Below are 72,089 nucleotides of genomic sequence, written 5' to 3' on the forward strand. Positions count from 1 at the left end.
TATATTTGTAAAAAGGTTTGAGAAGTTATTATAAACAGGATAATTTTTCATATAGGTGAAAGAAGAAATTTTTAAAAATCTATCTAGATGACTGTCTGGGAAAGAAGAGCTATTACAAGTTTATTCTGGAATGATGCCACTTATGCTTTACTATTATAAAGCCACAATTATATTTTTAATTATTAAAAGTCTTTTAAAAATTGATTTTAGTCAATGATATCTATCATAGATAATTCACTGAATTTCTACTGCTTTTTAAAAAGTTCTCTATCAACTTTTTAAATATTATTTATTTATTTATTTATTTTTGAGAAAGATTGGCCTTGTGCTAACATCCGTGGCCATCTTCCTCTACTTTATCTGTGGAACACCTGCCACAGCATTGCTTAATAAGCAGTGCACAGGTCCTTGCCTGAGATCTGACCTAGGAAACTCCGAGCCGGTGAAGTGGAGAGTGAAAGCTTAACCACTATGCCACCAGGCCAGCCCCAGATCTCTTGTAATTTTCTTGAGACCTCATGAAGTAATTGAGAACCTGAAACACTGAGAAGGTATTTCTTGACAATTGGAGAAGAAAACTGGGGTCTTTCCACCAGGACAATAAAGTGTTTTCCCTTTTTCAGTGCTCAATGAACGAAAAGAAATGGCATCTATGAGCATTGTAATGCTATTGTTTCGCCTGCGTCTGCAATCCATTCTTTTGTCTCTTTTCTGATTTTAGGAGCACGAAGCCAATGGTTTGGGGAGGAAATATTACAGATATCACCCATTTCATCCTCTTGAGATTCTCGTATTTCTCCAGAATCATAGGAGTGCTCTTTGCTGTATTCCTGTTGATCTACATTATGACTCTGACTTGGAACCCGTGCCTCCTCATCTTAATAAGGATAGATTACCCACATCCACACATCCATGAACTTCTTCCTCAGTTATCTTTCTCTCATTGATATCTGCTATGTGACCTCCACAGTCCCCAAGATGCTCTCCAATTTCTTCCAGGAACAGAAAGGTATCACCTTTGTGGGTTGTATCATTTAGGACTTTGTCTCAACCATGGGACTGAGTGAGTCTTGTCTCATGACAGCCATGTTTTATGACTGATATGTTGCCATTTGTAACCTACTTCTCTAGTCATCCATCATATCACCAACCCTCTGTGTTCAGATAGTGCTTGTGTCCTATATGGTTGGACTCTCTGGTTCTATATCCAAATTATGTGTCATGCTTCAATCCTACTTCTGTGGGCCTGACGTCATCAACCACTTCTCCTGTGACATGCCCCAACTGTTAGTCCTGTTCTGCTCTGACACTTTCTCTGTAGAACTCATGATTGCTATATTTACAATGATCTTTGGGATAATGTCTTAGTTATTATGATATCCTATGGCTATATTATCACTTTAGCTAAAGGCAAGTTCAAAGGTTTCAACCCCTGTGCTTCTCACTTGACAGCAGTGACCCTCTTGTGTACCTCAGGTAGATTTGTCTACTTGAGTTCCAGTTGTGGCGGTTCCTCCAGCTTTGACAGTTTCACATCAGTCTTCTACACTGTGGTGATTCCCATGTTGAATCCCTTGATTTACAGTCTGAGGAACAAGGAAATCAAAGGTGCCTTGAAGATGTTGCAAAATAAGTTAGAGTATTGCTGAGGTCACAGATTATGAGATTTCTGACCAATTTGTCTTGTCAGAATCACTTTCACCCACAGCAATATGCACACTAATACACTATAACAAAATTCATACTATCTTTGGACAAAGAAGGCTTGTTTGACCCAGATAATATGCCAAAATGAGCCAATAGCTTACTCAATGCCACACAGACACAATATCTTTAAGTCCTGGAGGTTCATTACTTTCACTCTACATGAGGAGTGGCCTTATCATTTATTAATCTATCTGCAAGTATTTGTGAAACATCAGGGTTTAGAAACGTTTTGCTTCTTCTTGCTTCTGAGATTAAGCTCTGTCCAATTGCAAGCTTCTGACCTTAAAGGAGAGATAATTGACAGAGGTCCCCAGGAGTGTACAAACCTTGTCTGCCAAATATTTTGATGTAGCATTATCCAGACATCATGGTGACAAATGCTTGTTCTGTGTTTCTGACCAGAGTGGGAATGAACACAGAGTGGTAATGTGCCTTTGGACAGAAACAAAGCTATGCTATTGGCCTGATTGTGTCTCCTGGGGAGACCAGTCTGAGACAGCTAATGTCTAATGTCTATCTAAGGTCTCTTCAATGCTAATCATCTAATAAATTTTTAGTCACATCCTAGTCTCCATAGTTGTAGCCTAAGGAGGGAAGAGGTGATTTGAATCATATAAAGAATGGAATGAAGTATTGGCTCCCTTCACTGCCATTTATTTATGAGTCTGATGAGTTAATTTCCTGCATCTATTGTCCAGTGGGGATTTCTGATTGGAGATGATATTCAAAATCCATGTCACAGCCAATAGCAGCTTCTGATATTGTGGGACTCAAACATCTCTTTCTCTCCCCCATCAAATCTGGAAAACTTTACCCTTGGTTCACATAGCCAATGGGATGGCACTGCCCAATCATTTCTGGTATTTCAAGCATCTGAACATCTTTTCTGTGAGAAGTCTTCTGTGAGAGTTCATTGTAATAATAGAGTTATTGAATATTCAATACTGCAGGAACAAAGAACAAATATGAAAAGCTGGTATACATTATTTCTTATTGTTCATGTTGAACACATTTTATGTCTTAGAGATTTATGGTTGTTTGGGGTGATATAATAGATGGAATAGAATGGTTTAAATTACTTTAATGCTCATATTTTCCAGGAAACCTCAAGGGCCAGGAAAGGAAATAGATAGTGGAAGAGGCAGGGTTCTCAAGTCTGGCCAGTTTCTCCTGTCTGAAGTAGGACATAAAGTGCAGTCCTTGTGTGCTGGTTAAAAAAAAGAACAAAATGTATAGCAACACTGACTATTGATTTGTGAGATTACTCAGACCAAACTAACTAGTATCAAACAGATGTCTTTACATTTACATATTACCCTTGGAGATTCCATTGGATCCCTTTTTTCTTTTTGCTTCTTTATTTTTTATTGAGGTAACATTGATTAATAACATTATAACAGTTTCAGAGGTACATGACTATATTTCGGTTTCTGTGTAAATTACATAATGTTCACCACCCAAAGATTAATTACAGTCTGTCCCCATATACACACCCTTTTACTCTTTTCACTATTTCCCTCCATCATATCCCCTCTGATACCCACAAATCTAATCTCTATCTCTCTGTATTTTTTGTTGCTGTTATTGTTTTTATCTTCTACCTATGAATGAAATCATATGATATTTGGCTTTCTCTTTTGGACATACTTAACTTACGTTATACCCTTAACGTCCACCCATGTTGTCACAAATAACAGGATTTCATTTTTTTTTATGAGTGAGTAGGATTCCATTGTGTGTATATACCACATCTTTTTTATCCATTCATCCATTGATGGGCAGTTGGGTTCTTCTACGTCTTGGCTACTGTGAATAATGCTGTGGTGCACAAAGGGATGCATAAATCTCTTTGAATTGCTGATTTCGAATTCTCTGGATAAATACCCAGTAGTGGAATAGCTGGATCATATGGTATTTCTATTTTTAATTTTTTGAGAAATCTCAATACTGTTTTCCATAGTTGCTGTAGCAGTTTGCATTCCCATTGACAGTGTATGAGGGTTCCCTTTTCTCCACATCCTCTCCAACACTTGTTATTTATTATCCTGTTAATTGTGGCCATTGTGACAGGTGTGAGGTGATATCTCAGTGAAGTTTTGACTTGCATTTCTCTAAAAATTATTGATGTTGAATATCTTTTCAAGTGCCTGTTGGCCGTATGTATATCTTCTTTGGAAAATTTTTTCCTATCTTCTGCCTATTATTTGATTGGGTTGTTCATTTTTTGTTGTTGAATTGTATGAGTTCTTTTTATATTTTGGAAATTAACCTCTTGGTGGATATATGATCTATAAATCTTTTCGCCAGCTGGTAGGTGGATTTTTTTCCTTTTGTTGGTGGTTTCCTTGGCTTTGCATGAGTTTTTTGGTTTGAAGTAGTCCCATTTGTTTATGTTTTCTTTTGTTTCCCTTGACTGAGAAGACATGATATTCAAGAAGATACTGCTAAGACCAGTGTCAAAAGGTGTACTGCCTATGTTTTAGCCAAAGAGCTTTATGGTTTCAGGTCTTATATTCAAGGCTTTAACCCATTTTGTGTTAATTTTTCTGTAGGGTGTAAGAAGATCTACTTTCATTCTTTTGCACATGGCTATCCAGTTTTCTCTACAGTATTTATTGAAGAGACTTTCTTTTCTCCATTGTATGTTCTTGGCTCCATTTTCAAAGATTAGCTATACATAGATATGTGGTTTAATTTCTAGGCTCTCAATTCAGTTTCATTGATCTGAGTGTCTATTTTTGTGCCATAACCATGCTGTTTTGATTACTATAGCTTTACAGTATATTTTGAATTCAGGGGGTGTGATTTTTCAGCTTTTTTCATTTTTCTCAGGATTGCTTTAGTTATTCAGGGTCTTTTGTTGTTTCATATAAATGTTAAGATTCTTTCTTCTGTTTTTGTGAATAATGTCATTGGGTTCAGATTGAGATTCCATTGAATCTGTAGGTTGGTTTAGGTAATATGGACACTTTAACTACGTCTATTCTTCCACTCCAAGAGCATGGAATATCTTTCCATTCTTTTATATTTTCTTTGATTTCTTTTAATAATGTCTTAGAATGTTTGGTGTATAGCTCTTTCACCTCCTTGGTTAAATTTATTCCAAGATATTTTATTCTTTTTGTTGTGGTCGTAAAAGGTATTGTATTTTTGAGTTCTTATTCTGCTAGTTCATTAATGTAGATAAATGAAACTGATTTTTATAAGTTGATTTTGTACCCTGCAGCTGTGCTGTAGTTGTTCCTTATTTCTAATAGTTTTCAGGTGGATTCGTTAGGTTTTCTATAATGGGATCATGCCATCTGCAAACAGAGAGAGTTTCTCTTCTTCTTTTCCTATTTGGATACCTTTTATTTCTTTTTCTTGCCTAATTGCTCTGGCCCAAACCTCCAGTTCTATGTTGAAAAGGAGTGGTGAGAGTGGGCACCCTTGTCTTGTTCCTCTTCTCAAGGGATGGCTTTCAGTTTTTAACCATTAAGTTTGATGTTGGCTGTGGGTTTGTCACATAAGACCTTTATTGTGTTGAGGTACTTTCCTTCTATACCCATTTTATTGAGAATTTGTATTGTAAATGGATGTTGGATTTTGTCAAACGCTTTCTCTGCATTTATTGAGATTATCATGTGACTTTTATTCCTCTTTTTGTTAATATGGTGTGATTGATTTGCAGATGTTGAATCATCCCTGCGTCCCTGGTATAAATCCCACTTGATCCTGGTGTATGACTCTTTTCACGTATTGCTGTATTTGGTCTGGCAATATTTTGTGGAGGATTTTAGAATCTACGTTCATCAGTGATATTGGCCCGTAATTTTCCTTCTTTGTGTTGTCCTTGTCTGATTTTGGTATCAGGGTAATGTTGGCCTCATAGAATGAGTTGGGAAGTGCTCCATCTTCTTCAAATATTTGGAATTGTTTGAGAATGGTAGGTATTAAATCTTTGAATATTTGGTAGAATTCTCCAGAGAAGCCATCTGATCCTGGACTTTTGTTTTTTGAGAGGTTTTTGATTACTGTTTCAATCTCTTTACTTGTGATTACTCTATTCAGATTCTCTATTTCTTATTGATCCAGTTTTGGGAGGTTGTATGAGTCTAAGAATTTATTCATTTCTTCTAGATTATCCAATTTGTTGACATATAGTTTTTCATAGTATTCTCCTATAATCCTTTCCATTTCTGTAATATCCATTGTAATTTCTTCTCTTTCATTTCTAATTTTATTTATTTGAGACTTCTCTCTTTTCCTTAATGAGTCTGGCTGAGGGCTTGTCAATTTTGTTTATCTTCTCAAAGAACCAGTTCTTAGTTTTATTGATTCTTTCTACGTTTTTTTTTTTTTGGTCTCTATTTCATCTATTTCTGCTGTAATTTTTGTTTCTTCCCTCCTTCTGTTGACTTTGTACTTTGTTACTGGGATTGTAATCTCCTGTAACTTCAAGTTTGATTTCTAGAGGGTTGTTATTCTCTTTCTCTTCTTCCGTGTTACTTAGTTCTTCATGGTGACTGATTCTTTGCTGGCACATTTGTGGTAGTAACCACATTTCCTATTGGGTATGGGTTTGGTTACTTTGGTTCTGAGTTGCTTTTGTTTGTATTTGATACCCTGCACTTTCCACCCTCTACTACCTCTGCTGGTGGTGTAGTCAGTGCGCTCCTTGTGCTACTTTAGCCTCTGAGGTTGCTAGTGACTTGCTGCTTATGATGTCAGTGCAGTCTCAGGTGTCACCAGTGGGGTCACCAGGCTTCATACACTTCTGCTGCTTCTGGGGTCTCCTGGGTGTCATGCTTCTCCACTGCTTCTCCTTGGGCTCTCCATGGGAGAGGATACTGCTGCATTATATACCATCTACACTGCTGCTCCAAGGTTGTCTAGGGTTACTGTTTGCACCAATGCCTGGGTGCTGGGTTCATGAGTGTCACTGTCACTTCTGGGGCCTCTGGTACTTGAAGATTGTATGCAGCCCCTGCTGCTGGTGGACCTGATATTGGGGGTTCTGCCACTGGGGGCTGGGTAACTAGTTCCATTGTATTTCCTGAAGCCTCTGGTTACAGGTTCCACCTGCCACCACTGGGGGTTTGGAGGGGCTAAGCAGAGAGAGGTTGTTGCTTGTGCAGCCTCTGGTTTCTAGAGCTAGTTGGTTTGTTTTGCAAACTGAGGTTAGGGTCCCCTGCCCTACCTGGGAAAATATGAGTTTTGTATACTGCTCCCAATGTTGGAAAGACCTGTCCAATGCAGGTAGAGGGGGAGGGATCTGCTGAGAGACAGGCAGGGAGCAAGCTGCCCCTGTTTTCTCTGTCCCCCAGTGACCACTTACAGACACGTGGGGCAGATCCACTTGGGGACAGGCGGGGACACCTATTGGTTTTGCTCCTGCCATGACCATTCACAGTTACATGAGCTCCAGTGCCTGCTGTTTCTGTTTCCGTTGTGTCTGCCCAGAGTTATGTAAGTCATGGCACCTACTGTTTCCACTCACATGACAGTAGTGATCTATGGCACCTGCTTTTCTGCTCTTGAAGCAACTGCTTGCAGGCACATACACTGGTGTGAGGATCTACACCCTGGATAACTGCTGTTGGAGGAGGTGGAGGGGGCTGCTCCCCTAGTTCCACTGCACCCTGGGGGTCCATTCCACCCACCTTCAGATATATATGCGTGGATCTCTTATGTGTCTTGTTGTGCACTTTGGCATAAAATGGGGAACTGGAAAACCTTTGAGAACTTTTTTAGTGTTTAAAAGGAGAAAACACAGGCCCAGAGGAAAAGTTGTGGATCATTTTTGAGGGGCCTATACTATCTTATTTGATCCATTCAGAAAGTCATATATGAGCAGTCTACAGAAGGCTCCTGAGTTGAGTGGTTCCCATGTAACTTTGTTGAACATGCCAGGTCTTGAGGAAGTGAGGGGCCACCAGTCAAGAATAATTGTAATACTTGGTCTTCTGAGAGTGATCCTGTCCATATTCTTCCTAATAAACATATCTCTTCAGATTTCGTTCCTTGCCCTATAATTACACTGAACTTTTCCAAAGTCATCTAAGAAAATATAAGGAAGGCTTATACATAAATATCATAAAGAAGAGGGGCATGCCAAAAGGGTTACTTTTTCATTTACTTTTTCCATTTCTTTCTCTTTTTTTCACTTTCTAAGCAGGATCAAATGGAGATAAGTATGGGGAGGGAGAGTATCTGATGCCAAGAACGACATCTGAAAAAACCAAAGGAAGGGAGCCCAGATAAACTTTATCCAAAACAAAAGAAGAAAGCTTAGGAGTCCTTGATAAATAAGAAGCAGCTAAAAACAAGGTTGAATTAGAAATGATAGACTCTAGGGTGATTGAGTAAAACCATGTGACAATTAAAGGTGCTCGGGGATTAGAGACAGTATCACTGGTTTAGCATCTTTCTCTGTGTACAGTAGGATCTTCTGGGGTAATTTTGTCTCTTAGGCATCAGCGGGCAAAAGCTTTGCAGTGGTCACCATCCAAACACTGAGATTTCCCTTCCCTCACTTACAACAGCATATATTGCAAAACACTTTAATATCTCCTTATTTCTTCCTCCTAAAAGACGAATTCTCTTCATTTTGTCTCACTTATTTGTCAAGCAATCAGCATTACCTCCTTTCTGTTCAATTCCTGAAAGAGTATGTGAAAAGATGTGGTGATCATGTTATTGACAGCATGTTCAATTACACTGTCATTGCCCTGTCCATTTGTACAATAATGTGTCTGACATGGTCTCTGCCAGTTTAGAGATCTTTTGTGATCTGTTATTGCAAAAAATATGAAGAGGTCTTCCCTAATCTCTAACTTCCTGCCTACATCCAGCTGGTGATCACCCATAAGAATTTATCTCTGCCTTTCTCATACCACATATCATCTCTCGTTTTGTATTATATTTCTATGGGCTCATTTCTCTCTCTTCCAGGCCTATAGGCTCGTTATTGGATAATTTACATCATCCAAAATACCAAGTATAGTACTCTTCACTCTATAGTTTTTTAGAAATAAGATTAATGTAGCAGTGAACACGTTTTAGTGAGCGGTTCAGTGGAGATACTTAAGATACGGCTCTGGAGCTAGACTGCCTGGATTTGAATCTCAGTTCTTCCCTTCATGGTTTGTGTGACCTTATTTCCTCCTCTGATCCAAGTCTCCTTATCTGAAAAATGGGAATGATAAGAGTACATATCTCATGAAGTTGTTAAAAGTTAAAATAAGATGAAACATAAAAGCATGCAGAATAACACCTGGAACATAGTACACACTGAATAAATCTTAGCTACCTAATAAGATGCCTTGATTTTCAGGAAAATTCAATCATATTAGAAGCAAAGACAATTAAGTAAATCAAGTAGCTTGGGGTTTTGGAAAAAATGGCCAGTGAGAAGCCAGAATACCCAATAATGTCTTAGAAATATTGTTTGTAAAGGTGTTTCTAGTAATATCTTGGGCTATATGGTCAAAGAAACCAATAATACTAGATAAAAACTAAAACACTTTTTTCATTGCTGAGCCAGTGAGAAAAGTACAGAAATGACATGAAAAGCACAAACCAAAGAGGGTATTGGGCTGGATCCATCATTTTGCCAGGATGGACCTACAAATCTCTGGTAGGCTCAGTCCTGGGTTTTAATGAGCAAATCTATGTGGGGTAGGAGAAAAAGACAATGTGTGAGATTGTCTTAGAGACAGTACCCCTTCTCTCTAAGGCCACTGAAAACAGGGACTCTCAATGGGTGACATTCTCAGAGGGCACACCAGAAAAAAAAACTACTTCACAAAATGAGACAATTATCCACACACCTTTCTCAGCTTTAGTTTGAGAGAAAGACAAGCAGTAAAAAAAAAGTCTTTCCTGATAATTTTTTTTTTCCTAAGGAAGATTTGCCCTGAACTAAAATCCATTGCCAGTATTCCTCTTTTTGCTTGGGGAAGATTCACCCTGAGCTAACATCTGCACCAGTTTTCCTCTATTTTGTATGTGGGTGGCTGCCAAGTATGGTAGCCAATGAGAGGTATAGATCCATGCCCAGGAACTGAACCCCGGCCGCCAAAGCAGAGTGCGCCAAACTTAACAACTAGGCCATGGGGCCGGCCCCTTAAATTTATTTTTATTGGTGTAAATTGACCTTATATTGTGTAAGTTTCAGGTGTTCATTGTATTGATTTGATACATTTACATTTTGCAGTATGCTTGCTACCCTAGCATTAGCTAACACCTCTATCATGTCACATAAGTAGATTTCTTTTTTTGTGGTGAGAACAATTAAGTTCTGGCTTATTCAGATTTTGAAATATAATGCTGTATAACTGAAATTGATATACTATTATAAACCAATATTGCTTCAATAAATAAAAGATATCTAGTCTCTTAGGAACTTTGAAGTTTATAATAGAACATTGTTGTCTATAATCACAATGCTGTGCATTAGATCTCTAGGATTTATCTAGTAGTTACAAGTTTGTACCCTTAAATAACATATCTCCAATTCCACCACCCGCCAGTCTCTGGTAACCACCATTCTGTTTGCTGTTTTTATGAGTTTGGCTTTTTTAGAACCCACATATAAGTGATATCATCCAGTTTTCTCATACTGTATCTGACTTATCTCACTTAGTGTAACACCCTCAGGTCTGTCCATGTTGCGGCAAATGGCAGGATTTCATTCTTTCTCATGACTCAGTGATATGCCAGTGTGTGTGTGTGTGTGTGTGTGTGTGTGTGTGTGTGTGTGTATAATGTCTACTTTATCCATTCAAGTATTGACAGACTCTTAGGTTGTTTCCATATCTTTGCTATTGTGAATAATGCTGCAATAAGCATGGGCATGAGGATATCTTTTTGATATATATTTTTTCATTTTCTTTGGATATATATCCAGAGGAGGAATTGCTGGATAAAACGGTAGTTCTATTTTTAATTTTTTTAGGAAATTTAATACTTTTTTCCATAGTGGCTGAACCTTTTACATTCCCATGACAGCGTATGAGGGTTCCCATATCTCCACATCCTTGCCAACAGTTTCTCTCTTCTCTTCTTGATAATAAACATTCTGAGAGGTGTGAGATGATATCTCATTGTGGTTTTGATTTGCATTTCCTTGATGATTAACTACATTGAGCATCTTTTTATGTTCCTTTTGGCCATTGAATGTCTTCTTTAGAAAAAATGTCCATTTCGTTCCACTGCCCATTTTTAAATCAGGTTCCTTGATATTTGTTATGAAGTTGCAAGCGTTCATTAAATACATTAGATCATAACTTCTTATCTGATGAATGGATTGGAACTATTTTCTCCCATTCTGCAGGCTTCTTTTCATTTTTTTTAATTGTTTTTTGCTGTATAGAAGCTTTTTACTTTAATGTATTCCCGCTTGTTGATTTTTGTTTCTGTTGCTTGTGCTTGTGGTGTCATATCAAAAAAATCATTGCCAAGATCAGTGTCAAGGAGCTTTGCCTCTATTTTTTCTTCTAAGAGTTTTATGAGTTTAGTTCTTATGTTTAAATCTTTAACTCATTTCGGGTTAAGTTTTGTGAGCAGTGTAAGTAACGGGTCTGGAGTTTTCTCTGCTTTTGTGGCTAGATCTGCTGCACTCTTCTTGCTCCCTCTTGTGGCTGAAATCCTAAACTATTCTGTGTTCTCTGGTTTTTGTCGCTCACCAGGCTGGCTACTGGAAATCTCTTTTTTGTTTTCCAGAAGGTGGCACTACTGCTCACGTTTGTGGTTTCTCCCTTTTCCATAGGCTGTTTCCTTTTTTTCTGAGAGCACTCAGTTTACCAGATTTTCTCTCACTGCTACATTCAGGAATGTACACAAGGAGCCAGCTGCAGATGAGGAGGAGGTGTGGATTTAACAATGGGAGCTTGTTGGTTCGCATGGATCTGGAGGGGAGATGCTCTGGTGAGATACTCCTAGAGGCTCATGAGTGGGCTTCCTACTGAAATCCTGAGCCCCTGTGCCCCTTTAACTCCCTTTGGTATTTCTCTCTATCTCTTACCTGATTTCCCTTCTCCCTACACTCATGGTCTACCTGGTCAGTAGTCTACATAACCCTAGAGAGAAAGGATTTCCTCATCTGTGTCTTGCACTGCCAGGGTAGCTGGGTGCTCATTCACGGCTCTTTCCCTGTGCAGGAGTGTTTGCCACTGCTGAGTAGTTCAGCCCATGCAGTGTTATCTTGAAGAGGGTGGTGCTGGGGAAGCTCCTTTTAGTGTCTCCACTGTGACCAGCTCACACTTTTTTTCTGCTCCAGTTGTGAACTGGCTTTCCATTTCAGGAAGACTGGGCTTCAACAAAGTCTCTCTCATTCATGGTTGTCATCACACTCTCCAGGCGTTATGTGGCCATAATCAAGATGGTTTTAGGAAGGTTCATTGGCTCCTTCTGGTTCTGCATCCCATACAAAGATCTGTCTGCCTATTACTGGATGCACAGGTGGGTGAGATTCCTCCTGGACCCGTGGCATTTAGTGCTAGATATTACAACTTCCACAAAGGCATTTGTTGGTGGATGGATGTCAAATTCATTGTTACAAAAATGGAACAAAAAGAAGGACAATAACAGGACAATAAATAACAAGTGTTGGATTACTATTGCCACTCCTTCCCCTCATAAATTTTAATCTCATCCATCTACTTATGTGGATTTGCAGCCTACATATTGTCATTATTGTGACTTCAAAAAACACCAAGTCAACATTTTTATCAAAGGAGATTCTGGGTTGGTGTCACCCCCAAAGTGTTTGACAGATGTCATATGAATCATTTCTGAAGCAATACATTTTAAACATAAGAATCATAGATTCCTAGAGATAACTTTTAAAGAAACACGAACTTAAGATGAAAAATATCACTGGGCACACAAATAAACAGGGCGCTTGAATAAGAGGCAGCGATATCATTAAACTATGGAATCAGACTTGCAAAACTATGTATTTGAATTATAGATAATAATAATTTAAATAAGTATGCTGAATATGTTTAAATAAAGGATGCTATGGAAAGTATGATGAAACAATAAAGGCCTAACCAAACTGACTCTTTGGGAAAGGAACAAAATGGAAACTCTTGAGAGAAAATCAAATATTATAATTGAAATTTGAAATTAATGGATGAATTAAACAGCCAATTAGCACAACTTATGATAGAATGAATTTACTAGAAGAGACATCTATTAAAAATTAAACTGAATGCAGTAGAGAAACAAAAATAATGAATGTTTCACTGATGTGGAGAGCAGAGCAAGAATACATCTAATTGGTATTCCAGAGACATAGAACAGAAATATAGAGGCAATTTTCAGAATGCTATCGTTGTTTAGTACATAACACACAAGGCTTATGGTTACCATATTGAATGAATGGACCTTAGAGGAAGCGGTGAATATGTCCACAAGTAGAGGGAGAATAACAGTATACACTGAAGCTGCTCAATAAATCTTTTCGTTGTCTTGATTTTTGGTTATGATGAGGAAGAATGCAATTTTCTTCACTGTTCTCACAAGATTATGCCTCCACTCAGTCTCATTGCGGAGAGCCACACCTAGGTCTGAGATGGTGAATGCATAGTCTGTCTGCTACCAGCTCTCCTTCTGTACTGATGGCAGACATCTTGAATTTATTTTCTAATGAATCTCTTCCTTACTTCAGAATTCTTCTCAAAACAGTGCACCATGAAGCAATGAGTGATCAGATTTTGGGAAATGATCCCTTTTAACTTATTTCTCAGACTTACCTTATGCTTCTATGGGAATTTTCTCTTTGCACTCATTTTTGGAACTAGGAGACTGGGAAATGGTTAGAAATAAGGAAAATATTCTTGTCGGCTAATGCTGACAAATATTTATAGTGCATAGACATAGACATAAGTTACTTCATTAATTCCACAGCCCGTTTTAAGGGAAATCTCCAAGACTTCTACATTTACCTGTATACACAACTCTCACACTACATTTGACATCTATTTTCTAGCTTTCACAGCTTCCCATGATTTTCTTTGTAGTTTGAGTTCATCTGAACAAAAATGTGTTTGTGGTGGGAGGTGTTCTAATGACCATCTGGAGAGATGCCAGCTATAGCATCTCGAAGGGGGCAAACAGTGCCCAATGAAAAATATTGGTTTTGTTATTTACCATTTGGCCTGAACACTTAGTGTTTACCTTCCCTAGACTGGCTTCAATGAGAAAACAGAAAGAACTTCCAGAAATCCCGCCTGAGTCTCTTAATCCCCATGTCCATTGCCTAAACATCCAAACTCCTACTTGAGTTCGTCATTTTACTATGTAGGAGAAGCCATGAACCTAGGAACTGTGAATAGAATCAAGGGTGATTGAGAATCTAATAAAACCACACGCGACAGTGGAAGTGGTGGCTGTTTGCAGGGTAGAGGGTCAAGAGTTTCCAATAGATTTTCAAAAGTATCCATGACCCAAAGAATATCAAGAATCATTGTCCTAGACAGTTTGACTCATGAATATCTCTGATTCACAGAAACAAAAATTGGCACTTGCAAGAAAGGGAGCATAATGGCTCTTACAGCGTTGTCGTGTCTAACTTCTCAGAAGCCTTCCTAGAGTCAAAAGTTGGTTAAGTCACATCCATTTCCAACGTGCTTCTTGGTTTGTGTCTATACCCACCAACCCATTGCACTATTCTTATATCTCTCCAAGAGTTATGAAAGCAGAAAGACAGTTATGGAATTGTCCACCTTCCCTAATTATAGATTATTTGAATATTAATTCCCAAGGAAATTTTAAAGAGCATCTACTCCATCATCCTCCTTTGACATATGAGGCCCAGGATGATTCAGGGGCTTCTTGAGGCATTGAGTTAATATTAGAGTGATTCCTGAGCAGAATCATTCTGTTTCACCATATAGAGTGATGACAGTATTTTCTTAATTTAGGCTATTTCCAATTTTCATATACTACTTAAATATGAAATGGAAAAACATGAAATTCAGACATTTTAGGAGACAATGTACAAATGATGTCCATTACTCTCCTTTGAGCCCAAAGAGAGAATGATAGTATTTATCCAAAAGAAGTTTTCTATTAAGGTTGGTGATTATACATGGACATATGCAGAGATTACACAAGGTTAGCTCAACTTTATGATTCAAGGTTGTATATCTAGTCACCTGCTTTCCTGGAAAAATGAAGAGTATTTCTTTGTGTTTTTTGAGGATGAAAACATTTCCTTATCTCATCTTTTTCTCAGCAGATGATATCAAGCAAGTCCATGTAAGCAGATAGAAATCACTCATCTGTGGTCATGTTTGTTCTTCTGGGACTCTAAGATGAAAAAGAGGTGCAGCTTGTCCTCTTCCCAATCTTTCTAGGTATCTATCTTGTGACCCTAATCTGGAATCTGGGTGTCATCATCCTAATCAAGATGGACTCACACCTGCACGCACCTATGTACATTTTCTCAGTTTCCTGTCATTTATAGACATTTGCTATTCTTCCACCTACCCAAGGATGTTTTCAGACTTCTTTTTTTTTAATTGCAGTAACATTGGATTATAACATTATATAGCTTTCGGATGTACATAGTAATATATTTTGAATTCTGTGTAGATTACATCATGTTCACCACCCAGAAATTAATTATAGTCCATCCCCTCACATCTGAGCCTAGTCACCCCTTTTGCCCTCCCCCCCTTCCCCATGGTAACTACCAATCTAATCTCCATTGCTATGTGTTTGTCATTGTTTTTATCTTCTACTTATGAGTGAGATCATACGGTATTTGACTTTCTCCCTCTGACTAATTTCACTCAGCATAGTACCCTCAAGGACCATCCATGTTATCACAAATGGCCAGATTTCATCATTTCTTATGGCTGAGTAGTACTCCATTGTGTATAAATACCACATATTCTTTATCCTTTTGCCCCTTGATGGGCACCTAGGTCACTTCCAAGTCTTGGCTATTGTGTATAATGCTGCAATGAACATAGGGGTTCATGTCTCTTCATGCCTTTGTGTTTTCAAGTTCTTTTAAATGTCCAAAATTAAAGATAAAGAGAGAATCCTAAAAGCAGCAAGAGAAAGGCCACAAGTGACATACAAAGGAAAGCCCATAAGGCTGTCTGCAGACTTCTCAGCCGAGACCCTACAGGCGAGAAGAGAAGGGCACGATGTATTTAAATTGCTAAAAGGAAAAAATCTACAGCCAAAAATACTCTATCCATCAAGGTTGTCATTCAGAATGGAAGGAGAGATAAAGAGCTTCCCAGACGAGCATAAATTAAAGGAGTTTATCACCAAGAAACCAGTTCTACAAGAAATGCTAAAGGGACTTATTTAAGTGGGAAAGCGATGACCACAAATAGAGATAAACAAATTATCAAAAAAAAACAACAAAAAAAAACAAACTTCTTAAAGGTTGGAAAAACAATTTCATTCATTGGCTGTACCACCCAGTATTTTGCTGGGTCCTGGGTGGAAAAGACTGAGTACTGCCTCTTGGCTGCTGTGGCCTATAACATATGTTGCTATTGGTAGGCCTCTGCAGTACCCAGCCATCATGGCTCCTGGTGTCTGTGGGAAGATAGCTGCTGGGGTCTATGGGAGTCATGTCCTTGGTAGCTATTTCAAACAATTACTTGAATTCTTCTCTACTACTGTGGGCCCAATATTATTCCAAATTTCTTCTGTGACACACTCCAGATTATTAACTTGTCTTGCTCCAAACCCTTCATAAGCTAAATGATTCTATTTCTGGTATGTATTTTCATTGAGTTCAATTCTCTCCTACTTATCATCTTATCGTATGGATTCATCGCAGCTTTCATCCTGAAAATATCTTCTATCAGAGGCAGAGCCAGGGCCTTCAAAGCCTGTGCCTCCCACCTGGCAGCTGTGACAATCTATTATGGCACAAGCCTCTCCAAGCTCTAGCCACTTCTAGAAGCTGGACAAGGTGCTGTCAGTGTTCTATGTTACCTTTATCCTCATGTTAAACCCTCTTATTTATAGTATGAGGAACAAGGAAATCAAACAGGTGCTTAAGAGGGTGGTAAAAAGGCTAACACTTTTACCTCAGTATGAACAATATTTGTGCAGGAGTTCTTTTCCCTGTAGGGTGACAAGGAACAGAATATGTATGTGACTTTTTGTAGGTCACAAGATCACTAGGTAGAGAGAAGTGAAAACCTGGCTCCTTGATTCCTGGTGCCATTATGTTTAGCTGTCACCACCAAGTGATCTTTTGGGGCAGTGTCACCAACACTGAATTCACTTTAAATGGCCTTTGTCCTTGATGAGACCAAGATATCTAAAACCCTATGTTTTGAGAATTTAGGTTCTGAAAAATACTATATGTAGAGAAATGACAAGAACCTAGGAAGCCTCACAGATAGTTTTTTCCTCATTGATTTTCTTTATTTCTTTTATTTACTTTTAATTGTGAAGCATTTATTTGTATTTCAGTAAAATAAAATAATCTGTAAAATTTGGTATGTAAAAATTAAAGACAAATTTTTTTGGAAATTATTATATTGCCGGTCATTCTTGCACTGGGGCAACATCCAGGTGTGAATTTTCCTGGCAGGGACAGGTTACCCTCATCCAAGGTTTCAGAGCAGATCACTGGCACACATGCCAGTGCCAGAACCCAGAGGCTGTGGCCCTGCCCCGTAGGAAATCATGCCATGTGTGCCTCACAGGGCTGCTGTGATTATTGATTCTGATCAGGCAGTTGAGAAAATGCGTGTATGCATATATCTAAAATGAAAGTGCTTTGTAAACATTGAAGTGTCCACAAGTCTAATTTATTGTTATCAAGCTATACTACCAGCAAGCTGTGTCATCTTTGGCACATCTCTTAGCTCCTCTGGCTTCAAGTTCCTCACTTGAAAACGATGGCATTGAACTAGAAGATCTCTAGGTCTTTTCCAACTCAAATGACTCTAAGTTTGTTATAAGAAAAGCTATAATTATGCGGTAGTAATAGGATCATAGGGAAGTGGGGAATTGAATCAGAAGGGACATGGTAAATTGAGGCATGAAATTATCAGGGAAAAAACTCCACGACAACCGTGACACCAGAGAACAAGTATCTGGAGAATTTTCTCCCTCTAATTGTTCTTTCTCCTTTCAGCTCTGCCCGAGTAACACATTTAAGAGGATCCCTAGTTGTGGCCATCTGTCTGGCTGTGAGCAGACAGCCAATTTCATGGCCAAAAGCATCCATCTTGGAGTGCAATAAGAACACTCGGAAAATTCCTTTGAAAAAGAGCTAAGCAATTTCAACCTTTGGCAAGAACTGTTTCTTCCTGGAGGGTCTGGAGGAAGGTGAGAGGGTTTGCTTTATAGAAAACAGTGGTCTGTGCTTTCTCAATATCCATGTAATTCTTCCAATAAGATCTAAGTGGAACAAGGTTTGTGGTCCTCAGTCGCTCTCATTTTTAGCTCCTCCCTCTCTTACTTCTACACCCTTCCTCAGATCCTTTCTCTTTACTCAAATTCTCTAAACTTCAGTGGAAATAATCATCTCTAATCTAAAATGTCAGCATTACTCTGGGGTGAGGGGTGGATCTTGAGTTCTAGCTCTGCAATTTCTTAATGATGTTATCCCCCTGTTAAATTCTGTTTTCACCTGCAAAATTTGGATAATAGGATTATCTAGCATCTAATGCGACAATGTCTATAAAGCCAAACACACTGTAGAAGTTAATAATTGAGCACTGAATAAAAAATAATAATTTGCTCAATTTCGGGGGATTTAACTAAGATCAAAACATGCTTTTCTAAGGATGCTCACTCTAGGCACTTTTATCCAATATAATGTTGGAAGTTTTAACCAGAGCAATTAAGGAAGAAAGGGAAATAAAAGGTATCCAAATTGGAAAGGAAAGAGTAAAACTGTCACCGTTTGCAGTGACATGATTGTACAACAGAAGACCCTAAAGAATCCATCAAAAAAGTATTAGAAATGAAAAACGAGTACAGCGAAGTTGAAGAGTACAAAAGCAACATAAAAATTCAGTTGCATTTCTATACACTAACAATAAACTTGCAGAGAGAAAAATCAAAAATAAAATCTCATTTACAATTGCAACAAAACAAAAACATACCTAGAAATAAATTTAACTGAGGAAGTGGAAGACCTGCACAGTGAAAACTATAAGATATTTTTGAAAGAAATTGATGAAGCCACAAAGAAATGGAAAGCTATTACATGCTCATGGATAACAACTGATTTCTGAATGCTGATTTTATATCCTACAACTTTATTGAATTCATTGATTACTTCCAACAGTGTTTCGGTTGAGTCTTTAGGATTTTTCTATATATAAGTTCGCGCACTCTGCAAATAATGACAATTTTACTTCTTCCTTCCCAATTTGGATGTCTACTATTTCCTTATATTGCTTCATAGTGTTAGTTAAGACTATCAGTTCTACGTTGAATGAGGGTGGTGAGAGTGAGTATCCTTGTCTTGTTCCTGATGTTAGAGGAAAGCTTTCAGTTATTCACCATTGAATATAATGTTAGCCATGGATTTGTTTATGTGGCCTTTATTATGTTGAGGTATGTTCCTTCCACATCCTATTTTTTGGGGTTTCAATCATGAAAGGAACGTTCTATTTTGTCCTATACTTTCTTTTCATCTATTGAAATGATAATATGAATTTAATCTTTCATTCTATTAATATGGTGTATCACATTTACTAATTTGTGCATGTTGAAGCATCCTTCCATCCCAGGGATAAATCCCAGTTGGTCAAGTGGTGTAATCCTTTTACTATGTTGTTGAATTCAGTTTACTAATATTTCATTGGGAATTTTTGCATCTATATTCATGATGGATATTGGTCCATAGTTTTCTTTTCTTGCGGTGTCCTTATCTGGCTTTGGTATCAGAGTTATGCTGGCCTCATAAAATATGATTGGAAGCTTTTCTTCTGGTTCAACTTTTTGGAAGAGTTTGAGAAGGATTGGAACTAATTCTACTTTAAATATTTGGTAGAATTTGCCAGAGAAGTCATCTGGTTCTGGGGTTGTCAGTATTAGGTTTTTCATTACTGATTCAATTTTCTTAATCACTATTGTTGTATTCAGATTTTCTACTTTTTCCTGATTCAGTCTTAGTAGGATGTATCTTTCTAGGAAATTACTTATTTTTTCTAGGCTATTCAATTAGTTGGCATATAATTGTTCATGGTAGTCTCATGATCTTATATATTTCTGTAATATCACATGCAATGTCACTTCTTTCATTTCTGATTGTACATATTTGAGTATTCTGTCTTTTTTTCTTAGTCTCACTAAGGGTTTGTCAACTTTGTTCATCTTTTTGAAAGCCAGCTCTTAACTTTGCTGATTTTTTTCTATTGTTTTTATAGTCTCTTTTTCATATTTCCACTCTAATTTTTGTAATTTATTTTCTTATACTTACTTTAGGCTTATTTTTTTCTTATTTTCTATTTCCTTGAGGTGTAAATTTGGGTTGTTATTGAGAGTCTTCTATTTTCTTAACCCATGCATTTATTGCTATAAACTTCGCTGTCAGAACTGCTTTTGTAGCATCCCACTGATTTTGGTGGGTTATGTTTCCATTTTCATTTATTTCAAGATATTTTTGATTTCTCTTTTGATTTCTCTGTTGATTTCTCATTTGACCCATTTGTTGGTCAGAAGCGTGTTTAGTTTTCACATATTTGTAGATTTTCCAGCTTTCTTCTTGTGAATTTCTAGTTTCACACCAATCTTTTCAGAAAAGATACGTGGTATGATTTCAATCTTAAATTTGCCACCACGTGTTTTGTGTCCTGTCATATGATCTACCCTAGAGATATTCTGTGTGCACTTCAGGAGAATGTGTATTCTGCTGCTATTGAATAATGTGTTCCATAAATGTCTAAGTCCATTTGTTCTAATGTGATTCAAGTCCACTGTTTCCCGGTTTTTGCTGAGGAAGAATCGCCCTGAGCTAAATCTGTTGCCAATCATCCTCTTTTTTTGTATATGGGCTGTCACAACAGATGGCCACTGACAGATGGAGTGGTGTGTAGATCTGTCCATGCCTGGGAACCATAGCCAGGCCACCAAAGCAGAGCACACCAAACAACCACCAGGGCTCACCTCAAACATTTCTTTTTTGATTTTCTGTCTGGATGATCTATTCTTGAAAGTGGAGTACTAAAGCCCTCTACTATTATTGTGTTGTTGTCTATTTCTCCCTTTAGATTTGTATTTGCTTAATATATTTATGTGCTCTCTTTTGGGTGAATATAGGTTTATGTTTATTATGTATTCTTGATGAATTGACCCCTTTATCATTATATAATGACCTTCTTTGTCTCTTGTTTCTATATTTGGCTTTAAGTCTATTTTGTCTGATATAAATATAGCTATTTCTGCTTTCTTTTGGTTTCCCCTTGTGTGGAATATCTTTTTACATCCCTTCACTTTGAGCCTATGTGTGTCTTAAAGCTGTAGTGTTTCTCTTGTTGGCAGCATATAGTTGAATCTTATTCTTTGTTGTTGTTGTTGTTGTTGTTGTTTTCTGCTTTATCTCCCAAAATCCCCCCGGTACATAGTTGTATATCTTAGTTACAGGTCCTTCTAGTTGCGGCATGTGGGACACCACCTCAACGTGGCCTGATGAGCGGTCCCATGTCCACACCCAGGATCCGAACCAGTGAAACCCTGGGCCGCCATAGCAGGGTGCGCAAATTTGACCACTCGGCCACAGGGCTGACCCTGAGTCTTATTCTTTTATCTATCCAGTAGTCTGCCTTTTGATTGGTGAATTCAATCCATTTACATTTAGATAGACTATTGATATGTAAGGACTTACTAATGTCCTATTATTAATTGCTTTCTGGATGTTTTATATTTCCACTGTTTATTTTTCCCCTGTTTCTGCCTACGTTTGTACATTAGTGATTTTTCGTGGTTGTATGCTGTTACTTCTTTCTTTGTCTTTTGTGAATGTACTCTAGGTTTTTGCTTTGTGGTTACCATGAGGCTTATATAAAAATCTCATAGAGAAAGCAGTCCATTTTAAGTTGATGGCAACTTAACTTCGATTGTCTACAAAAGCTGTACCATTTTAATCCCCCCCCCTTTTTTTCTCTCTTTTTTTTGAGGAAGATTAGCCCTAAGCTAACTACTGCCAGTCCTCCTCTTTTTGCTGAGGACACCTGGCCCTGAGCTAACATCCGTGCCCATCTTCCTCTACTTTATATGTGGGACGTCTACCACAGCATGGCTTGACAAGCAGTGCCATGTCCACACCTGGGATCCGAACTGGCGAACCCCGGGCCGCCAAGAAGCAGAACGTGCGAACTTAACTGCTGTGCCACCAGGGAGCCCCTTTTATATTATTTAATACCATTGTTTACCTCCTTTTATATTGAGTATTCTTTAAAAATTATAGTAGTTATAATTATTTTTAATACACTTTTAAGCTTTATACTATAGTGAAGTGGTCAACATACCATCCTTTTACAGAATTAGAGTTTTATAATCTGGCTATATATTTATATTATCATTGTTTTGTATACTTTCATATGTTTTTGTGACACTGATTAATGTCTTTTTTATTTCACCTTGAAAAAATCCTTTCAGCGTTTTTTTGCAAGACAGGTGCAATAGTGATGAACAATCTCAGCTTTTTTGTTTCTGGGGAAGTCTTTTTTTCTCTTTCATATCTTAAGTATAACTTTGCTGGATAGAGTATTTTTGGCTGGCAATTTTTTCTTTCAGCTCTGAATATGTCATTCCACTCTCTCCTGGCCAATAGGGTGTCTGCTGAGTAAACTACTGATAGCTTAATGGGGGTTCCTTTGTAGGTTACAATGTTTTTCTCTTATTGTTTTTAGGATTCTCTATGTTTGATTTTTCACAGTTTTATTACAAAGTGTCTTGATGAAGGTCTTTTGACGTGAGATAATAGGTTAACCTGTTAGCTTCATGAACTGGATATCCAGTGTCTCCCCATGTTTTAGAGGTTTTTGGAATTATTTAATTAATTTTCTACCCCCTTCTGTTTCTTTTCTCTTTCTCAACCCCAATTATCCTAATTTTGTTTTGATGGAATCTCATAGATCATGTAGGCTTTCTTTGCACTTTTTCATTCTTTTTTTTTCCTCTGCCCTGACTGGGTTATTTCAAATTTTTGGTCCTCTAGCATAACTTATCTGTCTTCCATTTGCTCCACTCTACCACAAATGCTCACTATTGCAGTTTTCATTTTATTCACTGAATTCTTCAGCTGCAGAATTACTGTTGTGTTCCTTTTTATAATTGCTAACCCTTTGGTAAGTATCTCCTTTTGTTCATTTTTTTCTGATCTCAATAAATTGGTTTTCTGAGTTTTCTTACAGTTCATTGAATTTTTTCAAAAGAGCTATTTAAAATCTTTATCAAATAGGTCTCAAAATTCTGTGCCTTGGAGCTTGATTCTTGGAGAATCATTGTTAACTTTAGTGATGGCATGTTTTCTTTATATTTCATGTTTTTTGTAAGTTTGCACTGCTGCTTAAGCATTTGAGGCAGCAGACATCTCCTTAAAGCTTGCTAGTTAACTTCAGATAGGGTATACTGTCATTGGTAGTGTTATATATGAGGTTTTCTCTCCTTTGTATGGGTAAATCTGCCCCACCCTTCTTCCTCTCTCTCGTAACAAAATTCTTAAGCTAACGTGTCTTTTCTGTTCTTATTACTCACCAGGCTGGCTATCTGAAGTCTCTTTTTTGTTTTCCAGAATGTGACGCTACAGCTGATGTTTTTGGTTTCTCTCTTACGCACAGACTCAAGTCTATTTTTCTGAGAGCAATCAGTTTACCAGATTTACTCTCACTGCTACCCATGGAAATGTGCACAAAAGCCAGTTGTAGAGTAGGGAGAAGTGTGGGTTTAGCACTGGGAGGTTGGGATTTGTGATGGATCCAGTCAGGAGATCCTGCATAAGGTACTCCTGGAGGCTCATATTTAAACTTTCTGCTGAAATCCTGAATGCAATCAGCACAAACTGTGTAACATTATTGCCCTTTAATATTCTTACCTGCTTCTTTCCTGATCTTCCTTCTCCCTCCTGTCATGTACTACCATTCCCAGTAGTCTAGGTGCTTCTGGAGAGAAATGGGTTTCTCCAGCTGCGACTAGCACTACTGGGGTAGCTGGGTACTCCCTCACTGCTATTTTTCACTGTGGAAGTGTTCACCACTGCTAAAGTTTATCTTGCACAGTGTGCCTTGAGAGGGGTGGTGCTGGCACAGCTCCTTTCATTGTCTTCACTGTGACCAAACTCACGTGTTTTTTCTGCTCCATTATGGTGCTGGAATCCCTTCTTCGCAGGGCTGGGCTTCGTTGCTGAGAGACAAAGTCTGTCTCATTCACGGTTGTCTGCCCAAGTCTTCAGCACTCTCCAGGCTTTACCTGACTGTGGCCAAGATAGGTTGGGGCAATTTTGCTGAGTCCTGCTGATTCTGAGGTCTGTCTGCTTAGTATTGGATTTTCAGGTGGGTGAGAGTCCTCCTGTGCCTCTTGGTGCATGGTGCTGGATACTCCAACTCACAAAGGTGCTTTTGTTTGTGGATGGATATCCAATTCATTGTTACAAAAGCAAAACAAAATCAGAGAATGTCTTTCTCTGCTAAAATGCTGATGTCACTCCGTTCTTGGATCATTTTACTCTCATCCATCTACTTATAGAAATACGCCATGTAAATATCATCATGATTATGACCTCAAAAACACCAAGTCAAAATTTTTTGTTTAAAGGGATTCTGGGTTGGTGTTGCCTTCAAAGCATCTGGCAAGTGACATAAATCATTTTTGGAACAACAGACTTTAAACTCAAGCATTATGAATTCCCACAGATAAATTTTAAAGAAACATGTACTTAAGATGCCAGGGGCCGGCCCCATGGCCAAGTGGTTAAGTTCATGCTCTCCACTTCAGCTGCCCAGGGTTTCACTGGTTCTGATCCTGGGCACAGTCATGGCACTACTCATCAAGCAATGCTAAGGCAGTGTCCCACATAGCACAACCAGAGGTGCTCAAAACTAGAATATACAGCTGTGTACTGGGGGTGCTGTGGGGAGAAGAAGAAGACAAAGAAAAAAAGGAAGCTTGGCAACAGATGTTAGCTCAGGTGCCAATCCATAGGGAAAAAAAAGATATAAAAATTACTAAAGATACAAATAAACAGGTCACCTTAACTAAAGTCAGCAATAACATCCAACTATAGAATGATGCATGCAAAACCATGTATTTCTATTATTAGAAAATAATAATTTTAATAAGTAAATTAAAAATGTTTAAATAAAGGATGCTATGGAAAATGTGATGAAAGAGTGAGACTATCAAAGCTGACCATTTGAGTAATGAAGAAAATAGATCCGTTAGAGAGAAAATAAAATATTATGATTGAAATTTGAAGTTCAATGGATGACTTAGGCAATTCGCACAACTTACAATAGAATGAACTTACTGGAAGATAGATCTGTAAAAATTAAACAGAACACAGTAGAGACATACAAATAATGAATGTTTCAGTGATGTGGGAGGTAGAGGAAGAAGTTTCAACACACCTCTAATTGGGGTTCCAGAGGAATATAATACAAATATGGAGGTAATTTTCATTGTACTATCTGCGTTTAGTAGACAGCACGTGAGGCTTAAGATTACCATATTGAATGAGTAGACATTACAGGAAGCTATGAATTTATCCATGAGTAGAAGGAGAAGAACAGCACATATTGTAACTGCTCAATAAATCTTTTTGTCGTCATGACTGTTGGCTAAGATGGTGATGGTGATGATGATGAAGAATACAATTTTTTGCTCTGTCCTCACAAAACTCTCCCTCCATTCAGTCTCTCTGTGGACAGAACCACATCTACGTCTAGGTTGGTAAATACATAGTCTATCTGCTCCCATTTCTTCTTCTATGTTGATGGAAAATATCTTGATTTTCTTTTCTAATTAATCTCTTCATTCCTTCAGAATTTTTCTCAAAACAGTGCACCATGAAACAATGACTGATTTGATCTTAGGAAATTCATACTTCTACATTACTTCTCAGTCTACAGCCTTATGCTTCTATGGGGATTTTTTTTTTCTTTTCAATAATTTTTGGAACTAGGAGGTTAGGAAATGTTTTTGGAGAAGGAAGACATTACGGATGGCTAATGTTGACACATGTTTATAGTTCACAGACATAGCTTATTCCATTAATGTCACAGCCTTTCTCCAGTGAAATCTCCAAGACTTCTAATTTTATCCATGTACACAACTCCCAGGCAATATTTGATATCTATTTTCTACCTTTCACAGCTTCCCATTATTTTCCTTCTAGTTAGAGTTCATCTGAATAAAAATGTGTATGTGTTGGGAGATGTTCTAATAATTATCTGAAGAGATGACTGCTATTGCATCTTGAAGAGGGTATACAGTGCCTGAGGCAAAAATATTTTTTTGGCTGTTTATCATTTGGCCTGAAGACTTAGTGCTTGCCTTCCCTGGACTGGCTCCAATAAGAAAAAGAGAAAGAACTTCCAGAAATCCTGCGTCTGCTTCCTAATCTCCATATCCATTCCTAAACATCTCAACTCTTACATGAGATCAAGTCACTTTTATTTGCAGAAGTCTTTTACCTGGGAATCATGAATAGACTGGAGTGTGATTGAGAATCCAATAAAACCACATGTAAAGGTGGTAAGTAGTTGCAGTGTCCTGGATACTGTGCCTAAAGTTTCCAACATTTTCATAAGTATCACTGACCCGAAGAAGATCAAGAATCACTATCCTACACAGTTTAACTTATAAGTATCTCTGATTTGAGGAAATAAAAATCTTCATCTGCAATGATGGGTGCATAATGACCCTTACAACCTTGTCTTATCTAACTTCTCTGAGCCTTCTTAGCGTCATTAAGAAGTGTAAGTCACATCTATTTCCAAACTGCCTCTTGGTATGTGACTCTTCCCACCATATCATTGCATTATTCTTATGTCTCTTGAGGCATTATGAGAGCAGAAAGGCAGTTACAGAATTGTCCACCTTCCTGATTACATTAATTGAATATTAGTTCCCAAGGAGATTTTAAAGAGCCCCTACTTTGTCATCACTTAACTATAAGGTCCAGCATGATTCAGGGACTTTTTCAAGCACTGAATTAAATTCAGAGCCAGGACTTATCATACTCCTTCTGTTTCACAATATAGAGATCTGGCAGCATTTTCCTACCTTACTCTATTTCTAATTCTCATATATTTGTAAAATTGTAAGGGAAAAACATGAAATTAAGACATTTTAGGAGATAATGTACTAATCATGTTCATTTACTGTGTTTTGCCCCCAAAGAAAATGACTATTTATGCAAGAAAACTTTTAGTTAAGTTTGGTGAATATACATAAAAGACACAGATTAATTCAACACTGATGATTTAAGATGTATATTTAGTGAGCTGTGTGACTGGGAAGAAATGAAAACACTTTTTTTGAGTTTTTTGAAAATGAATCCATTTCCTTCTTTCAACTTTTTCTCAGCAGATCTCAACAAGCAGGACCATGGAAGAAAATAGAAATCACACTTCCGTGGCCGTGTTTGTTCTCCTGGGACTCTCAGATGAAAAAGAGCTGCAACTTATCTTCTTCCCAGTCTTCCTAGGGATCTACCTTGTGACCCTCCTCTGGAACCTGGGTCTCATCATCCTAATCAGGATGGACTCCCACCTGCACACACCTATGTACTTCTTTCTCAGTTTCCTGTCATTTATAGACATCTGCTATTCTTCTTCCACCAGCCCAAGGATGCTTTCAGACTTCCTAAAAGAGGAAAAAATGATTTCATTCATTGCCTGTGCCACCCAGTATTTTGTTGCATCCTGGATGTGTCTGACGGAGTGCTGTCTCTTGGCTGCCATGGCCTATGACAGATATGTTGCTATTCGTAGGCCTCTGCAGTACTCAGCGGTCATGGCTCCTGGCCTCTGTCAGAAGATGGTTGCTGGGGCCTGTGGGAGTGGTTTCCTTAGTAGCTTAGCGGAAACAATCCCTTGCTTTCATCTCTACTACTGTGGGCCCAATATCATTCCAAATTTCTTCTGTGACATAACCCACATCATATCCTTGTCTTGTTCCAATCCCTTCATCAGCCAAATGATTCTTTTTCTGGTAGCTTTTTTTATTGGGTTCGGTTCTTTTCTTGTTATTCTCTTGTCCTATAGTTTCATTGCAGCTTCCATCCTGAAAATATCCTCCGTAAAAGGTAGTGCCAAGGCCTTCAATACCTGTGCCTCCCACTTGGTAGTTGTGACAATCTTCTACGGAACAGGCCTCTCAGTGTACATGCATCCTAACTCTGGTCACTCTGAGAAACAAGACAAGGTTCTGTCAGTGTTCTATGTTATCCTTATCCCCATGTTAAACCCTCTTATCTATAGTCTGAGGAACAAGGAGATCAAAGAGGCCCTCAAGAGAGTGATAAAGAGGGCAAAACATTTACTTCAGTAAGAACATATTTGAGCAGGTGTTACCCTAAGAAGGAAAACAGTGGTAAGAACATTCAAGTAAACTTTTGTAGGTCACAAGACTAAGTATAGAGAAGTGAAAACCTGACTCCTTGATTTCTGTTGCCATTATATTTAGCTTCCACCAGCAAGTGATCTGTCTGAGGCAATGTCATCAACATGGAAATCAGTTTGCTAGACCCAAGTAGATGAAAAGCTTCCTTTTGAGAACACAGCTTCCAATAGCTGTTATCACTATTGCAGACAAATGACAAGACCCTAGGAAGTCATGCACATGATTCTTTCCTCTACAGTTTTTATGATTGCTTTTATTTATTTTCAATTTTTCAGCATTATTTATATTTCTATAAAAAGAAAATAAAATAATGTATAAATTTTTATGTGTGAAAGTTAAAAATAATTTAAAGTGAATACTTTATCATCTTAATTCTAAACAGAGAGAGAGAAAGTCAGCATTAGAGAGAGGGATACAGAAAGAGAAAGCTGGAAAGAGAGAAAGAAACAGAGAGGGACACATACACAGAGAGAAAGAGAGGAGAGAGAAAGGGAAGAGAGGGAAAGAGAGAGGCTGGAAGGTTAAGGCAGGAGAGTAGACAAAAGGAGAGGAGAGGGAGAAGGATTGGTCTGGCTTTATTTCCAAATAATCTTGTTCCATTTATATTACTCTTCGAAATTTCTTGTGAAGTAAATTGTGAAAAACAGTTGGGAGAAAGGAATGGTAGAAAGAAGGGGCTTTTTTTTTTTTTCCTGAAGAAGATTCACCCTGATCTAACATTCATTACCAGCCTTCTTCATTTTTTGCTTGAGGAAGATTAGTCCTGAGCTAACATCTGTGCCAGTCTTTCTCTATTTTGTGTGTGGGCTGCCGCCTCAGAACAGCTGATGAGCGGTATGCCCATGCCCAGGATCCAAACACGTGAACCTGGGCTGCAATGTAGAATGCACAGAACTTAAGCATTATGCCACTGGGCTGGCTCCCAGAAGGGGCAATTTTAAGGTCAAGAGTTGGGGAGAGTCTCAGAGGCTAGAAAGAAGTCAAAGGCATCAATTTCTGGTCATAGGTAGCCTAGAGCAAGCTTCATGGTAGCTTCCAAAGATCATGCAAGACTAAGAAACGAAGGCTGTTATGGTATGTCTAGGGAGGCAGAGCCTGAGTCCCAGAGATGGGAGCTTCACAGGAACTCCAGGGCCTTCAGTATGACCAGGGAGAAGCAGAGCCACCAGCCTTGGAGAGTCCAACTAAGAGAATTTAAAGAAAATTTTAAAGAGAGATTTTTCTTCAGACAAGAGGTTGTAGGCTAAACTTCGTACATGTTACATTATTATTTACACAACTCTTTACACTTAATTAGTTACATTGTATAGATGTGATTTTTTTCTACTACCATGTGCGGTTTGCAGGTGAGAAATTATCTCCATGTCACAGATAGAACCTTTGGGCATATTTTGTTCTGCCACGTTCCTTCCAGGGTAGCAACAATCCATCTTTGAGTTCACAAAGTGTCATGTGTGGAACATAAATGGTTCTTACTGACAGGAAACATGTCCTTCATTGCTTGTCCCTGCGCCCAACTTCTACACTTTTGGTGTTACATATTTAAATCTATCTTAAGAATCTATTCAGGTTAAAACATTAAATTTTTAAAGTTCTTATGAGAGTGAATAAATAACTACTAACCAATTATCGAGTTTTAAATCAAATAATTAAGTCATTAACCCATCAATACCTTTCTCCCTAAAAGTAAGGTTACCTGAAGGACATCAAACCATGAGTGGGAACTTCCTAAAACATCTATGTATCCCTAATAATGGCAGGGTAGATGAGTTCCATTTAAAAAAAAAAACACAAAAAAACAAAAAGCAAAAGTTTGTGAGAATGATCGAAGTGGATATTTTTAATGAAGGATTAGTAATACAGCATAATATGTCAGAAAGAACTCCAATTCAGTGTAAATATATTATACCTATTTTAATAGAAGGCATGCTGTGTGCTTCACTCTCTGATAACTGCCTTATAAGCATTATCTAATTTGATTCTATGAAGAGCTACTCTATGAATAGCTGATACTATGAGCCCATTTTACAGGTGACAATAGTGAGGCTTGAAGAGGTTAATTTGCTCAAGGTCACATAACCAAGAAATAGAAAGGTGGAATTCAACCCAGATTAGCTAATACCAATGCCCATGGTATTAACCATGATAATCTGTGACTCTGTCTTGAGTTACTTTTATCGTATTCCTTATTGCTTCAATTTCCTCACTTACGTGTAGCAAATCATGCCATGTCTGCCTCACATGGCTGCTGTTATTGATTCAAGTCAGGGAGTTGAGAAAATATATGTATCTAAAATGAAAGCGGTTTGTAAACAGGGAAGTGTCCAAACATCTAATTTTTGTTATCAAGTTGTATTGTCAGTCACCTGTGTCATCTTTGGCAAATCTATTAACTGCACTGGCCTCAGGTAGTCACCTTGAAAATGATGGTATTCCACTGGATGATCTCTAGGTCCTTTCCAGCTCAAATGTCTCCATGTTCATTAAAAGGAAAGCTATAATCATGAGCTAATAATAGGACCATGGGGAAGTGTGGAATTGAATCATAAGGGACATGGCAAATTGGGGCATGAAACTAGCATGGAAAAAACTCCATGACATTCATGAGTCCGGAGAGCAAGTATCTGGAGAGTTTTCTCCCTGTAACTGTCTTTTTTCCTTTCACCTCTGCCCTAAGAACACATATGAGAGGATCCCCAGTGGTGGGCATTTCTTTGGCTGTAAGTAGACAGCCAATTTCATGGCCAAAAGTCCCCATCTCGGAGTGCAGTGTGGCCTACCTAAATAATTCTTTTGAAAAGAAATAAGAAATTTCAACTTTGGCAAGAACTCTTTATCCAGGGGGATGTAGGTCAAAGTGAGAGGGCAAGACTTATAGAAAACAGTGGATTCTGTCCTATCTCAACATCCATGTGATTCTTCCAGTAAGACCTAGGTAGAGTAAGATTTATGGTTCTCATAAGTTTCATGAGATTTATGTTATCTGCCATTCTTTAACTCTTCCCTCTCCCTCACTTCCACACCCTCCACTTAGGGTTCTTCTTTGTGTTCTCTTTCTCCTCACCCAAATTCTCTGACCTTCAGTGAAAAGAGGAATCTCTAAACTGAAATATCAGGTATTACTCTGGAGTGAGAGGCGGATGTTGAGTTCTACTTCTGCAATTTCTTAATTATGTGGTCTTGAACTCTGTTGACTTCTGTTTTTCACTTGTAAAATGGGGATAATAGGATTATCTTTAATGTAGTGAGACCATATCTATAAAGCCTAAGACGCTGTAGAAGATAATAGTACAGCACTGAATCAAAAATGACAATTTTCTCAATTTCAGAGAAATTAGCTAATATCAAAACGTTTGTCAAGTATGCTGCTCTCACCACTCTTATTCAAAATAGTATTAGAAGTTCTAACCAGAGCAGTTAAGAAAATGAAACAAAATGTATCCAAATCGTAAAGAAAGCAGTTAACACATCACTATTTGCAGTTGACACAATTATATGTATAAGAAAACCTAAAATTCATGAAAAGACAATTAGAAATAATCAATGAGTAGAGTAAAATTTAGTGAACAAAATCAATGTACAAAAATCAGTTGCTTTTTTATACACTAACAATGAACTAGCAGAAAGAGAAATAAAAAATATAATTTCATTTAAAATAGTAACAATAACAATAAAATACGTAGAAATAAATTTAACCAAGGAAGTGAAAGACTTGTACACAGAAAACTATAACACAGTGTTGAAATAATTCAAGGAAGATAGAAACAAATGGAATGATATTTCGTGCTCGTGGAGCACAACTGAGTTCTGAACAGTGATTTTATATCCCGCAAATTTACTGCATTGGTTGATTACTTCCAACCCTTTTTTGGTTGAGTCTTTAGGATTTTCTACATCCAAGTTTATATCCTCTGAAGATAACGACAATTTTAATTCTTCCTTCTCAATTTGGATGTCTTATATTTCTTTATCTAGCCTGTTTACTCTATTTAAGACTTTTAGTACTAAATTGAATAAGAGTAGTGGGAGCGAGCACCATTGTCTTGTTCCTAACAGAGGAAAAACTTTGTTGTTCACCATTGAGCATAGTGTTAGATGTGTGTTTGTTTTATACGGCCTTCATTATGTTGAGGTATGTTCCTTGTATATCTAATTTTTGAGGGTTTTAATCATGAAAGGATGTGATATTTTGTTCAATGCTTTTTCTGCATCTATTGAGATGATCATATGATTTTTATCTTTCATTCTCTAAATGTGGTGTATCACATTTATTAAATTGGACATCTTGAACCTTCTTCCTCTCCAAGGATAAATCCCACTTGGTCATAGCTTTGGTGTGAGTGTAATAGTGGCCTCCTAAAATGTGATGGGAACTATTCCTTCCTGTTCAATTTTTTGAAAGTGTTCAAGAAGGATTGGCATTAATTTGGCAGAATTTGCCAGAGAAGCCATCTTGTTCTGAGGGTTTCTGTATCAAGAGGTTTTTGATTGCTGATTTCATCTCCTTACTCATCTTTTTTCTGTTCAGATTTTCTATTTCTTCTTGATTCAATCTTGATAACTTGCATATTTCTAGGAAGTTATCCATTTCTTATAGATTATCCAATTTATTGGCATATAGTTGTTCATAGTAGTCTCTTATGATCTTATGTAGTTTTGTAATATCACTTGTAATGTCTCCCCTTTCATTTCTGATTTTATTTCAGTATACTTTTTTCTTAGCCTATCTAAAGATTTGTCAGAATAGTTTATTTTTTGAAAACTACCTCTTAACTTCATTGATTATTCTTATTGTTTTTTGGTCTCTAATTCATTTATTTTCATTCTGATCATTCTTGTTTCCTTCCTTCTACTCACTTTGGTCTTAATTTGTTCTTTTTTTCTCATTCCTTGAGGTGTAATGTTAGGTTTTTATTGAGATTCTTCTATAGTCTTAATATATGAATTTATTGCTATAAACTTCCTTCTCAGAACTGATTTTTTTTATGATGGTATTGGTTTTGGTGTGTTATATTTCTATTTTTATTTGTTTTAAGATAGTTGTTGATTTCTCTTTTGATTTCTTATTTGACTTATTGGTTGTTCAGGGGGTTTTTTTGGTATATTTTCTGTACACGAAAATATTTGTAAAATTTCCAGCTTTCCCTAAGTTGATTTCTAGTTTCATACCAATGTGGTCAGAAAAGATACTTGGTATGATTTCAGGCTTAAGAATTTTAAAATATGTTTGTATCCTGTCATATGATCTATCCTGGAAATGTTCCATGTGCACTTAAGGAGAATATATATTCTGCTGCTATTAGATGAAATGTTGTATAAATGTCTGTTAAGTGCATTTGGTCTAATACGATGCAAGTCGAACATTTCTGTGTTGATTTTTTGCCTGGATGATCTATCCACTGCTGAAAGTGGAATACTAAGTTCTCCCACTATTATTGTGTTGCTCTCTATTTCCTTCTTCAGATCTGTTAGTATTTGCTTAATATACTTAGGTGCTCTGATTTGGGATGCATGTATATTTACATTTATTATGTTTTCTTGATGAATTGGCCCCTTTACTGTTATATAGTTACCTTCTTTGTTTCCATATTTGGCTTAAAATTTATTTTGTCTGATATAGATAGCTGTTCCTGCTTTCTTTTGGTTTCCACTTGCATGAAATATCTTTTTCCATTCCTTCACTTTGAGCCTGTGGCTGTCCTTAAAGCTGTAGTGAATCTCTTGTAGGCAGCATATAGTTGGGTCTTGTTTTTATCTATCCAGGACTCTGCCTTTTGATTGGTGAATTCAATCCATTTACATGTAGAGTTACTTTTGATATATAAGCACTTACTAATGCCATCTTATTCATTGTTTTCTGATTGTTTTGTATTTCCATTGTCTCTTTTTTCCTTGTGTGTGCCTGACTTTGTATCTTTGGTGGTATGCTGTGTTTCCTCTTGTCTTTTTGTGAATCTACTCTAGGCCTTTTCTTTGTGATTACCATGTGCGTTACATAAACATCTTATAAAGAAAACACTGCATTTTAAACTGATAGCAACTTAAATTTTCTACAAAAGCTGTACCCCTTTACTCCTCTCTTTTATATTTTTATGTCGTTATTTACCTTTTTTTACATCAAGTATTCTTTAACAAATTATTCTAGCTATAAACATTTTAATACTCATCATTTTTAAACTTTATACTAGAATTAAGTGGTTAACACACCATCCTATTACAGAATCAGAGTTTTTTGTGCCTGCCTATATACCTACCTTTATGCTATGCTACTTGCTTTTGTATGTTTTCATGTTGCTGGTTGGTGTCTTTTTATTTCAACGTGAAAAACTTTTTTAAGGCAGGATTAGTGGTGATGAATAATCTCAGCTTTTGTTTCATGGGAAAGTCTTTATTTCTCCATCGTATCTGAAGTATAACTTTGTGGGATAGAGTATTCTTGGCTGGCAGTTTTTCTTTCAACACTGAATATACCGTTCCCCTCTGTCCTGGCCTATAGGATGTCTGTTGAGAAAACTGCTGATAGCTAATGAGATTCCCTTGAAGGTACAATCTTTTCTTCCCTTGTTGCTTTTAGGATTCTCTCTTTGTCTTTGATCTTTAACAGTTTTATTTTGATTTGTCTTGGAGAACGTCTTTTGAAATGAGAACATAGGGTGATCTGTGATTGTGAGCTTACCTGTCTAAGTCTCTCCAGGTTTTGGAAGTCTGTAGTATTATTCCCTAAATTAATTTTCTGCCCCCTTCTCCCTCTTTGTTCCTTTTGAACCTCAATTCTTCTAATTTTGTTTTGATGAAATCCCATAGATCACGTAGGCTTTCTTTGCTCTTTTTCCTTCTGTTTTGTTTCCTTGGCTTTGACTGCGTTAATTCAAATGTCTTGCCCTCTAGCTCACTTTCCTGTCTTCCGTGTTCTCTACTCTACTGAAGATGCTCTCTATTGTATTTTTCGTTTCATTCATTGAATTATTCATCTCCAGAATTTGTTTGTTCTTTTTTATAATTTTTATTTCCTTGTTATATATCTCATTTTGTGTCTTTATTTCCTTATCTTATTATCTTCTTTTGCCTTTTATTTTCTTTCATTGAGATTCTTCGAAAAGCTATTTTGAATTCTTTATTCGCTTAGTCACAAAATTCTGTGCTTCTAAAATTCTGTTGTTGGCGATTTTTGTGAACTTTACATGATGACATGTTCCCTTGATATTTCATGTTTCTTATAGCTTCTGGTTGCTGCTTTTGCACTTGAAATAGAAAACACCTCTTCAAATCTTTGCTAGTTGCCTTCAGATGGGGTATCCTGTTATTGGTGGTGTTATATCTGAGGTTTTCTCTGCCTTTATATGGGTAAATGTGCTCCACTCTTATTGCTCTCACTTGTGGCAGAATTCTTAAGCTATTGTGTCTTCCCTGGTTGTTGCCAATCGCCAATTTGGCTACTGGAAGACTCTTTTTTTGTTTTCTAGAAGCTGGCACTACCGTTCATGTATGTCTTTTTTCCCTTGCCCACATACTCAAGTTTATTTTTCCTAGATCACTCAGTTTACCAGATTTGTTGTTGCTGCTGCCCTTGGAAATATACAAAAGAAGTCAGTTGCAGAGTGGGGAGAAGTGTGGGTTTAGCACTGGCAACTTAGGGGTTCCCACCGACCTGGTGGGGAGATTCTTGAGTGAGGTACTCCTGGAGCCTCATGGGTGGACTTTCTGTTGAAATCCTGAGTCAGGAGGAAGAAACTATGCCACTTTAAAGCTCTTTAATATTCTCAACTGTTTCTTTCCTGCTCTTCCCTCTTCCTCCAATCACTGACTACCTGTCTCAGTACACTAGGTACTTCTGGGAAGACTTAGGTTTCTCCAGATGCTTCCAGCACTACAATGGTAGCTGGGCACTCACTTGTGGCTCTTTTTCCCTGTGGGATAGTTCACCACTGCTGAAATCTTCAGTCTGTACGTTGTTGCCTTGAGCAGGTGGTGCTGGGAATGCTCCTCTCACCTTCTCCGCTGTGACCAACTCATATTTTTTTTCTCCTCCAATAATGTGCTATAGTCCCCTCTCAGGAAGGCTAGGCTTCCATAAAGTCTCTCTCTTTCATGGGTGTCAGCCAAAGTCAGCACTTTCCAGGCTTAACCAATCATAACCCAGGTGGCTTGGGTTAAGTTCACTGTCTCCTGCTGGCCCTGTAGCCCATTCTGATGTCTGTCTGCCTGTTACCAGATACACAGGTGGGCAAGATTCCTCCTGGCTCCCTTGGTTTTTGGTCCTGGATGCCACAACTCCCACAAGGTGTTTTTGTTCATGGATGAACGTCCAATTCACTGTTACAAAAGTGGGACATAAAGGAAGACTGTCTTTTACAGCTAAGATGCTAACGTTCCTCCTTCCCCTGATAATTTTTAGTCTCATACTTTGACTTACATAGATATGCAGCCTGAATCTTTCACTGTTCTGACACCAAAAGACACAAAGTCAAAATTCTTGTTTAAAGGGAGTCTGTGTTGGTGTTGCCCTCAAGGTATCTTCCAGAAATAATATAAATCATTTCTGAAAGAACATATTTTAAACACAAGCATCAAAGATTCCCACAGACAAATTTTTAAAAAACATGAACTTAAAAAAAATTCACTAAGCACAGAAATATACAAGGCATCTTGACTAAGAGTCAGCTATGACATCTAACTATAGAATCAGATTTGCAAAACTATATATTTAAATCATTAGTTATTAATGAGAAGTAAATATGTTTAATATGTTTAAATACCAGATGCTTGGAGAGTATGATGAAAGAATAAGAGGCTGTCAAAGGTGACCATTTGGGAAAAGAACTAAATGGGAACTCCAGAGAGAAAATAAAATATTATGATGGAAATTCGAAATTAAGTGGATAAGTTAAACAGCCAGTTAGCACAATTCATGTTAGAATAAATTTGTTGGAAAAGAGGTCTGTAAAAATTATACGGAAGACAATAGAGAAATACAAATAACGGATGTTTTAGTGATGTGGATGATAGAGCAAGGAGATTCAGTGACATACATTTAATTGGGGTTCCAGAGGCATATAATAAAAATATGTGGGCAATTTTCAGAGTATTATTTGTGTTTGGTAGACAGCACATGAGGCTTAAGGTTACCATATTGAACAACTAGGCATTACAGGAAGCTGTGAATATGTCCATGAGTAGAGGAAGAACAGTATAAGTTGTAGCTCCACAATAAATCTTTTTGCTGTCCTGATTGTTAGTTATGATGATGATGGTAACAGTGATGAAGAATGTAATTTTCTGCTCTGTTGTCACAAAATTCTCCCTCCATTCAGTTTCACTATGGACAGAACCACATTCAAGTCTGGGAATGTTAATACATTCATGCATCACTTAATTACAAGGATACATTTATACATGCCTTGTTAGGCTATTTTGTCTTTGTCTAAACATCATAGAGTGTACCTAGACAAACATACATGTTATGCCTACAGCACACCTATGTTATATGGCACTAATATTATGGGATCAATGTTGTATCTGTGATCTTTCATTGACCAAAATGTTGTTACATGGTGCATGACTGTGCAGCATGTCTGCTACCATTTCTCCTTCCATATTGATGGCAAGTCTTGTATTTCTTTTCTAATTAATAACTTCATTTCTTCAGAATACTCTTCAAAGCAGTGCAACACGGAGCAATGACTGATCTGATTTTGAGAAATGAATGCTTCTACTTTACTTCTCAGGCTGTAGCCTTATGCGTCTATGGGGATTTTCTATTTGCATTCATTTTTGGAACTAGAAGGCTTGGAAATGATTGTAGAAAAGGAAGACATTCAGGAAGTCTAATGCTGACAAATATTTGTAGTTGATAGACATAGGTTATTCCATTAAGGTCACAGCCTTTCTCCAGGGAAATTTCCAAGACATCTACTTTTACCCATATACAACTCCCAGGCCATCTCTGACATACATTTTCTACCTTTCATACCTTCCCATGATTTTCTTTCTAGTTTGAGTCATATTAATTTAAATAGCTTTGTTGGGAGATGTTCTAATGACCATCTGGAGAGATAACAGCTATTTCATCTTGATGAGGGCATATAGTATCTGATGCAGAAATAATCTTTGGCTTATTTACTGTTTGGACTGAAGACTTAGTGCTTCTTTCTCTGGACTAGCTCCAAAGAGGAAAACAGAAAGAATCTCCAGAAATTCTGCCTTAGTTTGATAATAAGAATGTCCATTAACTAAACATCTTAACCTTTACTTGAGTTCAAGTCACTCTACTTTGTAGGAGAAGTCTTGAAGCTAGGAACCATGAATAAACTCCAGGATGATTTAAGAATCTAATAGAACCATATGCAAAGGTGACAAGTGGTTGCAGTTTGCTGGGTAGAGGTTCTAGAGTTTCCAACAGATTTTCAAAAGTATCATTGATGGAAAGAACATCAAGAATCACTGTCTTAGATAACTTAACTTATAATACCCCTGATTTGAGGAAAGGAAAATGCTGCAACTGTAAGGAAAGGAACATAATGGCTCTTTCAACCTTGTCTTATCTAACTTCTCAGGAGCCTTCCTAGAGTCATGAGGTTGGTTAAGTCACACCCATTTCCAATCTATATCTTGGTGTGTGACTCTTTCCATCATTTAATTACGTTACTTTTATATCTCTGAAGGCTGTATAAAAGTAGAAAGGCAGTTACGAAATCGTCCACCCTCCCTGATGGCAGATTAATTGAACGTTGGTTCCAAAGGAGATTTTACAGAGCACCTACTCCAGCATCCTTATTTGACAGATGACACCCAGCATGGTTCAGGGTCTTCTGAAAGGACTGATTAATAGTGGATCCAACCGAGCAGAATCTTTGTTTCCCCATATTGAGAGACGACAGTTTTTATAATTTGGTCTAGTTCCAATTCTCATATATTTGTAAACTCTGGAATGTTAAGACATGAAATTAAGATTTTAGAGGATAATGTAAAAATAATGTCCATTTACTCCCTTTTGTCCCCTAAGAAAATGACAATATCCAAGGGAATTTTTCAGTTAAGGCTTGTAATTTCACATCTAAGACTATATTAACTCAACATTGAGGATTTAAGATTGATATTTAGTCAGCTGTGTGAACAGAAAAAAATGTTTGTTTTTATTTTTTGAGAATGAATTTATTTCCATTTCTAATCATTTTCTCAGCAGATGGCACCAAGCATGTCCATGGAAGGGGATAGAAATTACACTTCTGCGTCCATGTTTGTTCTCCTGGGACTCTCAGATGAAAAAGAGTGGCAGCTTGTCCTCTTCCCAATCTTCCTAGGGATCTACCTTATGACCCTAGTCTGGAATCTGGGTCTTATCATCCTAATCAGGGTGGACTCCCACCTGCACACACCTATGTACTTTTTTCTCAGTTTCCTGTCATTTTTAGACATCTGCTATTCTTCTTCCACCAGCCCAAGGATGCTTTCAGACTTCTTAAAAGATGAAAAAACAATTTCCTTCACTGCCTGTGCCGCCCAATATTTTGTTGGGTGCTGGATGGGTCAGGCTGAGTGCTGTCTCTTGGCTGCCATGGCCTATGACAGATATGTTGCTATTGGTAGGCCTCTGCAGTACTCAGCCATCATGGCTCCTGGCCTCTGTCAGAAGATGGTTGCTGGGGCCTATGGGAGTGGTTTCCTTGTAGTTCAGTTCAAACAGTCCCTAGTTTTCATCTCCACTTTTGTGGGCCCAATATCATTCTAAATTTCTTCTGTGACATAATCCAGATTATTTCCTTGTCTTGCACCAATCCCTTTATCATCCACATGATTATTTTTCTGGTAGCATTTTTTACTGGATTCGGGTCTTTTCTTTTTATCCTCTTATCTTATGGTTTTATTGCAGTTTCTATTCTGAAACTATCCTCTGCCAAAGGTAGTGCCAAGGCATTCAATACTTGTGCCTCCCACCTGGCAGTTGTGACAATCTTCTATGGTACAGGCCTCTTTATGTACCTGAATCCTAGCTCTAGCCACTCCAAGAATCAGAACAAGGTGCTTTCAGTGTTCTATGTTATCCTTATCCCCATGTTAAATCCTCTTATCTATAGTTTGAGGAACAAGGAAATCAAAGAGGCCCTCAAAAGGGTGGTAAAGAGGACAACACATTTATCTCACTAAGAGCAATATTTATGCAGGTGCTATTTCTCCTATAATGAAGACAAAGTTTAGAATATGTATTTGACTTTTTGTAGGTCACAGGTCTTCTTTCTAGGTAGAAAGAAGAAGTGAAAGCATTGCTCTTTGATTCCTCCTGTCATTATTCTTAGCTACCACCACCAGGTGATCTGTTCAAGACAGTGTCACCAACATTGAATTTGCTTTATAAACCTGATTCTATGATTAGACCCAGGTACATAAAACCCTACGTTTTGAGAACAGAGAATCTAATAGATATTTTATGTACAGAAATGTCAAGACCCTAGGAAGCCACATAGACTGTTTTTTCCTCTACGATTTTTAATACGTCTTTTGTTTATTTTCAACCATTAAGCATTTGTATATTTCAATAAATATAATATAAAATAATGTATAAAATTAAATATGTGAAAATTAAAAATAATTTACAAATATGTGAAAATTAAAAATAATTTACAAATGCACACTTTATCATCTTATTCATGGACAGAGAGAGAGAAAGAAAAAGAAGGATAGAGAGAGAGAATGATAGTGAGAAAGGAAACAGAGGGAAGGAGAAGGGAGGAGAGGAGACAACAGGAGAGGAGAGGGAGAAAGACTGGTCTGGCGTATTCCCAAATAATGTTTCTATCCCCTCCATCTTACTCCTGGAGAACTTCTTGTGTAGTGGCTTGTGAAAAAGAGGTGGGAGAGAGGAATGGTAGGAAGAAAGGGCCCTTTTATGGTCAAGAGTTGGGGAAATCCTCAGAGGCTAGAAAGAAATCAAAGTTATCAATTTACGGACATAGTTCACCTGAAGCATGCTCCATGGTTGCTTCCCAGAGTCAAAGCAAGACTTCAGAAATTAAGGCTGTTGTGATGTGTCTTGGGAGACAGCGTCAAAGTCCCAGAGATATGAACCTCCCAGGGATTCCAGGGCCTTAAGTTTGATCAGGGAGCAGCTGAGCCAGCTGACTTAGAGACTCAGATTCCAATCAAGAGAATTTAAAGAAAATTTAAATAGATATTTTTTTCAGACAAGTTTGTGTACTATATGTCATACATATTACATTAGTATTTACACAACACTTTATACTTCATATGGTTACATTGTACAGATGTGATTTATTTCTATTGCCATGTGAGTTGGGAGATGAGAAGTTATTTCCATTTCACAGACTGAAACTTTGGGCATATTGAGGTCTGCCACATTCTTCCCAGGGTAGCAACAATCCACGGCGAGTCTCGCAAATTTTCATGTGTGGATTATAAGTGGTTCCTGTAGGCCAGAAGCACGTCTTCCAATGCTTAGCCTTGGAACCCAAATTCTATACTTTTGGTGTTATATCTTTAAACTATCTTAAGAATCTATTCAGTTTAAAAGATTAAATTAGTATAGTTCTTATCAGAGGGAATATGTAACTGCTAACCAATTAGTGAATGTTCAAAGAAATAATTTATTTCCCCATCCATCCTTTTCTCCCTAAAAGTAAGATTAGCTGAACTAGGTCAAACCAAGAAGGAGACCTTCTGAAAATATCTCTGTATTCCTAGGAATTGCAGGATAGGTGAGCTCCATTTTTCCAAAACAAAACACAAAAGTTTATGGGGATTATCTTAAGTAGATATTTTTAATGAAGGATTAGTAATGCAGCATAATATGTTGGAAAGAACTCCAATTCAGAACACATGAATTACACCTTCTGATAATAGAAGTCATCGTTTGTACTACATACTGTGGTAAGTGCTGGATAACTGTTAACTAATTTGATTCTTTCTATGAAAATTTACTCTGAGATGTATCTACTATTATCAGCCCCATTTTATAGGTGATAGTACTGAGGTTTGGAGAGGTTAATTTGCTCAAGTTCATACAACCTACAAGTGGAAGGCTGGTATTCATCCCAGACTGGCTGATACCAATGCCCATGGTTGTAACCATGGTAACTCATCCCCCTGTCACGAATTAGTTTTATTTCTTCCCTATTTCCTTGATTTCCTCACTTATGTTTAGGAAATCGTGCCATGTCTGCTTCAAAGGGCTGCTTTGATTACTGACTCAGGTCAGGTATTTGAGAAAATGTATGTATGTACATATCTGAAATGAAAGTACTTTGTAAACTGGTAAGTGCCCACATATCTAATTTATTGTTGTCAGTCTATATTGCCAACCAGCTGTGTCATCTTGGGCAAATCTCTTAGCTCCACTGGCTTCAGGTCCTCACCTGGAAATTGATCGCATTTGACTAGATGGTTTCTAGGTCCTTTCCAGCTCAAATGACTCCAAGTTCATTAAAAGAAAAACTATAATCATGAGACCATAATAGGACCGTGATGAAGTGAGGAATTGAATCAGAAGGGACATGGCAAAGTAGGGTGTGAAACTAGCATGGAAAAAACTCCATGACAACCGTGACTCCAGAGAGCAAGTACCTGGAGAGTTTTCTCCCTGATTGTCTTTTCTCTTTTCACCTCTGACCTAATAACTCATTTAAGAGGATCTCTAGTTGTGGGCATCTCTCTGGGGGTGAGTGGAAAGCCAATCACATGGCCAAAAGTGCACATCTTGGAGTGCAAGGGCCTACCTGAAAAATTCCTTTGGAAAAGAAATAAGCAATTTCAATCTTTAGCAAGAACTCCGTCTTCATGTGGGATCTAGGCCAAGCTCATAAAGGAAGATTTATAGAGAACAGTGGATTCTGTGTATCTCTATATCTATGTTACTCTTCCTTTAGGACCTACACAGTACAAGGGTTATGGTTCTCAGTCTCTCCTAGACTTTAACTTTTCCCTCTCTCTCATTTCTACACCCTTCGCTTAGGGGTCTTCCTTAGGTTCTCTTTCCCCTTACTCAAATTCTTTGAACTTCAGTGAAAAGAATATTTTCTAAACTGAAATTTCAGGTATTACTCTGTGGTGAGGCATAGATGTCTAATTCTAGTTCCCAATTTCTTAAGTATATGATCTTGAAGTCTGTTAATTTCTGTTTTTATTTTGTAAATTGGGGATAATAGAATCATCTAGAATCTAATGAGACAAAACATATAAAGCCTAATAGATTGTAGAAATTAATAATTGTGCTCTGAATCAAAAATAATAATTTGTTGAATTTCAGGGGAATTAACTAAGGTAAAACCGACTTGCCTGTGCTTCCCAACTTCAGCCATTCCATGACTCTTTTAATTTAATTTTTCCCTTGAGAATTCTGCTTTCATATAATAATAATTAATTTGATTTCCATTTCAGTATACACCTTTTATTCATTATTTCTGAGCAGCAAAGCCAAGCTGGTCATTTCATAATTATATAATAAAGTACTCATGTACAAATCTATTGATCTTTTGAAATAACCCATATAGTTGTGCATTGTCATCTTTGAAAACCCTGGTGGTCCGGAGCACGGGTGACACAGAAATCAGAGATGCCTCGCTGTAAGCACAGGCAGTGTTGATCTAACTGTTCCTTTTATCCTTCTTTTACTATGCTGTTATTCATTCAGCAACATTCCTGGCTTCCTCAACCTGATTGATTTCTTAACCTAATTTTCTACCCTGCACAAACTTGCAAATGGCCTTGTCCTTAGAAGATGAGATTGGAAAAGGTTTTGATTAACTGTATCTCCACATCAATATCGTCAACCAATATTTACCTCAGTTATCTTTTCCTCTACAAACTGTCTTGGGAGATGGCAAACACATGCAAAAAAATAATCAAAGAGAGTAAGTATATTCAGATTTTATTTTGTTTTTCTTCTGGCTTATCAAATTTTAAAAACATACATTTTTAGGATAACTTTTCTCATGAACAAGTTAAACAATCCACGACTCATCACATTTTTTCTGGGAATGATGAGGTACATGGAATACATTTAGTTACGGCTGACTCTGTTAATAGAATGTAACAAAAAAGTGAATTTTAGTGCAACCAATTGATCAAAAGCTTGATTCGTTTTCATTGAATTGATCAATTATTTTGTTGTTTCAGGGATATTGTGCGTGAATTTATATTTTCAAAATATTTTCATTGAATTGAATTCATCTTGGATAAAACATGTGATGAATTATATAGACAGCACTCTATTCTAAGAGTAAACAGAAAGATTTCAACATTCACAAAACCATAATTGAAATGAAACGAAAATCATATATTTTCAGTTTCTCCTCCAAAGCTGGGTGAAAGAACCGTTCACGAACATCTTCAGCATATATTTACTGAGTTATATAAATGTTAGTATATGAGATGCTTATCACTAAATAGGAAAACATCTCCACTAGCCCATATACTGTTATAATAGAGTATCATCAATTCAAGAGGACCTGGTGGTGGTGGAACATGAAAAATAGCGCCACGTGTTTACAATCCTGCTGACTGGAAGATAACGGAATAATACAAGATAGAGATAAATGTAATCATATAACTGATATTCTTGAATCTTAGCTTAGAGAGCATCTAATTTAGCAAAGAATTTTATGAAGAGCTCCTTGATGCTATAGTATTAGTTCTGCCTTATTTTTCTTTCACAGAAAGGAATGATAATTGCTAACATTTATTGAGCCCTTACTATTTTAAACCCTTTGTGTCATTCAGTTCCTGAAACAACCATATGAAGTGGTAAATATTATTATCCCCATTTATAGATGACTCCACTGAGACACAGAAAGGTTAATAACTTGCTTAGGATCACACAGCCAGTGAGTAAATGTAAGGAAAGTCTGACAATCTATTCTCTCTGTCATTCTCCCTCTTTCATTCTCTCTCCATTATTTTCCTTCTCCCTTCCTCTCTCCCTCTTTCTCTCTCACTGTGCTAACTATTAAGGATTTCTATATCTTAATAACTTTTTATTATAAATATAGGAGTTGTAGAAAATAAAAATACAGATAAAAATAGAGAAGAAAATCAAAATCATACCACTTATTACATTTGTCAATTGTAATTGGTTCACGTGTGTGTGTGTGTTTGTGTGTATGTGTGTGTGTGTCTGTGAGAGAGAGAGATTGATTATATAAAGTAATCGTTTTCCTCTAGAAAGGTAGAACCATGTTTTGCAAACATCAGCAGTATACATGAGTGCCTATCCCTTATTGATTTATGCTTTTTATATTAAAGGCATTGCCACATTGGCATTCATATATTTTGTGACTAGGTTTCCCAGTTCATCAATCGTATTTTAAAAGTGTTTTATATAAGTGGGTTTTCAGCCATAATCAAGTTTAAATTGTTGTATCATATTTTGTCTCTTATGGTTTCTTACTTGATGTTATATTTCAGAAATTGCATTCCCATCCCAAGATTATGTACCTGTGTATGTATTGATTCCTCTAACGCTTTTTATTTATAGTAAACTGGGTCTCATAGACCCTTTAGGGAAGAGATTATTCTTTTCTATCAGTTGAAAATACTAAATTTATCATCTATTTAATTCTTATTAGTATTTAAATTTATTTTTTAAATTGTATTTGTTCTTTTGACACATGTCTATTTTTACAAGAATAATCAATTATCAATGTTTATAATGCTTTTGAACATCTGAAAGTCCAAATCTTTCTAATTATTAATCTTTTTCACAATTTTATTGGCCATTATCATTGAGAGGAAATCAAGGAACATCAGTTTGGGTATGGAGCCAATAGGTGTTATCTGTTCTGAATCTCTTAGTGAGCTCTAACTTGCTGACCGTATCAACAAATATATGAAATATATCTTCGTTGTTTTAGGGAATTGAAATAGCTACTTTGACTCTTTCTTGACATCGTCTCATCATAGCTTGATGCTGGCTGTCAATTGATCCAAGTGTACCTGAATTCAAGCAAACTGCATAGAAAATCTTTTATGTGGTTTCTGTCTATATGACTCCAGGTGGTTTGACTTGCCTGGACACTAGGTCTGAATCTACAGCTGCCCAGAGGTAATGATGCCTGACTGTCTGCAGGGCTGATGATGTCTCAGAAGTTTCCCCAAATTAATCAATAAAACTCTAGTACCCATGGCATTCCTATTCATGAGTACAGCTGTTATTTGTGGTTATCTGTAAGCAATCACTGATAATAATATCCAACATCTATTAAACAATTAATGTGTACCAGACTGTGCTGAGTGTTGGCATGGATCTCCTCATATAACCCTCCCATTAACCTTCTGTTTCAGGGGCTCTTGGTGCCCTAAATCTGTTAGGAGTAAATCGAACCTAGTGGGTATAAGCCACTGAGACAGGTTCATAGAGTGAGAGAACATCAGAACTGAAACTCTTTTCTTCAGCTTTATTGAGATATAATAGACATATAACATTGTATAAGTTTAAGGTGTACAACGTAATGATTTTATATATGTACATATTGTCAAATGGTTACTCCAATAAGATTAGTTAACATCCATCATCTCACACCATTACAGTATTCTTCTTTGTGACGAAAACTTTTGAGATCTACTTTCTTACTGACTTTCAAATATACAATAGAATATCGTTAACTATAGTCATCATGCTGTACATTACACTACCAGAATTTATCTTATTACTGGAAAATTTTACATTTTGACCATCTTCACCTATTTCCCCCACTTTCTGGCCCCTGCCTGTGACAACCACAAATCTGATCCTTGTTTCTGAGTTGGGCTTTTTTAGATTCCATATACAGAGAGATCATGCAGTATTTGTCTTTTTCTGTCTGACTGACCTAACTTAACATAATGTCCTCAAGGTCTGTCCAGATTATCACGAATGCCAGGATTTCCTTCTTTTTTTAAAGCCTGAATAATATCCCATTGTTAAACATATAATTTATGTTATTTATACATATTTATACGTATACTTGTTATTCATATTTTTTATATATTTATAGTATGATTTCTTCATTCATTTGTCAACGGACACTTAGATTGTTTCAATGTCTTGCCTATTATAAATAATACTGCAATGAACATGAGAGTGCACATATATTTTGGTGATGACATTTCCTTTGGATATATACCCAGGTATGGAATTGCTGGATTATATGACAGGTCTGTTTTAAATTTTTTTAGGAAACTATGGTTTCCATAGTAACCACACCAATTTACATTCTCACAACAGTACACATGGTTCTGTTTTCTCCACATTCTCACCTGCAGTTATTATCTCTTGTCTTTTTGATGATAGCCACTCTAACAGGTGTGAGTTGATATCTTATTGAGTTTGATTTGTAATTCCCTGATGATTAGTGATGTTAAGCACATTTTCATGTATGTGTTGGTATTTTGGATGTCTTCTTTGGAAAAATATCTAATTAGATTCCATGCCAAAATTTTAATTGGATTATTTATTTTCTTGTTATCGAGTTGTATGGGTTCCTTATATATTTTGGATATTAAGACCCTGTCAGATAGGTGATTTACAAATAATTTCTCTCATTATGTAGGATGCTTTTTCATTTTGTTTAGCACTTCTTTTGCCATGCAGAAGCTTTTTAGTTTGATATAATCTCTCTTGTTTACTTTTGATTTTTTTGGCTTGTGGTTTAGATGTGATATCCAAAAAATCATACCCAATCCATGTTCATTTTTTCCCTATGTTTTATTCTAGCGGTGTTATGGTTACAAGTCTCACATTTAAGTCTTTAATTCATTTTGAGTTTTTTTTTTTTTTTTTGGTGGGGGGGTGGTGGTGGGAATGGGATCCAGTTTCATTCTTTTACAGGTGATATCCAATTTTCCCAGTACCATTTATTCCAGTACCATTTATTGAAGTGACTGTGTTTTTTCTATTGAGTATTTTAGGATCTCCTGTCAAATCATCTGTGTGGCTTCCAAGATTCTTGTCATTTCCCTACGTATAACATCCATCAGAACCTCTGTTCTCAAAACGTAGAGTTTTATCTACCTGAGTGTAATCATAGACACAGGGTTTTTAAACTAAATTCAATGGTGATGACACTGTTTTAGACAGATAACTTGGTTGTGGCAGCTAAACATTACGACACCAGGAATCAGTGACGCAGGTTTTAACCCCTTCTCTCTACCTAGCTATCTTATGACTTACAAAAGGCCACTTGCATCTTCTTACTCTGTCTTCCTTAAGAGGAAATAACAGCTGCACAAATATTATTCCTAGTGAGGTAAATATGTTAGCCACTTTAACACTCTCTGAGGGCCTCTTTGACCTCCTTGTTCCTCAGATTATTGATAAGAAGATTTAACATGGGGATAAAGATAACACAGAACACTGACAGCACCTTGTCCTTCTTGTTGGAGTGGCTAGAGTTTGGAAGTAGATATACAGAGAGGCTTGTGTCTTAGAATAGTCTCATAACTGCCAGGTGGGAGGCATGGGTATTGAAGGTCATGGCATTACCTTTGACAGAAGATATTTTCAGGATGGAAGCTACTATAAAAACCTACAATAAGATGATAACTAGGAAATAAAAACCTAACAAAAACACATATCAGAAAAAGAATCAAGTGGCCGAGGAAGGAATTGGAACAAGACAAGGTAATAATCTGGGCTGTGTCACAGAAGAAATCTAGAATGATAGTGGACCCACAGTATTAGAGAAGAAAGCAAGTGACTGTTTGAAGTAAACTATCAAGGAAACCACTCCCATAGGCACCAGCAACCATCTTCTGACAGAAGTAAGGAGCGATGATGGCTGAGTACTGCAGAGGCCTACTTATAGCAACATATCTGTCATAGCTCATCATGGTTAAGGAGAAGGACTCAGTGAGACATATCCAGCACCCAGTAAAATACTGGGTGGCACAAACAATGAAGGAAATCATTTTTTCACCCTTTAAGACGTCTCAAAGCATCCTTGGTTTGGTGGAAGAAGAATAGCAGATGTCTATAAATGACAGGAAACCGAGAATAAAGCATGTAGATGTGCGCAGGTGGGAGTCCACCCTGATTAGGATGATGAGACCCAGGTTCCAGAGGAGGGTCACAAGGTAGATCCCCAAGAAGACTGGAAAGAGGGTAATCAATGTTTCTCATGTACAATCAGCAACCTTAACTGAAAAAATCCTCTATGATTAATATTGCCATTCTCTGTGGGAACAGAATGAGCAATAGGCATCATTAGTACATTATCCCCTAAAATATCTTAATTTCCTGTTTTCCCATTCCAGAGTTTACACATATATGAGAATTGGAAATAGACTACATTAGGAAAATAGTGCCATTTCTCAATATGGTGAAAAAGAATGATTCTTCTAAGGTTTGGCTCTGATATAAATTCAGTGCTTGAGGAAGTCCCCAAATCATGCTGGACCTCATATGCAAGATGAGATTGGTGAAGTAGGTACTCTTTGAAATCTCCTTGGGAAGTAATATTCCATTAATCTCTAATGAGGGAAGGTGGACAATTCTGTAACTCTCTTTCTACGTTCATAAACCCTGGATAAATATAGCAGCAATGTAATGGGATCATGGGAAGAGTTACACACCCAGAGCAGCTTGGAAATGGATATGACTTACCCAAGTTAACGACACTAGGAAGGCTCCTGAGAAGTTAGAAAAGACAGGGTTGTAATAACCATTATGCTCTCTTCGTTAAAAGGGCAGATTCTTTTTTTTTTTGAGGAAGATTAGCCCTGAGCTAACTACTGCCAATCCTCCTCTTTTTGCTGAAGAAAACTGGCCCTGAGCTAACACCCATGCCCATCTTCCTCTATACATGGGACGCCTACCACAGCATGGCTTTTGCCAAGTGGTGCCATGTCCACACCCGGGATTGAGCTGGCGAACCCCAGGCCACCGAGAAGCAGAACGTGTGAACTTAACCACTGTGCCACCAGGCTGGCCCCAGGTGCAGATTCTTATTTCCTCAAATCAGATATTCTTACGAGTTAAATTTTCTAGGACAATGATCCTTGATCTTATTTGTGTCAATGATACTTTAGAAATCTTCTGGAAACTCTGGACCTTCTACCAAGGAAACTGGAACCACTTACCGCCTTTCTATATGGTTTTATTGGATTCTCAATCACTGTCAATTCTATTCATAGTTCCTAGGCTAAAGAATTCTCCTATAAAGTGGAGTGACTTGAAATCAAGTAAGGGTTAGGATGTTTAGGCAATGCACATGGAGATTAGAAAGCTGAGGCAAGATTTCTGGAAGTTCTTTCTCTTTTTATCACTGGAGCTAGTCTAGGGAAGGAAAACACTAAGTATTCAGGACAAATCATAAATAACCAAAATAATATTTTGCATCTGGCACTGTATGACATCTGTAAGATACTAAAGCTGTCACCTCTTCAGGTGGTTTTTAGATGATCTCCCAACACAAAAAAATTTTGTTCAGATGAACTCAAATAAGAAAGTAAATCATGAAATGCTATGAAAGGTAGAAACTAGATGCCAAATGTAGTCTAGGAGTTGTCTATATGAATAAAAGTGAAGTCTTGGAGATTTCCCAGAGAAAGGCTGTGACATTACTGAAATAAACTGTGTCTATGAACTACAAATATTTGTCAGCATTAGCCCTCCAGAGTGTCTTCCTTTTCCTCAACCATTTCTAGCCTCCTAGGTCCAAAAGAAAGAATAAAAATGGAGAATCCCTTTAGAAGCATAAAGCTATAGCCAGAGAAGTAGGTAGAAGGGTGCAATTCCCAAAATCATATCTAGACTACTCAGCCAGGTAATACATGCTGAACAGCAAGGGGTATTGAAGGGTCATAGTTCCTGCTGTCTGCACTCAGGATTTCAGCAGAAAGTTTACTCATATGCCTCTAGGAGTACTAAAACCACACCTCTCCACACTCTGAAGCTGGATCCTTGGTACTTGTCTGAGGGCACAGTGAGAGTAAATCTGGTAAACTGAGTGCTCTGAGCAAAACAGACCAGGATCTGTGGGCAAGGGAGAAATCACAAACATGAGCTGTAGTGCCACATTCTGGAAAAAGGAAAAGACATTTTAGCTAGCAGATCTGGTTTCTGGTAAGAACCAGAGAAAATGCAATAGCTTATGAATACTGCCAGAAGAGAGAGCAAGAAGAGTTGAGTATGTGTACCCACATAAAGGCAGAGACATTCCCAGCTATAACCCTACTAACAATAGTATACTCCATCTAAAGGGAACTAGTAAAGGTTTAAGGAGATGTCTGTCTCTTCAAATGCTGAAGCAGCAATACAAACCTGTAAGAAACATCAAATATTAAGAAAACATTCCTCACCTAAAAATAACAAGAATTCTCCAAGAACCAAGTTGAAAGGCAAAGAATTATGAGATCTAGCCGATAAAGAGTTTAAAACAGCCATTTCAAAAACACTTAATGAACTACAAGAAAAGTCAGAAAAAAAATTCAATGGGATCAGGGAAAAAAGAACACAACGAGATATTTACCAAAGAGATAGAAATTATAGAAAAGAACCAAATAGAAATTCCAGAGCTAAACAATTCAATGAATGAAATGAACAATGCAATAGAGAGCATCCTCAGTAGAGTAGAGCCAATGGAAGACAGATGAGTGAGCTAGAGGACAGGAAGTTTGAAATAACCCAGTGAGAGCCAACCAAAGAAAAAAGAATGAAAAAGAACAAAGATAACCTACATTATCTATGGGATAATTGAAGCTCAGAAGGAAAACAGATGGAGAAGGGGGAACAAAATGTATTTGTTTTGAGGAAGATTAGCCCTGAGCTAACTGCTGTCAATCCTCCTCTTTTTGCTGAGGAAGCCTGGCCCTGAGCTAACATCCACACCCATCTTCCTCTACTTTATATGTGGGACGCCTACCACAGCGTGGCTTGCCAAGTGGTGCCATGTCCGCACCCGGGATCCAAACTGGCCAACCCCGGGCTGCCGAAGTGGAATGTGGGCACTTAACTGCTGCGCTACTGGTCCAGCCCTGCAAAATGTATTTAATGAATAATCCTGAGAACTTCCAAAACCTGAGGAGATATTTAAACATCCAACTTCATAAAGCTAACAGATCATCCTATTATATCATGCCAAAGCACCTTCTCCATACACTTTATATTAAAAATGTCAAAAACAAAGAAAATGAGAATACTAGAAATAATCAAGGTCAAAAGATTATATCCTACAAATGAATCCCCTTTAAGCTTTCAGCAATTTTCTCAGCAGACATTCTACAAGCCAGGAGAGAGTGAATGACATGTTCATTGTTCAAGGATAAAATGGCGAGCCAAGAATACTCTCTCTCACAAAGTTGTACTTCAAATATGAAAGAGAAATAAAGACTTTCCTAGAAACACAAAAGCTGAGGTTGTTCATCACCACAAGACCTGCCTGGCAGGAAATACTAAAAGGAGTTATTTAAGCTGAAAGAAAAAGACACTAATCAGGGACATGAAAACATATGAAAGTATAGAAAAGAGTGATAAAGTTAAATATACAGTTACATATAACAACCCCTAATTCTGTAATAGCATGGTGTGTTAATCACTTCACTATAGTATAAAAGTGAAAAGTGAAGAGTATTAAAAATAATTATAGCTACTATAATTTGTTCAAGAATATACAATATAAAGGTAAAAAATTACATAAAAATATAAAAGATGAGAGTAAAACAGTACAGTTTTTTTTATGAGGAAGATTCACCCTGAACTAACATCTGTTGCCAATCTTCCTCTTTTGTTGTTTGGGGAAGATTAGCCCTAAGGTAATATCTATGCCAATATTCCTACATTTCTGCCCGACATTCAGGGCACTGAGGCAGAGCATGATGAACTTAACCACTATACCAGGGTGCTGGCCCCAAAAGGGGACAGCTTTTGTAGACAATTGAAGTTAAGCTGGTATCAGCATAAAATGGACTGTTTTCTCTATGAGATGTTTATGCAAACCTCATGGTAACCACAAAGCAAAAATTGAGAGTAGATTCAAAAAGTGGAAGAAAGAGGAAACAGAGCATACCACCTCAAAAAATCACCATTGTACAAATGTAGGCAGAAACAGATGAAAAGAAGAAAGAAGGGAATTAAAAGACAACCAGAAAGCAGTGAATAAGATGGCATTAGAAAGTTCTCGTGAATGAGTAATCACTGTAAATGTAAATGGATTGAATTCAGCAACAAAAGGCAGAGGACTGGGGATGCATAGAAAAACAAGACCCAACTATATGCCACCTACAAGAGAATCACTATAGCTTTAGGGCACACATAAGTTCAAAGTAAAGGAATGGAAAAGATATTCCATGCAAGTAGAAACAAGAACAAAGCAGACATTTTATATCAGACAAAATAGACATTAAGCAAAATATGGAAATAGGAGACAAAGAAGTTCATTATATAGTGATAATGGGGTCAATTCATAAGAAGATAAAATAAGTGTAAATATAAGAACACCAAAAATCAGAGCACATAAATATATTAAGCAAATACTCACAGATCTGAAGGGAGAAATAGGTAACAATACAATAACCGTAAGGACTTTAATAGTCCACTTTCAGCAATGGATACATCATCCAGACAGAAAATTAACAAGGAAATGTTGGACTTGAAACATACATTAGACCAAATGGACCTAACAGACATTTATGGAACACTGCCTTCAATAGCAGTAGAATACACATTCTCCTCAAGAGTAAACAAAAATTTCCAGGATAGATTATACAACAGGACACAGAAGATTCTTACAAAATTTAAGATCAAAATAATACAAAGTACCTGTTTTGACAAAATAGGTGAAACTAGAAATCCACAAGAGGAAAGCTGGAAAACCTAAAAATATGTGGAAAGTAAACAACACACTCCTGAACAACAAATGAGTCAAATCAGAAATCAAAGGAGAAAAGAACAAATTAAGCTCAAAATGAGTAGAAGGAAGGAAATAACAAAGAGCAGAGCAGAAATAAATGAAATGGAGAGCAGAAAAACAATAGAAAAAAATCGACAAAGAGCTGGGTTCTTTGAAAAGATAAACAAAACTGACAAACCTTCAGCTAGACTAAGAATAAAAGTTAGAAGACTCAACTAAATGAAACCAGAAATGAAAGAGGAGACATCACAAGTGATAGTACAGAAATATATAAGATCATAAGAGACTACTATGAGGGATCATATGCCAACAAATTGAATAATCTAGGAGAAATTAATGATTTACTCAAAATAGACGTCCTATTAAGACTGAATCGGGGCAGATGTCATCAAGATGGCGGCATAGGCAGACTCTGAACTCATCTCCTCCCATGAACAGAACCAGGTTACAATCATTTTTGGAAAAATTACCCTGGATAGAAAACTGAAAACTGGATAAAAAGAACCCTCACAACAAGGGACAGTCCTGACTAAGGCAGAAGGGGCAGAAATTCCTGCTGGAGAGGAAAAAAGCCGCCTTCAGAAGCAGCAGAGTTTCTCATCCAGCCAGGCAGAAGACACCCTAAGGTAGGCAGCCCTCCCTGGAAGAGTGATGTCTGGAGCGGGGGCCTGATACTGCTATAAGCATCCTTCAGACTCAGCACAACTGAGATGAGGGTCTTACTATCTGGCTTTGCCGGATATTAACTGCCGCAGGGAATACCCCCAGAAAAGCTATTGGATGAAAGCTGAAAAGACCCAGGTCTTAAGGGGCCCATGCACAAACTCACTCTTCTCAGCAACCTAAAATCACCAGAGAGAAGGGTGACAGACCTTTGGTGAAAAGAGACTCACCTGGTGGGCTTTGGAGGCATCTCAGTGAGAGGAGAAATCTCTCCAGATACTGAGACATTAGTGGTGGCCATTGTTGTCACCTATAAGTATCAGAGATACTTAAGAGTTAAATTATCTAAGGCCATGATCCATGATATTCTTTGGGTCAGTGATACTTTTGAAATCTCTTGTAAACTTTGGGACCTCTTCCCAGCAAAATGCAACCGCTTTCCACCTTCACGAATGGCTTATTGGATTCTTAATCACCCGCAATTCTATTCATGGTTCCTAGATGCAAGATTTATCCTACAAAATAGAGTGACTTGAACTCATGTAAGTGTTAAGACGCTTAGGCAATGGACATGGGGATTATGAAACTGAGGCTGCATTTCTGGAAGTTCTCTCTCTTTTTCTCATTGGGGCCAGTCCAAGGAAGACAATCACTAAGTCTTCAAGACAAAGGGTAAATAACCAAAGCAATATTTTTGCATCAGGCATTGTGTCTCCTCTTCTAGATGCAATAGCTGTCATCTCTTCAAATGGTTGTTACAACATCTCCCAACACAAACACTTTTTCATTCAGATGAACTCAAACTAAAAAAAATATCCTTGGAAGCCATGAAAGTAGAAAATAAGTGTGAAAATTAACCTGGGAATTGTGTATGGGTAAAACTAAAAGTCTTAGAAATTTCCCTGGAGAAAGGCTGTGACATTAATGGAATAATCCCTGTCTATGAACTACAAAAGATTTGTCACCATTAGCCATGGAGAATATCTTCCTTCTCCCCAGCCATTTCCCAGCCTCCTAGTTTCAAAAATATATGAAAGAGAAAATCCCCATAGAAGCGTAAGGATATAGCCTGAGAAGGAATGTAGAAATTCCCAGAAATTCCCAAAATCAGATCAGTCATTGCTTCATAGTGCACTCTTTTGAGAATAACTCTGAAGGAATGAAGAGATGAATTAGAAAAGAATATTAAGCTGTTTGCCATCAACATGGAAGGAGAACTAGTCACAGACAGACTACGTATTTATCATCCCACACTTTGATGTGGTTCTGTCCACAATGAGACTGAATGGAGGGAGAATTTTGTGAGAACAGAGCAGGAAATTCCATTCTTTATCATCACTGCCATCATCATTATAATAAACAATCATGGCAACGAAAAGATTTATTGAGTAGCTACAATATATACTGAATTCTACTCATGGAAATATTCCCAGGTTTCTTTAACGTCTATTTGTTTGGTATGGTAAGCTTAAGCATGCTGTGATGTCTGCTAAACACAGAGAGTATTCTAAAAATTGCCTCTATATGTCTATTATATGCCCATGGAATTCCAGTTAGATGTATGTTGAATCTTCCAGCTCTACCCTCTACATCACTGAAACATCCATTATTTGTGTTTATCTACTTTGTTTTGTTTAATTTTTCAGATCCTTCTTGCAGTAAATCAGAAGTTGTGCTAATTGGGTGTTTAACTCACACATTGAATTTCAAATTTCAATCATAAAATTTTGTTTTTTCTCTAATATTCTTTTTGTTCTTTTCCCAAATATTCAGTTTTGATAGTCTCAATGTTTTTCATAATTTCTATAGTATCTTTTACTTAAACATATTCAACATGCTTGTTGAAATTATTACTATTTAATGATGTAAATGCATAGTTTTGCAAGTCTGACTCTCTAATTTAATGTTATTGCTTACTCTTACTCGAGGTGCCCTGTTTGTGTGTTTAGTGATTATTTTTATCTTAAGTTCATGTTTCTTTAAAAGTTATCTATAGGAACCACTGACACTTGAGTTTAAAATTTGTTTCTTCAGTAACGATTTATATTATATTGTGAGATGCCTTGGGGGTGGAACCAGCCCACAATCCCTTTAAACAAAAATTTTGATTTTTTTTAAGTGTCAAAATAGTGAAAATGTTTAGGCTGCATATTTACAGATGCAGATATATAAAAATAAAAACTACCAGAGGAATGAATTACATCAGTGTCATTGTGATGAAAGACAGTCCTCCTTTTTGTCCCCCTTTTGTAACAATGAATTGAACATCCATCCATGAACAAAAGAGCTTTTGTGGTATCTAGCATGATATGCCAAGGGATGTGGAAGGAATCTCACCCCACGGGTGCATCCAATAATAGGCAGACACACCCTAGCATGGGCTACAGAGCCAGCAGGAGACAGAAAAATAGCCCCAACCCGTCTTGGTCAGAGTCCTGTAAAGCCTGCAGAGGGCTGACTTGAGCAGACACCCATGAAGGAGAGAGACTTTGTGGAAGTCCAGTCTTCCTGAGAAGGTATTCCAGTGTACTGCTGGAGTAGAAAAATAGGTGTGAGATTGGTCACAGTGGAGACAGTGAAAGGAGCTTTCCTAGCACCAACCACTTCAAGGTACACTGCAGAAGTTGAAGCATTTAGCAGTGGCAAACTCTTCTGGTGAGGAAAAAGATCAGTGAGTTAGTACCCACCTACCCCAGGGGTGCTGGAGGCAGCTAGAAAATCCATTTCTCTCTAGAAGTACAGAGATTACTGTGGTGAGTAGACCATGACTAGAAAAAGAAGGGAGATCAGGAAAGAGGCAGTTGAGAATATTAAAGGGGCACACAGGCTCAGGATTTCAGGAGGAAGTCCATCCATGAGCATTGAGGAGTAGCTCACCAGAGAATCTCCCCACCAGGTCCACCAGAGCCCTCAACCTCCCAGTGCTAAACAAACACCTCTTACCCCTCTGCAACTGGCTCCTTATGCACATTCCTGAGTGTAGCAATAAGAGCAAATCTGGTAAACTGAGTCTCAGAAAAACAGACCTGGTCTGTGGACAAGGCAGAAACACAAATGTGAGCTCTAGTGCCACCTTCTGTAAAATGGAAACAAAGGGTTCCAGGAGCCAGCATGGTGAGTGACATAAACCAGAGGAGACACAATAGCTTAAGAAGGCGCAGCAAAGGAAACCATCAACAAAATGAAAAGACAACCTAACAACTGGGAGAAGATATTTGCAAACCATATATCTGGTAAGGGGTTAATATCCAAAGTATACAAAGAACTCATACAGCTCAACTGCAAAAAGACCAACAGCCCAATTAAGAAACAGGCAAAAGATCTGAACAGAGATTTCTCAAAAGAAGATATACGGATGGCCAACAGGCATATGAAAAGATGCTCAACATCATTAGCTATCAGGGAAATGCAAATCAAAACTACAATGAGGTGTCACCTCACTCCAGTCAGAATGGCTATAACTAACAAGACAGGAAACAACAAATGTTGGAGAGGGTGTGGAGAGAAGGGAACCCTAGTACGCTGCTGGTGGGAGCACAAACTTGTGCAACCACTATGGAGAGCAGTATGGAGTTTCCTCAGAAAATTAAGAATAGATCTACCATATGATCTAGCTGTCCCACTGCTGGGTATTTATCCGAAGAACTTGAAAACACAAAGGCATAAAGATACCTTCACCCCTATGTTCACTGCAGCATTACTCACAATAGCCAAGACTTGGAAGCAACTTATGTGCCCATCAAGGGACGAATGGATAAAGAAGATGTGGTATTTATACACAATGGAATACTACTCAGCCATAAGAAATGATGAAATTCAGCCACAAGAGGGAGCAAGCAGAGTGGAGCATGTGTACCCATACAAAGGCAGAGAAAACTCCAGACCCCTTACTTAAACTACTCATGAAACTTAACTCGAAGTGAATTAAAGATTTAAACATAGACATAAAACCATAAAACTCTTAGAATGAAACCTAGAGGAAAAACTTGTTGACATTGACCTTGGCAATGAGTTTTTGGATATGACATCAAAAGCACAAGTAACATCAGCAAAAACAACAAGCGGGACTACATCAAACTAAAATGCTTCTACACAGCAAAAGAAATAATCAAAAAAAATTAAAGGCAACCTACAGAATGGGAGAAAATATTTGCCATCCATACATAGGATAAGGGTTTATAATCCCATGTATTTAAAGAACTCACACAACTCAGTAACAAATATCAAAAATTTGATGTAAAGAAATGGGCAGTAGAACTAACTAGACATTTTTCCAAAGAAGACATTCAATGTCCAAAAGGAACACAAAAATATACTCAATATCACTAATCATTAGGGGAATGCAAATCAAAATCACAATGAGATATCTTCTCACACCTGTTAGAATGGCTATCATCAAGAAGACGAGAGAGAACAAGTTTGGCAAGGATGTGGAGATAAAGGATCCCTCATTCACTATCATGGGATTACAAATTACTTCAGCCACTATGGAAAAAAGTAAGAAGTTTCCTCAAAAAAATAACAATAGAATAACAATATTGTCCAGCAATTCCACTTCTGGCTATTTGTCCAAATGAAATGAAAAAAGGATATCAAAAAGATATTGCACTCCTATGTTTCTTGCAACATTATTCACAATGGCCAAGATATGGAAACAGCCAAAATATCTGTCAATGAATGAATGGATAAAGACGATGTTATACACACATACACACACGGTGGAATATCAGTGAGTCACGATAAAGAAGAAAATCCTGCTATTTGCTGCAACATGGATGGATCTTGAGGGCATTACATTAAGTGAGATAAGTCAGATAGAGTAAGACAAGGCTGTATAATATCACTTATATGCAGGTTCTAAAACAGTCAAGTTCATAAAAACAGCAAACAAAATGGTGCTTATCAGAGACTGGGGATGCAGGAATTGGAGATATTTTGTTTAACGGTACAAACTTGCAACTCCCAGATAAATCCTACAGATCTAATGCCAAGCATAGTGATTATAGACTACAATACTCTGTTATAAACTTCAATATTCATAAGAATAGATCTATTTCCATTATTGAGGTAACATTGGTTTATAGCATTACATAAATTGCAAATGTACATCACTATATTTCAAAATCTGTACAGGCTGGATCTTAATTGTTCCAACCACAAAAAAAGAAATCTACCTATGTGACATGACAGAAGTGTTAGCTAATGCTAGCATGGTAAGCATATTGCAATATGTAAAAGTTTCAAATCAACACGCTGACTCTCTTAAACTTACACACTGTGATATGTGAATTTTATCTCAATAAAAATAAATTTTACAAAAAGAATTATCAGGGAAGGCTTTTTTACTTTTTTTTTAAGAGTGGCAGCTGAGGTAACAGCTGTTGCCAATCTTCTTTTTTTTTTTTTCTTCTCCCAAAGACCCTCAGAATATAGTTTTATATTCTAGTTGTGAGTGCCTCTGGTTGTGTTGTGTGGGATGCTGCCCCAGCATGGCCTGACGAGTAGTGCCATGTCCGCGCCTGTGATCTGAACCTGCAAAACCCCGGGTCGTCAGAAGTGCAGTGCACAAACTTAACCACTCAGCCACAGGGTCAGCCCCAAGGCTTTTTTACTTTTTGTCTTTCTTTCACAATAAAGCTGAGAGAGGTGTGCATATCACTATCGCATTTTGAGTGTAGGTTTTTCCTAGTTTGACAACTGAGAATGTTACCCTTAGAGAGTCCATGTTTTCAGCGGCAGTGGGGGAATGAGTTGTTGTCTCTAAGCGAATCTCACACATTGTCTTTTTCTCCTACCCTTCATACATTGGCTTATTAAAACCCAGGACTGAGCATACCAGAGATTAATAGATACTCATGGGAAAATAATGGCCCCATCTTACTGCCCTCTGAAGTTTGTGCTTTTTCTTGTCATTTGAGTACGTTGATAAATTTATTTGCTTTCTCACTGGCTTCTGCATGAAAAAGCATATTTTATCTACTGCTAGTAATTTCTTTGAACATATGATCCACCATATTACCAGAAACACTTTTACAAAGAATACTTCTATGAAGTTTGGGTTACTCTAGCTTATCACTGGCCATTTGTTTTTCTAAAACCCCAAGCTACTTGATTTGCTTTTTTTTTTGGCTTCTAAAGTGATTGCATTTGCCTGAAAATTAAGGTGTGGTATTAGTTAGCTAATATTTATTGAGTGTGTACTATGTTCCAAGAGCTATTCTGAATACTTTCACGTTTTATCATATTTTAATTTTCAACAACTTTATGAGGTATGTGTTCTTACTAGTCCCATTTTTCAGATGAAGAGACTGTGGGTCAGAGTAGTAAATAGCTGAAGGTCACACAACTCACAAAGGGCAGAACTGGGATTCAAACCCAGGCAATATAGCTCCAAAGCCACATATTAAATATCTGCACTGAACTGCACATCAACATGTGTTCATTGCTGCATTAATCTTATTTCTAAACACTGTAAAGCACTATCTTTGTGTTTTGGATGATGTAAATCATCCAATAAGGAGCCTACAGCCCAGGAAGACAGGTGATAAATGGACCCATAGAGACATAATGTAAAACAAGAGATGATGTGTGGCATGAGAAAGATGGAGATAAATTCTTGTGGGTGATCACCAGCTGGATGTGGTAAGAAGTCAGAGACCAGGGAAGGCCCATACATATTCTTTGACATACCTCTCTTCTTTAAGATATTTCATCAACAATCCTTCCTAATATTTACACAGTTGACTTTGGAAAAATTCAACATATTTATAGGACAGGAAACAAAATATGCAGAGCTTTATTTATCAGGAAATATGGACAGGGTCAGTCTCAGAAGACCAAGTATTACAGTTTTTCTTGATGGGTGGTCCTCCAATTCCTCAAGACCCAAAACGTTCATCAAAGATGCATTGAAATCCCTCAATTTGGGAGTCTTCTGTAGACTGCTCAAATGTGACTTTTATATGGAACAAACCAAGTAGCATAGGCCCCTCAAAAATTACCCACAACTTTTCCTTTGGGCCTGTGTTTTCTCCTTTTAAACATTAATCAAAGGTGTCAGAGGTTTTCCAGCTCCCCATTTTGTACCAAAGTATATTGACACAGCCTACATATTTAGATCTCCCTCTACAGAATGCTTTTCAGGCTAAATGAGTTGCAATGGAAGAGGGACTCATAAAACTTAGACTTCAAGGACAATGATATTGAGCTATTTGTAAAACTATGAAATTTTTCCCGGGTCCCAGGCCCTCACATTCCTCAGAGCAGAGCCCCTAATGACTCACCTAAGAGTTCTGTAAAGCTTTACTCTCCTCTGTTCTAACTCTTTCTTCTTTGTGGTTTACCCAAGTATTCAGAAATAGCCAAAAAATATTTCAGCTTCCAGCTTCTGAGAGTATCCCACTCTATCAGAATTCTGAGATGAGTTCATGATTTTTATTAGTAATGTTTTGCTCACTCAGCCTCCCTCAGAAATGATCTAGCTGTGGGAGAAGAGGACCTTGAAAGCTTATGAGGCTTCTTTCACATCTAAGAGAGGACTTTGGAGCACAGATCCCAACAATGAAGAGCAATTAAAATCATGCAAGCTGTAAATAACCTCCGTCCTGGGTGATAGAGGGGAGACCAACTCTCTTAATTGGTCCCTTGTTTATTTTCCAAGTTCTTCCTTCGGCATGCTCATCTTTTGAGACATTTTTATGTCAAGGAAAGCTCCATTCACCCTGGAAGGATAATGGGGATAATTTAAAAAACACTTCCAACCTTGTTCTCTATAAAATAAATTATGTCATCAAAGCATATGGACAATCATCAGAAACCTCTATCTGGGAAAGACACCAAGAAGTGGTGAATCTCCAACAATGCTGAGTCAGACCCTGCAATAGAGGGAATCTCAGCTCTCTACCTTCTTATTTTGGACCAGTTTTTTGTTTTCTTTTACTTTTGTTTTGTTTTGGTTTTTTACCTTTAGATGGGACCCAAGCATGGGTCACATTCAGGAAGACCTTCCAGAAGTTTGGAGTAGGGAAGAAGAAGCAGAAATTGATCTCTTCTTCTCTTCCATGGCTCCATCTTCTTATTTTAAAGGAAGAAATAAGTAGAAGAGAGAAAATGAGAGGAGACAACAATTGTATGAAGAATGGTAGAGACAAGGAGGAAAAGAGGAAGAACTGGGCAAAGAGCATAAGGAACTTTGAAAAGAGAAATAACACTCAGTCTTCCCAAAACATGCACCAAAAAGGAACTCTTGCATCTCCCTCCACCCTACTTTGCTATCATCTCTCACCAAATGTACAAGAAGCAATTCTTTATTTGGGGTGTTTTTTAAAAAAATTATTTTATTGGGGTCACATTGGTTGATAACATTATATAAATTTCATTTTTACATCATTGTATTTTGATTTCTGTATAGACTACATTTTCTTCCCCACCAGAAGGCTAGCTCACCATATTTATGTGCCCCTTTAGCCCTTTCTCTCTTCCCCTCTGTTAACCACCTATCTGTTCTCCATATCTATGTGTTTGTTTGGTTATCTTCCACATATGAGTGAAGTCATACAGAAATTGCCTTTCTATTTCTGACTTATTTCACTTAGCATAATACCCTCAAGATCTACCCATGTTGTCAGACATGGCACAATATCATCTTTTTATGACTGAGTAGTATTCCATTATTTATATATCTCTATGTGTGTGTGTGTATATATATATATGTACACACACACCACATCTTCTTTATACATTCATTCACTGAGAGAAGCAATTCTTGTTTTGCACCCAAGACACTAAACACTTGTCCTCTGGTCCTCAAGGTCTGAGTTTTCCTTCTCCATATGCTACATGGAAAGAATAACTTAGAGGAGATAGAAGAGGCCATGCTATGGAGAATGTCAAGCAGTCAGTGACAATATGTTAGAAAATAAGGTCTGTTCATGCTTCTAATATGTCTTTAGTATCTTGTCAAATCCCCATCCAACCTTCCTTTTTAAATTTTTCACTTAGCTGTATGTAACAGCTAATACAAAATATTTTTGTAATAATATTTAGCTTTTTACTTAATATTTCCTTCCTCCTATCTCTGACCATTCCTCTCTTTCAGTCAGGCAAGTTGTTATGTTCTCAAGCCTCAGAGAAAGGATGTGACAGCAAAAAGAATTTGAAACAGAGATCATGTGCCCAAAAACATGAGTGAGTCTCCAGAATGGCTTTGAGATACCACAACTATCAAATAAGTTTAGACACACCAAGAACAGAAGAGCCATACCAAAAGATGGTTAGGGCCTGTTTTGGCAGACAGAAACTTCAGAAAATGTTTTCATGGAGGTCCAGGGAGACAGCCACTGGGCACTTAGGGCTTGAGCTCTACAGAATTTCCTGTGCCAGAGTATAGGATGGGAATAACAGAACAATTCCCATTCAACTAAGACCGTTCACGAGTAGCAGAGTCACCAGACCTAACAGTCTTTAGGATGCGGATAAATGGAATTCAGCAGTAACCCAATTATGATTTGACATCTTGGGATCTGTTGAGGCAATAGATATCTCAGGAGATGCTGCTGTGGAGAGAGATCAAGAGCCCAATAGCTCCTTTGCCCTGACATCATTCAGTCCTCTAGAACTTAGACACAAACGTAGGGAAAAGACAGAAGGACTCACAAATTGACTAAGTTTCTTCCCAGTGAAGAAATAGAGAGCGCAAAGTAGAAATTGTGTTATGGAAAGTTAATGAAAATAGTGTTTCCTGAATATCTGAATTTGTAGATTGATTGTCAAAATCTTGTGCCTGCAGTGTAAGTGTTACTTTCTGGCATGTGTATTTTAATGAGCCAACTGGCTATATCTCACTGTATTTAACTATTCTTTTCATGTAGCATAGAAGTTGTTTCCAAGTTTTCAATGAAAGTTTTTGAATATATTTACTCTGAAGCATTTCTAACAGCTGAGGGTGATAGGCAGCCTTGAAGATCGTCTCCAATGACCCTGGCCTTCTGGTCTTCATGGGCTTGTGCAGAACCCTCCTACATTTAATAGGCCTAACCCATGTAAGAAGCATATTACCCTCCTTCCATCAAACAGCACCAAATTGCCAGCAATGTGAGGCGTCTATTTTAGAAGTAGATCCTCCCACCTTGATCTAGCTTCAGAGGACTCCAGCCCTGACCAACTACTTGAGTGCAACCTCATCAGACCTCTTAAGCCAGAACCACACAGCCAAGTTGCACTTGAATTTCTGACCCACAAAAACTATAAAAGGTAATAAATATCTATTTTTGTTTGAAGCCACAAAGTTTTCTACCAATTTGTTGTACAAAAATAGGCAAATAATATACAAATAATAGAGAACACATTCAAAAAATCACATTTTTGTTATTCTTGGTATATATTACAAAATGATTTTCAGTAGGAATCTTTCATCTTTTATGACAGAAAAAGTATGAAACTGGTCAAACAATCAAGTGAATCTGTTAGCTCATAGAACAGAAGTAATCAGAGAAAATTTGATCCAGTGGCTGAAACAATATTATAAATGTCCAGTTTTTTCTTTTTTGTTTAATATACTGTGGAGACTAATTGTTCTATCCTATGGATAATTTCTCTTATGGTAGAAAAAGTGTATAAATTCTAGAGATCACAGTCTTACTTCACACCATCTAAATGAAGAGAGTGTCTCTTCTGGTAGCTTCCACAGAAGAGAAAAAGATTTTCTTTCCCAGAAGCCCCAGAAAACATCTTCTTGCATCTTTCTTGCATTAATTTGTTCATATCCCTCACTTCTACCCTAAGCTAGTTGCAATAGCTATTGGATATTTTCTAATTGTCTTAAACCAATCTGGGTTCAACCCTGAAACCCAGAGTTGGGACGAATCTACTGAAACAATGATGTTTAACAACAGAAAAATCATCCTCTCTGTATATATATATATTTCAGTATATTTCTCAGAGAAAGAATGATTATGAATGTTAGAGAGCAACAAATAAGCCACCACTGTTTGTAATTTAACTATTAATGTAATAAATTATACATAGTTATAAACAGTTCCATACATATATGCAATATACGTGTAACAAATATTTATAATGGAAATATATTTATCATGGAAATTTTTGTATTTTGTATAAAAGTATATTTATAAAAGTTTGAAATCTGTATGATTTCACCTGGAAGTGGAAGATAAAAACCATAACAACCAACAAAATCATAGAAATAGATATTACAGTGGTGATTACCAGAGGTGATGGGATTTGGGGGGAGGGTGAAAAAAGTAAAGGGCACACGTGTATAGTGATAGATGGTAATTAGTCTTTGCGTGGGGAACATGATGTTTTCTACATAGAAATCAAAATATCATGGTGTACACCTAAAATTGATATAATGATGTAAATCAATGTTACCTCAATAAAAAAAAAATAGAAGCAAAATAAAAAAGAATCCAATGACTCTTCAAGGATAATATGTAAATGTAATTATATCTTTTTTACATTAGTTTATTCAAGTCTGAGAAATCTGGTAAATCAACAGTCAGTGTTGTTAGGCATCTTGATCTATTTTTTAACTATACCACAAGGACCACAACTTTATGTCTTACTTCAGACAGTGAAAACTGGTCAGAGTTGAGAACCCTGCCTATCCCACTATCTATTATCACTCCTGGCCCTTGAGGTTTCCCAGACAATACGAGCATTAAAGTCACTCAAACCGTTCTACTCCATCCATTATATCACCCCAAACAATCGCCAATCTCTAGGACTTAAAATGTTGAACACAAACAGTAGGAAGGAATGTAGACAAGTTTTCCATATTTCCTCTTTGTCCCTGCAATACTGAATATTCAGTAACTCTATTATTATAATGAACTCTCACACAAGTCTTCTTACCTAACATGTTCAGATGCTTTAAATATCAGAAATGATTTGGTAGTGTGATCCCATTGTCTATGTTAACCAAGGACAAACTTTCTAGATTGAATGGAGGATAGAAAGAGAGGTTTGCATTTCATAATATCAGAAACTGCTATTGGCTGTGACATGGATTTTTAATATCATTTCCCAGCAGAAATTCCAACTGGACACTAGATGCAAGAAACTAATTCCTCAGAATCATAAATAAATGGCACTGAGTGGAACAGATGCTTCATTGATTCCTTTTATCATTTAAATCACCTCATTCCTTAGACCAAAGCTGGTGGAGACTAGGATGTAACCAAAAACTTATTAGATGATTAGCTTTGAAAGAGACCTTAGACAAATGTTAGCTATCTCAGACTGGTCTTCCATGAGGCACAACCAGGCCAACTCTATGGCTTTGTTTCTCTCTAAAGGCACACCCCCTCTCTCTGTTCATTCCCATTCTGTTCAGAAACACAGACCATACATTGGTCACCACCATGTTTAGATAATGCTGCATCAAAATATTTGGGAGACAAAGTTAGTACACCCCCAGGGGCCTCTGTCAATTATCTTGCCTTCAATGCCAGAGGCCTGCAGTTGGACAGAGGTCAATCTCAGTAGCAAAAAGAAGCAACAAGTTTTTAAACTTTAATGTTTCACAAATACTTTCAGAAAAAATAATAAATGATGAGGCCACTCCTCATGTAAGATGAAAGTAATGAACCTCCAGGACCTAAAGTTATAGTGTTTGTGTGGCATTGAGTCACCTATTGTTCTATTTCCTCATATTATCTGTGTTAAATTAAGCCTTCTTTGCCCAAAGGCAATATGAGTTTTGTTATAGTGCAGTAGTGTGCATACTTTTGTGGATTAAAGTGATTCTGACAAGACAAATTGGTCAGAAATCTTATACTCCGTGACTTCAGGAATACTCTCTCTTCTCTTGCAAACCTCTTCAAGGCGACTTTGATTTCCTTGTTTCTCAGACTATGAATCAAGGATTCAACATGTGAATCACCACAGAGTAGAAGACTGATGCAAATCTATCAAAGCTGGGGGAGCTACTAGAGCTGGAACTCAAATAGAAAAAGATATTTGAGGGCTAGAAGAGGGTCACTGCTGTAAGGTGAGAAGCATAGGTGTTGAAAGTTTTGGACAGTACTGTAGCTGAAGTGTTCTTCATAATGTAGATGACAATATAGCCATAGGATATCATAATAGCTAAGGCATTTATTATCCCAAAGATCATTGCTAATATAGCAGTTATGAGTTGTACAAAGAAAGTGTTAGTGCAAGACAGGACTAACACTTGGGGCATGTCACAGAAGACGTAGTTGGTGACATTAGGCTCACAGAAGTGGAGCTGAAGCATGACACACAATTGGGATATAGAACCAGAGAGTCCATCCATATAGGACCTCAGTACCATCCAAACACAGAGGGTGGGTGAGTAGATGATTGAATAGAAAAGTGGTCTACAAAAGCAGCATATTGGTCATAAGCCATAGCTGTCATGAGACAAGACTCACTTAGTCCCATGGTTGAGAAGGCAGAGTCATGAATAACACAACCCACAAAGGTGATAGTTTGCTGCTCCTGGAAGAAGTTAGAGAGCATCTTGGGAACCGTGGAGGTCACATATAGATATCATTAAGGGCAGAATACTGAAGAAGAAGTACATGGGTGTGTGGAGGTGGGAGTCCATCCTTACTAAGAGGATGAGGCACAGGTATCACATTAGACTCATAACCTAGGTCAACAGGAATACAACAGAGAACGCTACTATGATTTCAGGGAAATCCAAGAATCTCAAGAGGATGAAAGGGTTGATATCTGTAATATTTCCTCCACAAACCATTGACTTGGTGTTTCTAAAATCAGAAAATAGACAATATTCAGGTAAATTGGTGGCTTTACAATTTTCATTCATGCCATTTTTTTCCCTCCATTCATCAGTGGAAAGGGGGAAATACTTCACCGTGCTGATGGAAAGACCCCAGTTTTTCATATTGAATATCAAAAAGTACCTGCCTTGTGCTACAGGTTCTCAATTATTTCATGAGGTCATGAAAATTAAAAATGATATTTGAAGATTTACTGATAACTATTCCAAAGGGAAGCTATTACAACTAACTATTGACCCCAATTCTTTTCTCAATTTTAGGATATTTTGTGTCTTAGTAAACAGAAAAGTACTGTGATTAAGGGTTCAGACCTTAGAGTTTTCATTCCTAGTGCCATCATCAAGACAGCAAAATAAGTTGTTCTTGACTTCAGTCAGCTTTACCAGAACAACTGGTAACTATTCATAGAAAAGATATCGTGGTGAAAATCCTAAATGTGCTTATGAAGCTGAAGCATCCCCATGGACCATGTAAAATGAGAAGGACCACACTAGAACAGTAGAGGAGTAGCAGCACTCTGACCCTATTGCCCTGCCCCCTGCTCACACAGTGCCAAAACAAAAGGACTCCCCTTGTCCTATGGTTTCTTCCAAAAATGAAACAACCTAGAAGAAATAGGTAAATTACTAGAAACATACAACATAGAAAACTGAATCATGAAGAAATAGAAAACCTGAAGAAACCAATAACAAGTAAGGAGATCAAATCAGTAATTGAAGCCTCCCAACAAAGAAAAGCCCAGGACCAGATGGTTGCATGGGAATTCTACCAAATATTTAGAGAAGAATTAACACTGATCCTTCTCAAACTCTTCCAAAAAGTTCAAGGGGAAGAAGCATTTCCAAACTCATTTTATAAGTCCAGCATTGATACCAAAGCCAGATAAGGACACTACAAGAAAAGAAAACTATAGGTCAATATCCCTGATGAATACAGATTTTAAAATTTTCATCAAAATACTAACAAGTAAATTACTCAGCTCATCAGCATATGAAAAGGATCATACACCATGGTCAAGTACGGTACTTTCCTAGAATGCAAGAATAGTTCAATATACAAAAATTAACAAATGTAATACATCATATTAATAGAATGAAATATAAAAATCATATAATCCTCAATAAATGAACAAAGATCATTTGACAAAATTCAACACCATTCGTGATAAAAACTCTCAATAAATTAGGTATAGAAGGAGCCAACCTCAACATACTAAAGCTCATATATAACAAGCTGATACCCAATAACATACTCAATGGTGAATAGTTGAAAGTTTTTTTGAAAGATCAAGAAGAAGACAAAGGTGACCATTCTCCTCATTCCCATTCAAAATAGTAATAGACCCCAGCCACTGCAATCAAGTCAAAGAAAAATAATATAAGGCATCAAAGTTGTGGAAGAAAAGAATTGAAATTGTGTCTATTTGCAGATGACATGATTTTATTTGTGGAGAACTCTAAAAATGTCACCAAAAAACTGTTAGACCTAATCGATGAAATTAGTAAAGTTTCAGGATGCAAAATAAGCATTCTATATACTTACACAAATTCTAGGAAAATGAAATAAAGAAAATCCCATTTACAATAGTATCAAACACAGTAAAATACTTAGTGGTAGATTTAACCAAGAAGGTGAAAGGTCTCTTCACTGAACACTATAAGACATCAACGAAAGAAATTGAAAAAAAATACAAGTAAATGGAAAGGTATCCCATGTTCACGGACTAGCAGAATTAATATTGGTGAAATGCCCATACTATCAAAAGCCATCATATATCCAATGCAATTTCTATCAAGATTGCAATGATATTTTTCACAGAAATAGAATAAACAATCCTAAAATTTGTATGGAACCACAAAAGAAGTTGAATAGACAAAGCAATCCTGAGAAAGAAGAATAAAGCTGGCCAAGAGATATTACCTTTCCTGATTTCAAACTATATTACAAAACTAGAGTAATCAAAATCATATGATACTGGCATAGAAACTGATACATAGACCAATGGAACAGAATCAAGAGCCCAGAAATAAAATTGTGCATATATGGTCAACTAACATTTGACAGGAGATCCTAAAATACTCAATAGAAAAAACACAGTCACTTCAATAAATGGTACTGGGAAAATTGGATATTCACCTGTAAAAGAATGAAACTGGATCCCATTCCCACCACCACCCCCCCACCAAAAAAAAAAAAACTCAAAATGAATTAAAGACTTAAATGTGAGACTTGTAACCATAACACCCCTAGAATAAAACATAGGGAAAAAATGAACATGGATTGGGTATGATTTTTTGGATATCACATCTAAACCACAAGCCAAAAAAATCAAAAGTAACCAAGAGAGATTATATCAAACTAAAAAGCTTCTGCATGGCAAAAGGAGTGCTAAACAAAATGAAAAAGCATCCTACATAATGAGAGAAATTATTTGTAAATCACCTATCTGACAGGGTCTTAATATCCAAAATATATAAGGAACCCATACAACTCGATAACAAGAAAATAAATAATCCAATTAAAATTTTGGCATGGAATCTAATTAGATATTTTTCCAAAGAAGACATCCAAAATACCAACACATACATGAAAATGTGCTTAACATCACTAATCATCAGGGAATTGCAAATCAAACTCAATAAGATATCAACTCACACCTGTTAGAGTGGCTATCATCAAAAAGACAAGAGATAATAACTGCAGGTGAGAATGTGGAGAAAACAGAACCATGTGTACTGTTGTGAGAATGTAAATTGGTGTGGTTACTATGGAAACCATAGTTTCCTAAAAAAATTTAAAACAGACCTGTCATATAATCCAGCAATTCCATACCTGGGTATATATCCAAAGGAAATGTCATCACCAAAATATATGTGCACTCTCATGTTCATTGCAGTATTATTTATAATAGGCAAGACATTGAAACAATCTAAGTGTCCGTTGACAAATGAATGAAGAAATCATACTATAAATATATAAAAAATATGAATAACAAGTATACGTATAAATATGTATAAATAACATAAATTATATGTTTAACAATGGGATATTATTCAGGCTTTAAAAAAAGAAGGAAATCCTGGCATTCGTGATAATCTGGACAGACCTTGAGGACATTATGTTAAGTTAGGTCAGTCAGACAGAAAAAGACAAATACTGCATGATCTCTCTGTATATGGAATCTAAAAAAGCCCAACTCAGAAACAAGGATCAGATTTGTGGTTGTCACAGGCAGGGGCCAGAAAGTGGGGGAAATAGGTGAAGATGGTCAAAATGTAAAATTTTCCAGTAATAAGATAAATTCTGGTAGTGTAATGTACAGCATGATGACTATAGTTAACGATATTCTATTGTATATTTGAAAGTCAGTAAGAAAGTAGATCTCAAAAGTTTTCGTCACAAAGAAGAATACTGTAATGGTGTGAGATGATGGATGTTAACTAATCTTATTGGAGTAACCATTTGACAATATGTACATATATAAAATCATTACGTTGTACACCTTAAACTTATACAATGTTATATGTCTATTATATCTCAA

At 37.1% G+C, this 72,089-nt stretch overlaps 1 pseudogene; it reads left to right on the forward strand.

The window, feature by feature from the left end:
• OR5BB34BP (olfactory receptor family 5 subfamily BB member 34B, pseudogene) lies at positions 27,892 to 28,191 on the forward strand (annotated as a pseudogene).

Source organism: Equus caballus, chromosome 12, assembly GCF_041296265.1.
Source record: "Equus caballus isolate H_3958 breed thoroughbred chromosome 12, TB-T2T, whole genome shotgun sequence".
Lineage (NCBI taxonomy): Eukaryota > Metazoa > Chordata > Mammalia > Perissodactyla > Equidae > Equus > Equus caballus.